The sequence below is a fragment of the Amphiprion ocellaris genome, chromosome 3, assembly GCF_022539595.1.
Source record: "Amphiprion ocellaris isolate individual 3 ecotype Okinawa chromosome 3, ASM2253959v1, whole genome shotgun sequence".
Lineage (NCBI taxonomy): Eukaryota > Metazoa > Chordata > Actinopteri > Pomacentridae > Amphiprion > Amphiprion ocellaris.
The window spans coordinates 22,526,180-22,598,268 of NC_072768.1; the positions used below are offsets into that span (position 1 = coordinate 22,526,180).

The 72,089-nt window shown below is 39.8% G+C and overlaps 3 protein-coding genes and 1 long non-coding RNA gene across 4 annotated transcripts in view; 1 reads left to right on the forward strand and 3 right to left on the reverse strand.

Annotated features, from left to right (window-relative positions):
• Positions 1 to 7,923: 7,923 nt before the first annotated feature.
• snx22 (sorting nexin 22) lies at positions 7,924 to 19,904 on the reverse strand. Its single transcript, XM_023274253.3, has 7 exons — positions 19,621 to 19,904; positions 16,039 to 16,122; positions 11,866 to 11,970; positions 11,215 to 11,309; positions 10,786 to 10,818; positions 8,891 to 8,958; positions 7,924 to 8,427 (listed from the first exon to the last, which is right to left on the reverse strand). Exons 1-7 carry the CDS (start codon positions 19,705 to 19,707, stop codon positions 8,309 to 8,311), a joined length of 591 nt encoding a protein of 196 aa, XP_023130021.1. The 5' UTR covers positions 19,708 to 19,904; the 3' UTR covers positions 7,924 to 8,308.
• On the forward strand, positions 11,112 to 13,780 carry LOC129348576 (uncharacterized). Its single transcript, XR_008601169.1, has 2 exons — positions 11,112 to 11,334; positions 11,572 to 13,780. It is a non-coding gene; the product is annotated as an uncharacterized LOC129348576 (long non-coding RNA).
• Positions 19,905 to 28,611: 8,707 nt separating the features above from the next.
• On the reverse strand, positions 28,612 to 37,767 carry LOC111571172 (carboxypeptidase A1-like). The gene is made up of 11 exons (XM_023274252.3): positions 37,613 to 37,767; positions 34,949 to 35,030; positions 34,122 to 34,256; positions 33,883 to 33,981; positions 32,735 to 32,836; positions 32,481 to 32,582; positions 31,512 to 31,622; positions 31,139 to 31,229; positions 30,013 to 30,212; positions 29,489 to 29,573; positions 28,612 to 28,907 (listed from the first exon to the last, which is right to left on the reverse strand). The coding sequence occupies exons 1-11, from the start codon at positions 37,675 to 37,677 to the stop codon at positions 28,720 to 28,722; spliced, it is 1,260 nt and encodes a 419-aa protein (XP_023130020.2). The 5' UTR covers positions 37,678 to 37,767; the 3' UTR covers positions 28,612 to 28,719.
• Positions 37,768 to 52,777: 15,010 nt separating this feature from the next.
• LOC111571170 (copine-8-like) overlaps positions 52,778 to 72,089 on the reverse strand; it is a 77,552-nt gene continuing 58,240 nt past the window's right edge. The window contains exons 13-20 of the mRNA XM_023274251.3: positions 71,135 to 71,196; positions 70,804 to 70,850; positions 68,776 to 68,957; positions 65,247 to 65,374; positions 62,747 to 62,849; positions 61,531 to 61,588; positions 60,722 to 60,795; positions 52,778 to 60,401 (exon numbers count right to left, since the gene is read on the reverse strand). Of these exons, the coding sequence (XP_023130019.1) occupies positions 60,189 to 60,401; positions 60,722 to 60,795; positions 61,531 to 61,588; positions 62,747 to 62,849; positions 65,247 to 65,374; positions 68,776 to 68,957; positions 70,804 to 70,850; positions 71,135 to 71,196 (867 nt within the window). The 3' untranslated portion in view covers positions 52,778 to 60,188. The remainder of the gene's footprint in view (positions 60,402 to 60,721; positions 60,796 to 61,530; positions 61,589 to 62,746; positions 62,850 to 65,246; positions 65,375 to 68,775; positions 68,958 to 70,803; positions 70,851 to 71,134; positions 71,197 to 72,089) is intronic.

Genomic DNA, 72,089 nt, shown 5'->3' on the forward strand with positions numbered 1-72,089 from the left:
CCATCCAAACAGGTCCGGCAGATCACTTTTAATCTCAAATATCCAATACACCGTCCACACTTCAGACTGACTAGTGCCAGTGTTTACATCCATCTCTTCTTCACGCTCCACTGAACCGCCTCCCAGCTACAGCGCCCCCCTCTGTCCCCACCTGGAACTCCCCCCATTTTCCCCTCCAGCACACCCACTGCCTCCCCCCTCTGGCTCCCCTTGCCCGTCACCCCCGCAGTACCAGAATTCAACAAGCTGCCAAATCCCCACCATCATCAGCTTCAGACAACCTCGGCAGCCCTCCCTCAGAAACTGCCATTTTGCTAACCTTCGCCCACTTCCACGGACCTCACAGCCTTGTCCCCAGAAGCCCTCCCCTAATCACACATCCACACTTCACCTGAACTTTGCCCTCTTCAACACCCGCTCCGTCACCAGCAAAGGCCCCATTCTACAATTATTCATCCTGGACAATAAACTGGACTTCCTCTGTCTAACCGAAACATGGCACAAACCACTGGACTTCTACCCACTCAACCAAGCCACCCCCTCCGGATACACGTACCTCAACTCACCCCGCCCAGAAGGTCGAGGAGGCGGCATCGCAGTCATCCACAAACAGGTCTTCACAACCATCCCACTTTCCATCCCTGCCTCCCCCTCCTTTGAACACCTTGTTTTTAAATCACCCGGTCCCACCCCAATGGTCACTGCTATCATTTACCGCCCACCTAAACCAAACCCCTCATTTCTCCCTGACTTTTCCCACTTTGCCACCCAGCTATTAGCTACATCTCCGTCAGTCCTCATCCTTGGTGACTTCAACTTTCACATGGACAACCTTCACAGTAAATCTGCCTCTGACTTCCTAGATCTCCTACAATCACTCAACCTCACCCAGCATGTCAATTTCCCCACCCACAACCATGGACACATCCTCGATCTGGTTTGCTCCTCTGGTCTTACAGTCCTAAATATCTCCAGCTGTCATCTCTCCATCTCTGACCACCTAGCAATAACTATGGACATCAGCCTCCCCACCCCCCTGCCCAAGGAAAAACGGACAATCTTTTTTAGAAACACCAGATCACTCTCCCCCTCTGTATTCTCCGCCTCACTGACCACTGCATTGTCCGTCTCCCCTCCCCCGTCAATCAATAACCCCACTGACCTCATCAACCACTACAATCATACTCTCTCTTCCTGTCTTGATCAGCTTGCTCCCCTCAAATCCAAATTAGTTACTTTCTCCCACTCTGCTCCATGGTACACCCCTGAACTCCACCTCATGAAAGCCCATAAACGACAGCTAGAACGTCTTGTCAAGAAAACAAACCTGACAGTTCACCGCCAAGCCTACTCCGACTTCCTCCAACAATACAAAGACGCCCTGAAATCTGCACGGTCCACTTTCTACTCTGACCTGATCAATACCAGCTCCAACAACCCCAAATCCCTCTTCTCAACTGTCAATAAACTCCTTGCCCCCCCGGACACAGTCTCAAACTCGTTCACCACTGACAAATGCAACCTATTCCTCTCTTTTTTTCATAACAAAATCATCTCCATCCACAGCAGCCTTGTCACCTCTCCCACTTCACTTGATCCCCCCTCTCCTCCACCAAACCCTCTGAACTTTCCCCCCCTGGCCCACTTCTCGCCCGTTTCCCCCCTGGACCTGCCCAAATTCATCACTGGAACTAAAAACTCCACATCCTGCCTGGACCCCATCCCCACTGCCCTCCTCAAAAACTGCCTCCCTGTTATCGCCCCCCTCATCTCTAACATCATCAACACTTCCCTCAGTACTGGCTGTGTCCCCTCACCCCTCAAGCTCGCCTCTGTCTCCCCCATCCTCAAAAAACCTGGTTTGGATCCAACCTCCCCTCACAACTTCCGGCCCATCTCCAATCTCCCCTTCATATCCAAAATATTAGAACGTGTCGTCGCTGCCCAGTTGAAAACTCACCTCACCTCCAACAACCTGTATGAAACCTTTCAATCCGGATTCCGCTCTCATCACAGCACTGAAACTGCTCTCCTCAAGGTCACCAATGATCTCCTCCTCTCCTCAGACTCTGGACAAGTCACCATCCTCATTCTTCTCGACCTCTCTGCAGCATTTGACACAATCAATCACTCCATCCTCCTGTCCCGCCTTCAATCCTCCATTAACATCACCGGCACCGCCCTCACCTGGTTCACATCATATCTCACTAATCGACAACAATTCATCAAGGTCAACAACTGCACATCACCCACCGCCCCCCTGTCCCATGGTGTCCCTCAAGGATCAGTACTTGGCCCCCTCCTCTTTATCCTGTACCTCCTCCCCCTCGGCAACATCATCCGCCGCCACAACCTACACTTCCATTGCTACGCCGACGATATCCAACTCTACATCTCCACCAACACCACCGCCACCACCACCCTCCCCTCTCTCTCCAGCTGCCTGGCCGACATTAAATCCTGGATGAGGAAAAATTTTCTCCTGCTAAACTGTGACAAGACTGATCTCATCCTTATCGGACCTAAATCACTCACACCATTTCCCCACCCCCCCATTACCATTGATAACACCACCCTATCTCCTTCTGCTCACATCCGCAACCTCGGTGTGATATTTGACAGCAACCTCACTTTTGAACCCCACATTAATCAGATCACCAAAACTGCCTATTTCCATCTCCGCAACGTCGCCCGTCTCCGCCCCTTCCTCTCCTTCTCAGCCGCTGAAACCCTCATTCATGCCTTCGTCACTTCCCGCCTTGACTACTGCAATAGCGTTCTCTTCGGCTCCACCTCCAAAGTTCTCAATAAACTTCAACTCATTCAAAACTCTGCTGCCCGACTCCTCACCCGAACCTGTTCTCACGACCATATCACACCCGTCCTGCGGAACCTCCATTGGCTCCCCATTTCACACCGCATCCAGTACAAACTGCTTCTCCTCACCTTCAAGTCCATCCATAATCTAGCCCCCTCTTACCTTACCGATTTGCTCCTCCCCTACACCCCCCCCAGGAATCTCCGTTCCTCCCACACAAACCTCCTTTCCATCCCGCACAGGACCAGCCGGCGACATTGGGGGGACAGAGCCTTCGCCATTGCCGCCCCCACACTCTGGAACTCACTCCCCCATGCCCTCCGTGACTGCACCAACCTCACCACATTTAAATCCCTTTTAAAGACTCACCTTTTTAGATCTGCTTTCCTTAAGTGATTCTGTATTTTATCTTGAACTTGTTTACTATCTACTGATTTTAATTATCTGTTTTGTTCTATCTTATTGTATTTTATGTACAGCGTCTTTGAGCTTTTGGAAAAGCGCTTTATAAATAAAATTTATTATTATTATTATTATTATTATTTTTAGAGCGACATGCTATGCTATGACGTTTTTAGAGCGACAATGCTATACTGTGACATTTCAAGAGCGACATGCTATACTATGACGTTTTTAAGAGCGACATGCTATAGTATGTTTTTAGAGCGACATGCTATGCTATGACGTTTTTAGAGCGACAATGCTATACTGTGACATTTCAAGAGCGACATGCTATACGATGACGTTTTTTGGACGACATGCTATACTATGACGTTTTTAGAGCGACATGCTATACTATGACACTTTTAGAGTGACATGCTATACTATGATGTTTTTTGGGCGACATGCTATACTATGATGTTTTTTGGACGACATGCTATACTATGATGTTTTTTGGACGACATGCTAAACTATGAAGTTTTTTGAGCCACATGCTATACAATGACGTTTTTAGAGCGACATGCTATACTCTGACGTTTTTAGAGCGACATGCTATACGATGATGTTCTTTGGACGACATGCTATACTATGACGTTTTTTGGAACAAAGGCTATACTATGATGTTTTTAGAGCCACATGCTATACGATGACGCTTTTAGAGCGACATGCTATACTATGACGTTTTTTGGAACAAAGGCTATACTATGATGTTTTTAGAGCGACATGCTATACTATGATGTTTTTAGAGCGACATGCTATACTGTGACGTTTCAAGAGCGACATGCTATACTGTGACGTTTCAAGAGCGACATGCTATACGATGACGTTTTGTGGACGACATGCTATACTATGACGTTTTTAGAGCGACATGCTATACTATGACGCTTTTAGAGTGACATGCTCTACTATGATGTTTTTTGGGTGACATGCTATACTATGACATTTCAAGAGTGACATGCTATATTATGACGATTTTTGGAGTGACATGCTTTACTCTGACGGTTTTAGAGCGACATGCTATACTATGACGTTTCAAGTGCGACATGCTATACGATGACGTTTTTGGGACGACACGCTATACTATGACATTTTTTGGATGACATGCTAAACTGACGCTTTTTGGACCAAAGGCTATACTATGATGTTTTTAGAACGACATGCTACACTATGACGTTTTTAGAGCGACATGCCAAACTATGAGGTTTTTTGGACGACATGCTATACTATGACGTTTTTAGAGCAACATGCTAAACTATGACGTTTTTTGGACCAAAGGCTATACTATGACATTTTTAGAGCGACATGCTATACTATGACATTTTTAGAGCGACATGCTATACTATGATGTTTTTAGAGCGACATGCTATACAAATACGTTTCTAGAGTGACATGTTGTACTATGACGTTTTTAGAGCGACATGCTATACTATGACGTTTTTAGAGCAACATGCTATACAAATACGTTTTTAGAGCAACATGCTATACTATGACTTCTTTAGAGCGACATGCTATACTATGACGTTTTTAGAGCAACATGCTATACAAATACGTTTTTAGAGCAACATGCTATACTGTGACATTTTTAGAGCGACATGCTATACTATGACGTTTTTTGGACCAAAAGCTATACTATGACATTTGTAGAGCGACATGCTATAGTATGACGTTTTTAGAGCGACATGCTATACTATGACGTTTTTAGAGTGACATGCTATACCATGACGTTTTTAGAGCGAAATGCTATACTATGACATTTTTAGAGCGACATGCTATACTATGACGTTTTTAGAGCGACATGCTATACTATGACGTTTTTTGGACCAAAGGCTATACTATGATGTTTTTAGAGGGACATGCTATACGATGACGTTTTTAGAGCGACATGCTATACTATGACGTTTTAAGAGCGACATGCTATACTATGACGTTTTTGGGTGACATGCTACACTATGACGTTTTTACAGCAACATGCTATACTATGATGTTTTTGGGGGACATGCTATACTATGACGTTTTTACGGCGACATGCTATGCTATCACATTTTTAGAGCGACATGCTATACTATGACGTTTTTTGGGTGACATGTTATACTATGACGTTCTCTGGACCAAAGGCTATACTATGACGTTTTTAGAGCGACATGCTATACTATGACGTTTTAAGAGCGACACGCTATACTATGATGTTCTTTGGACAACATGCTATACGATCACGTTTTTTGGGCCAAAGGCTATACTATGACGTTTTTAAGAGCGGCATGCTATAGTATGACGTTTTTAGAGCGACATGCTATGCTATGACGTTTTTACAGTGACATGCTATACCGTGACGTTTCAAGAGCGACATGCTATACGATGACATTTTGGACGACATGCTATACTATGACGTTTTTTTGGGTGACATGCTATACTATGACGTTTTTAGAGTGACATGCTATTCTATGACGCTTTTAGAGCGACATGCTTATACGATGACGTTTTTAGAGCGACATGCTATACTATGACGTTTTTTGGACCAAAGGCTATACTATGACGTTTTTAGAGCCACATGCTATACGATGACGCTTTTAGAGCGACATGCTATACTATGACGTTTTTTGGGCGACATGTTATACTATGATGTTTTTTGAGCCATATGCTATACTATGACATTTTTAGAGTGGCATGCTATACTATGACGTTTTTAAAGGGACATGCTATAGTATGACGTTTTAAGAGCGATATGGTATACTATGATGTTCTTTGGACGACATGCTATAATATGACGTTTTTAAGAGCAACATGCTATACTATGATGTTTTTAGAGCGACATGCTATAGGATGACGTTTTTTGGACGACATGCTATACTATGACGTTCTTTGTGTGACATGCTATACGATGACGTTTTCAGAGCGACATGCTATACTATGACGTTTTTAGACCAAAGGCTATACTATGACGTCTTTAGACCAAAGGCTATACTCAGCGACTATGACATTTTTTGAACCACATATCCATCCATCCATTATCCATTTTAAAAGTGGACTATAAATGTGAAGAATGTGAGCAGCAGCAGACTGTGAGCAGCGGAACAGATGTGATCAAAAAGAAGTCATTTTCTTTTTTCTTTTCTTTCTGGTTGACTTGATGCTGTCAGATGCAGATGTTGGAGCTGATTCTGATCTTTCAGGATAAAAAGGCTGCTTTTCCTTCACAGACTTTTCAGGAAATTATTCTCTCAGGTTTTCTCTGCTATTTATATTGTTATTATCTGTGATTATTTCATTATTTCTTTATTGTAAAAATAAAGTTTGAGGCATAAAGACTCATTTAATTATTTTAGTCCTGAAATCTTTGATGTAGCAGAACTAAACTTCCATTTTCCTTCTTATACTTCTGATACTGGAACTAAACGTATCTTCAACACGGATCATCTGCTTTTAATGAATCAGCAGCAATATCACAACAACAAATGAGACAATTTTCAACAAATTCATGAAACTGATGTCATTTAAAACTATCAGTCTGTTTTAGTGTCAAATTAAAGCTGATTACTGACAACTAGAACATTAACGTTACTGTTTTAATCACATTTAAGTTTCCTGAACGTTACATTAATGTCAACCAGCCACAGTTTTATGAACTTAATGAACCACATTACAGGAACACAACACACTTCAGCTGTTTACATGAAACTCAACACATTAGCTTGATGCTACGTTAGCTTTAATCAGGCTAAGACTGAGCAGCTAGCTCGGTTAGCATCATTACAGCTAATATTTACTATGCTAACTTTCTTCTCTGGTCAACACACACTGAAACAAACTCCACCAACATCTGGAGTGCATGGCACACATTACATCTGACACTAAAGCTGCATATAAAGTGCATTAAAAGCGGCACCGATACGAAAATAAACATTTACTTACCAAACTATTAGAGTCCTTTCAGTGTCTGCTGGTAGAATCAGCCGAAGGTAGAAAACTAGTTAAAACATGTCAACGGGCAGGAAAACTGTCTGTGGAAAATGTTCTGCACCGATAAATAAACCAACAGTTATTATATCAGAATTAATCCAAACGAGGAGAACAGAGTCTCTGCTGCCTCCTCCATAGGACCTGTCAATCATTCCAGACCGGACTGTCAATCAAGTAGTCCCGCCCCCTGGCTTCGCAAAACTTTAACGCTCTATAAAAAAAATCAATACTGATTTATTTTAAGATCGGCCACCTGATCTCTCATTCTGACCATGAAAACTCACGAAAAAAAATGTATGTACAGTCTATGCACCGTACTCTGTTTGGCTCCACACTTCCTGATGACCACTTCCGGTCTCAGAAAATGAAAAAACGGACTTTTTTTCGTTTCTGTCTCTTACTGATTTTACGTTCTTGTTATTCTAAATATAAAACGAAAATCAAAGCATTAAAAAAGAATCGTATATTCCTTTTTGATCATGAAAAGGAAAAACGCCTTGTATTTCAATTTGAATTTTTGTATTTTAAAACGAAAATCAAATAACCACTCGTTTTTTGTTTTTCAATACCCGTTTCAGAACGGAAAATCCAATTACCAGATCCGTACACGGACCGGTCAAACAGTTACTTTGACAAAAAGAACAAAACTGTAAACAAAAACGAAAACATCTTAAAAATTGTTGCTTCCTCTAATTTTCAAGTAGAAATATTGTCAGTAGTCCTTTATTTTAAAATAATATTCACATCTACTTACCTACAGTATCACTAAAACGAATGGCACACATTAAGTATGTATTTTACTGGGTTCACATTTGCTTTGGCAACATAATGTCAATAATCCTGATTAAAATCAATTTGACATCTTCATGGCTATAAAACACTGACACACACTATGAGAGTCTGATGAACTGTTGGTCTAAATATGAGAAACTAAAATTGCACACTAGGTAAAGTACTGCATCAATATAGACTGGATGATGGTTTCAATCCCATCGGGGTCAGCCATACAGAAACTGTTCTGTTATGTCAGCTTGTTGTGTACAGTTGGCTTTTTCACTCAAAGTTTTGTGTATTTGACTCTACTGTCTGTGTTCAGGCCTCTACAGAAGTGGTGGAGTCTGGCTCAGGGAGTGTGGAGGAGGTGAAGCTGACCCGGACGTCCCGGGGGTAAAAACCCTGAAGTACTCCGTCCACAACAACATCTGGGAGACCTGCGAGACAAAACTCAGGGTTTATTCTGTGTGACTAAGGATGTGGTCTTTTTCATAAGGCTGTAGTCTCCAGGTCAGCTCGTCAACTGGTTGGAAGATACTCATTTGTCATACAATCGGTTATATTTTAATGACAAGTAGAGGACTACATCAACAGCCTTTGAGGGTTAATATGTATTTTTGGCAGCAGGGCAACAACCTATGAACACCCCTCCTTTTTGCAACTTTGAAGTCTCCAAACATCGAGTGAAAGTTCTAACTTATTTAATGTTGACTGTTGACTGCACGTTTACCAAGATTTTCTTCGGTTGGTTACAATTCTAGCATTTTGACACTTTTTTCTCTAAAATACAATACCAAACGACTAAATGAAGGACTTTGCGTTTTTTCTGTCAACATTTTTCTGAATTTATTTGACTATAGCACAACAAATGCTGTTTAGAACAAGTCTATTCTTTCTTACCTGCTGTGCATTTGGAGATATAGGGATCCTGAAAGAATCCCACCACGCGCTGATATGGTAACTGAAAACTGAGGAGACCAAAGCAAAAAGTAATCAGTCAGTCTCATGCAATGACTGTAGTTCTTCAAACATCAAAATTAACTGTGTAGCATGATTTCCATTTCCACTAGTATAACTAATGCAACAATTAATCTATTAGTAGTTTATCAAATTGAATGTCAACAATTATATCAGTGTGAGTAATTTATTTATTTTTTGACCTTTTAGGCTTTATTATATAGGACAGTGGAGAAAGACACAGGAAAAATGGGGAGAAGAATGGGGGAAAGACCTGCAGCATAGGGCCATGGGCTGGATTTGAACCAATGACCGCTGCTTTGGGAACTATAGCCTCTGTTTATTGGTCACCTGTTCAATCAGTTGAGCTACCAGGGCACCCAATGTTGAGTGAGTAATTTTTTAAATTAAAAAAAACATGACAATTCTCTGATTCTGGCTTCTTAAATTTGAACATTTTCTGGTTTCTTTACTCCACCACATGAGTAAACTGAAAATCTTTGGGTTGTGGACAAATAAGACATCAAAGCCACCTTGGGCTTTGGGAAATTTTCTGATATTTTATAGCAAATGTAAGGACAGATTAATCAACATTGAAAATAACAGTCAGTTGCAGCCCTAGTGTGCATTCTGGTACAGTTTGGATCTACTAGAATGATGATGACGAGGTTTGGCGCCGACAAGCCCTTTCTAAAGGTGGGAGTAGAGTCGACTCATGGCCCTGAGCTGTGGAGTGTCACACTCCAACTACATTGCGTCATTTGATGAGCATCATTTAACCCTTGTGTTGTCCTGCGGGTCAAAATTGACTTGTTTTAAAGTTTGAAAATGTGGGAAAAAAGATATATTTTCACAGTGAAACTTCTGATATTCACATTTTCAACATTTCTGGGAAATCTCTGAACATTTTTGGTGGAAGGAAAGAAATGTTAAAGATGTTTCTTAAGAACATTCACAAAAAAATCAACCAAAATCCAGCAAATTTCTCGGGATTTTGGTTGATTTTTTTGTGAATGTTCTTAAAGAAAATATTAGAAGTTTTACTGATATATATGTAGTCACGTTAGATATTTTTAGGATTTTTTTTGAAGATTTTTACTAATTTTTTGAAAATATTTACATGAATTTTCTTGCCAAATTTGGGGGATTTTTTTTAAAATAAAATTTTTAAGGGAAATTTTTAAGGAATTATTGAAATTTTCTTCCTGAAGGTTTTGCAAATTTTCAGAAATTTGGGGAATTTTTTTCAGAATTTTTGGATTTTTGTTCAGACAAAGAAACAATATTTTTTTGGGTGCCCGTAAGTGAAGACAACAGGAGGAACAGCCATAAGCCAAAGTCACTGCAAACCTTTTAGGAGCTTTAAGTAGCACCTTTCTGTTCTTCAGTGGCCACATTTCTAATATAGTTCTATAATACAGTTTTGCCGACATTTTTGATGTTTTACTTCACACATTTTATTTTCATGCTTTGTGGCTGTGCTTACTTTCTAAGCAGTGGTCACTAAGTAGAAAAAAGAAAAAAGTAATTTTGCTGCATATGTAATGAGACAAAGTCAGAAGCAACCAAACAGAGCATTAAAATGATTATTGTTTGTGCAATGTCGGTGTGTTGCTGTTAACAGAGATTTTGTTCATACCACACATAGATTTTAAAAATCTGGACCTAGTGGAGTGGAGAAGCACAAAGGGACAAAACATTACCAAATGTAATGTGTAGTCATCTAACTGTAATGTCTGATGCGCAAATGGCTGTTTTTTGTTCCATCCCTCTTGATGCAGGACACACACTGAATCACACAAATACTGAGACATACGAAATACTAGTGAAGCCCTTACTTGTAATCCTGACTGTCCAATTCATCAAGTGACCTAGAAGCAGAACACGTAACTGTTAGATAATTCCTGCAAGGACACGGTCAAAATAAAAGTTAACATATGTGTTTCCAACAAAGATGGAATACATGTGCTACTCTATGTTACAAAAACTTCCTCTAGTTAAAAAAAAAGAATGTTTTTTATAATAGAGGAACATCAAAACACTTTCAGCATGAACTAAATTAAAGAATCTGTACAGTTTTCTGTCCTTGATCGTTAGCTAAATTGTGGGTTAGAGTCAGTGCTGCTGCTCCACACCACTGTGAGAAATGTTTCTGGGGTTTTATTATGTTGCTGCATTGCCCCCAATCCAAAATTAGATGCACTAAATATAGCTAGGTGTCCAACATTGCTGGGTGCAGTCAGAGGAGTCTGGCCTGAAGGACTTACTCCATGCTGCTGATCTTATGGCCTGTATGGAAATGTTTCACATGGAGGAAGTCCAGCAGCACCTGTGGCACGTCTTCATCTTGATAGATGATCTCCTGGTCATCAAAGAAGAGTCAAACTGTAAGATTGTTGTGTTTTTTTTTTTTTTTGATTTTTCAAATTAAGATTGTGAGGGTTCAAAAAGTAAATACATTTCAATACTGTACCTCAATGAAAACCTGATGTTTAAGCTTTCAGTAAATAGGTAGTTAAGCTCCTTTCAAACATTTCCAAAGCAGAGTAGCATGGCCTTTCCTCAGGCAGCAACATGATAAGTGTCATATACTGTATATATGTTATGATCTGTCATCTCTATAGGAATATGTGCACTGGCAGGAATGTCTTTGATGTGATACACGGTAAATATCCACACGGAAACAGCTCCACGGTGTTACCAGAGGTCAGAATCCCAACAGTAAACTTGTGATTTCACATTTTGAAAAGCACTTACAGCTCAATTTGTTAGTGAGGTTTTACAGTGGCTTTACAGTAGAAGTCAAAAACGAAGAGAATTCTATAAAATGTGTCTTTCACAAAGACACCTCAGCACAGCCGAGGCTTTCTGCTGAAGGATATCAGGTTGAGAGACGAGGACTGGGTTTGCTGTGTTACCTGGATGTAGTCCTCCAGCTCCTGCCTCCTCTGCTCCAGAGGTTTGGTCCTCAGATGGGGATTCCTTTTGCTCGGGAAATCCGGGGTCTGGATGATCTTCCTGAGCTGCAGACACCACGAGACAAAACAAGAGCTTTCAAATCAAATTTATAAATGGGGTGAAGCACCGATTTTAAAGAACAAAGATTTTTTGATCCTCAAAAGTATATGAAGAGTTTTCACAACTCTCTAAAACATTTGTTTCAGGCCACAGTAAATACACATGCAGTTGCAGGAGACCTTCATAGTTTTGGATTTTCAGTTTACTTGTGCATGTAAACTGTTATTTTAACCAGAAAACAACATTTAATCGCTGCAAGAAAATTGCTTGTTAACATTTGTGGGGGTTGTAAATGAATAAAACCTAAACAGAAAGAAGAAGAACTGTATAAGTGGATGACCACAGCTGCTCAGCACTCTGCTTCATCTAGTAAGGCAGTCTGCAAACTGAGTTTAAATGGGAAAAGTCTTGTCCAGTGTCACATGATTGAAGTCCCTGAAGGTCATGAAGATACCACTGAGATGTACAGTGTGTAGTCACAAATGGCTGGTGAGATATCAGAGGGGTGTGTGTCCAGAACAATCAAGACAGCATGTGAAAGTTTTTCTGGGGGACTAAATGTGGACAAAGCTCCAAGACTTGGAGTTCAGCACATTAACTCTAACAATAATTTAAAAATTCCCATTATTTTTCTCATACTGTACATTGCTACAGTCCTTATTATCACCCTCTGTCTGAAATGCTCTGTTTTACCTCCTGTCTCGTAATGGCTCCCTTCTAAAAAGCCCAGTCTGCTTTGATTGGCTATCTGACCTGACAAAAATGAAGAAAGGTTGGTTCCGTAGTGTAAACTCAGATCTCTGAGCACAGGCAGAGAGACGTAGCTCTGGCAAAAGCGGCTCTGGTGACACAATATTAGCGGGGAGCAGCTCATTCTTTGTTTAACCCTCCTGTTAAATCTAGAATAGAATTCAAAATCCTTCTTCTGACATATAAAGCCCTTAACAACCGATCTCCATCATATCTTAAAGACCTGATAGTACCATATTATCCTAGCAGAACTCTTCGCTCTCAGACTGCAGGCTTACTTGTTGTTCCTAGAATCTCTAAAAGTAGAATGGGAGGCAGAGCCTTCAGTTATCAGGCACCTCTCCTGTGGAACCAGCTCCCAGTTTGGGTTCGGGAGGCGGACACCCTCTCTATTTTTAAGACGGTTAGGGCTGACTGGGGGACCCTGAGGGGGTCAGCTGGAGTCTTCATCTGCACAACTGACTTCCCCTCCCGACGTCCCTTTGTTCTGCCCCTAGTTATGCTGCTATAGGCCTAGACTGCTGGGGGACCTCTCTTGATGCAATGAGCCCTTCTCTAACTACCTATGTATTTACTACATATACCATTATTGCATTACATTCACTCTGTTTCTTTCTGTGTCCTTTCTCCGAGTGTCCCTGGTCCCAGAGCTGGATGCTTCAGATCTGTGGTTGTTCTCCCACCAACTGGCCTAGTCTCCATCTGTGGATGCTGCTGCTGACCTTCCTCCAGCCCACTGCTTCCAGCTGCCCATTTCCACCAATCTACTCTGCATTGTCCTTACTATACTTGATATACTCATCTACATATTCTTGAATTTTACCACCAGCTATATATGTAGTATATTTAATGTCAGAGCTGTACACCATAGCAGTAAATTATAATTAGTTTCCATGTCAGTTGTACTTTGCATGTATCATCTGTCTTATCATGCATGTATCAAACTGTGTGTTTTATGTTCCTTTGGGCTTGCTCTGGGGGTTCAGGCATATGGGTTCTGTAAAGCGTCTTCAGACAATTTGACTGTAGATTGGCGCTATATAAATAAAATTGAATTGAATTGAATTGAACTGTTGTCCTCATTTACGGGCACCAAAAAATATTTTTTCCTTGTCTGAAAAAAATCCAAAAATTCTAAAAAAAAAAAAAAATTCCCCAAATTTCTGAAAATTTGCAAAACCTTCAGGAAGGAAATTCCAATAATTCCTTAAAAGTTTCCCTTAACAGTTTTATTTTTAAAAAATTCCCCAAATTTGGCAAGAAAATTCTTGTAAATATTTTCAAAAAATGAGAAAAATCTTCCAAAAAAATCCTAAAAATATCTAAAGTGATCACATATATATCAGTAAAACTTGTAATATTTTCTTTAAGAACATTCACATAAAAATCAATCAAAATCCAGCAAATTTCACAGGATTTTGGTTGATTTTTTTTGTGAATGTTCTTAAGAAACATTTTTAACATTTCTTTTTTTCCTCCAAAAAATGTTGAAAGATTTCCCAAAAATGTTGAAAATGTGGACATCAGAAGTTTCACTGTGAAAATATATATTTTTCCACATTTTCAAACTTTAAAACAGGTCAATTTTGACTCGCAGGACGACACGAGGGTTAAGGGCTAAACTAGCTGCAGGCAGGTGTTAAGTAAATGTGATAAATAGTGAATAGATACACTACTGTTCAAAAGTTTGGGGTCACTTATAAATGTCCTTATTTTTGAAAGAAAAACTGTTTTTTTTCTCAATGAAGATAACATTAAATTAAGCAGAAATACAGTCTAGACATTGTTAATGTGGTAAATGACTATTCTAGATGGAAACAGCTGATTTTTAATGGAATATCTACATAGAGGTACAGAGGAACATTTCCAGCAACCATCACTCCTGTGTTCTAATGCTACATTGTGTTAGCTAATGGTGTTGAAAGACTAACTGATGATTATCAAACCTTTGTGCTATTACATTAGTACATGAATAAAAGTGTGAGTTTTCATGGAAAACATGGAATTGCCTGGGTGGCATCAAATTTTTGAATGGTAGTGTAAGCAACGGAAAAAGAGTCTGGACTTCAAACGAGGTGTTTCAAGCAGGTAAGCAAAATGTTCTGTGAGAGAGAATAACTCGTTTTGTTGTGGGTTTAACACATCCAAAAGAGGAAAGGGGAAAACCCAAAAAACATAATATGGACTCCTCAATAAAATCGTCTTTCATTGCCAGTGTTGAATTCATTCTTGTTCACCTCAACCGTCCTAAAGCATAGATGGAAACAATGTCATGTGGAATATTTTCCTGTAGCCATGTCTCTGTGAAACAGAAAAACCCCTGACTTCCTCACTAGGGCTTTTAGCACGTCCATCTGACATCCCAGTGATTTCACACTGTACACCAAGATAGAAACAAAGCTACACTTCTGTGTCCATCAGTCTCTGTTGTCTGGAAACAGTTTTTAATTTCCTCATCAGCCCCATTAGGGTCCGAGCACCACGAAGTGGTGCGAGGAACCTATTGAAACCCATGGAATTATTCTTCCTGTTTTTCCTCAACATGTTCTTGGATTTCTTGTGGAAAATCTCTTGTTGCTGTTCTGTTCGCTGTACTGGCTGTTTTCAACACGATCAACTGGTCCCTGGTGTAAACAGTGTAAGCATGGAGTTGGTGGGCAACAGCTGTTCCTTTGAATTAAATTAAATATATGAAAAATAAATGAGCAAAAGTCATCCAGGCCGCCTGTTCAGAGACAGCACAGCTCAGAAAAGTCACCAGCAATAATCCAGACAAGTGTGACAGAAAGAAAGGGCAGGACTGTACTGTAGTAGGCTACACTGATAGTTGGAGCATGGACACACACAAAAGCTACAAAATCATTCATTCAGAGGCACAACACACAAAGTTAATCCAAATCCACATCACAGTCAGCATCATCAATATACACTAGCATTCAAAAGTTTGGGGTCACCCAGGCAATTTCATGTTATCCATGAAAACTGACTTTTATTCATGTGCTAGCATAATTGCACAAGGGTTTTCTAATCATCAGTTAGCCTTTCAACACAATTAGCTAACACAATTTACCATTAGAACACAGGAGTGATGGTTGCTGGAAATGTTCCTCTGTATCCCTATGGAGATATTCCAATAAAAATCAGCCGTTTCCAGATAGAATAGTCATTTACCACATTAACAATGTCTAGACTGTATTTCTGATTTAATGTTATCTTCATTGAGAAAAACTGCTTTTCTTTCAAAAATAAGGACATTTCTAAGGACCCCAAACTTCTGAACGGTAGTCTACGGTCACAGTAACTGTGGTTATAAAGCTACTTACTTTTCTGTGGAGAGTCTGGAACTCACTGCTTCTTCTGAGCACATAATGTTTCCTCTCATTAAACAAGACTTCAACTCTGAAAAGCTGCAAACAAGACAGAACAAGAGGCAGAAGATTCATTCAGAATTAGTGATTTACTGAGTCATTTAGCCTTTTAAACAGGTAGTGAGTGTAGCACTAATTGGTAATAGTTTATTGTGTGCAGCACTGTAACAGGAAGCTCAGTTTTCCTTCACATTGAGAGTCACATTTAAATGTTCTGACTCTGACTGATCCATGCTTTAGGTTATTCCACTGAGGTCTGTATAATGATACAACAACATTTCTCCAGCAGGAGGAGATACAGAGCTTAATATTTCACTCTCAAGAACAGAAATGAGCGCGACTTTCTTATCACAGCTGTACACTTGAATAAGAATATTACTTTAAGCTTTCTCAACAATATATAATGTGTGAACTTCGTCCTCTGAGCCAAGAACTTTTTAGTTATAAATTGGTTAATCTGAAGAAGAGACTTAAAAAACAAAGCTCTATTCATAAGCAAAGCATACTACACTGGAAAATCCTCACATTAGTCTTAGTCAAGATGAAAATAATTTATTCAGAATCGTGAGAATAACAGCACTTAAGCAAATAACAAAAGGCTGGAAAAAACAACAACTGTGGAGTAAAACATGGAATAAAATGGAAAAGTACAAGACAGGAAGCACAATATATGGAAATACAATGACAATATAAAACACACGGAAGATGCATTTGAAACAAGGCAGCTTTTAGATGATGATGATGGTTCTAACGTTACTGAATATCTGACCATTGACTGGAAATTATATGTGTGCTGAGACATGCATTCACACTCATTTATACAGTATACAACAGATATGAATACATCCCTGAGCAATGTCACTTATAAGAACAACATAATAATAATTTAGCTGTACAATCCAAAAATACTTTCACTGCAAAACAGTCCTGAAATACCGCCATGATTTATATTTTGTAGATCTTTCAAATCGTTACATCTCAGATGGAAATATCTGATGACTGGTCTACTTTCCTCAGTGGGCTTTTAACTAACATGAGCTCATTTAAGGTTGTTCACCGAATGAATCAGACCTCCAACAACACAAGAGTAGCTCCTTCATTTTAAGACCAGAGGTTGAATGTAACCAACTACATGTTCTCAATTACTGTGAATAAATACACTACTGAAGTATTTTCTTTCACGTAAAGAGGAAGAAGTCAACTTTATGCTACGTTATACTTCTCCACCACATTTCCACATGCAGCAGAAGTTGATAAAATATGCAACACGGTTACAAATTAACCCAACATATAATGTGGTTGAAATTAGCTTCCCCTGCCCTGACATTTGACGATGAGCCACATTAACCTAATGAGAAAATACATATATAACAACAGCAGTCACAGGGGGTTTGTTTTTGTCTGCATAGCAAATATTCTAACTTATTATGATGCTGTACTTCCACTGGTGATTGAGTGTTTTAAAACTGCTGCAGGGGGGTGGCTAATTAATGGAAGAACCTGAACCTTTGAGTACTGCAGTGAGTCCTACAGACCTGGTCCCTGTTATACTGTGGGGCCCATTTAGCTGCATGCTCTTCCAGGACGATAACGCCTCAATCTGTAGGAGACAACAGGTCATTGAATGCTTTGATTACAGTGATGTCAGTCATGTGTTGTGGCCTTCACAGTCAACATATCTCCACCTAAATGAAATCCTTCTGGAGATTTTGGACCAGCAGGTTGGACAGTGTCCTCCACCACCATCATCAAAACACCAAACTGTCTGTTGGAACAATGGTGTTCATTCCTCCAGTAAAGTCCAATGACAAGATGTTCTGATGCCATTTAGTGGCCCAACACCGGACTACGACGACTAATGTTGGCTTTGCTCTTTGTCAGCCATCTGACATTGTAACTTTCTCCTAATTAATTTTTCTTTTTTGACTCTGACACCTTCTCAACATGTGAGCATAGTTAAGCTCCCGCATGTAAAATGCAAACATAAACATGACCAAGTTCTTATTTATGCACCAGACTTCACTTTATCAGAGGAAAATCATAATTATTTCCTATTTAACAACTTATTTTTTCATATCAATTTTAAACACAAAATATAAGATGAGCTTATAAATTCTTCAGCATAGAAACATTTGCAGACTCATCTGTAAAAGTGTGGGCTATACAATAGTCCCATTGACTGACCAATTAAAATTCTGCATTAACCAATTTCGGGCTGTGAATTGATCAGTTGCCAGGGGATTGGCTGAAGGCCCGTTATAGTGTTCCACAGCTACATCTGCAAGAGTACACATGATGTAAAGTTTATCATCCACCCAACTCCTCACAGGTCAGGACCCTCTGCAGACGTCCACAAAGTTTGTGATCCTGTTGACTGTCTGCACTGCAAGTGAGCCAACTGCATACACACCGGGAAAACACATTATTGTTATGAGGACAGACTGTAGGAAGAGACTGTTGGCCATCAACACCTCTATAATTCATCTCTAAAAGAGTTTTAAATGAAGCAGTCACTGCTGGACTTTGCAGGTGCTTTGATTTCTAAGTTTTCCATCAAAAGAGCCTAGACACAGTGCAGACAATCCTGTGCCTTGTGCTCAGCACACCTTAGGACAAATCACACAGAGATGGTGCTACAGCTTAGTCTGTAACCAGCTGTTTGAATAAAATACAAAGCACGAAAACATTTATTAGCTCTAGCAGGGCTACCATTGGTCGGTCTGCACCAGCTACTGCAGCTTATGGGGCATTCTCCCAAATTTACAATCATTAAACCTCAACCAAAATGCTGCCAAAAGACTGCAGCTTTCACAAACGCCGTTATCACAGGAGGAGGCAGAGGACAAACTCAACATGTAGGACTGAGCAGGAGACAGAAGGAGAAGAGAAAAGCCAAAGCTGTCTGTGAGGTCATCAGACAGTAATAATGCTGAATAACACAGTTAAATACAATATCAGTTCAGTTCAGCAATTTTGTACCTCATTTGTTAAAAAAAAAAAAATCAATATTGGCCAATAAGAGGCTCGTATCTGTCGACGACAGATGTAAAACACTTTGACTGAACTCCAATCAACCGCAACAGCAAAGTGTTGCTCAAGTTCAAGTCATTTCATACAACTGGAGACAATCTGTATAATGAGTACTTCAGGTACATCTTGTTCTTCCACCTTAGTCCATTTTGAATGCAGGACTGTTGTTTGTAATAAATATATTTACAGGCCGATGCTGCTCCTTTTACTCAGTAAATGATCTGAACACCTACTCCACCTTTTACTCTCCATTTAGAGCCAATTCAAAGCAGGACTCGACAAACAGGTTTTGAGGAATCTCTGCAGCTCTGGATAGAAACAGAGAAAACCTGAGCTGAACTCACTGCCAGTCTCCATGCAGGTAACCGGGCTCACCTGGAGTCCCGCTCTTTATCCCGGACAGCAAAGTCTGGCTCATTCAAAGCAGCCAAAAGACAACACGTATGAGAGCAAACACTGCCTATGTGCTGCTGCGAACAAGAAACAGGTTCAACAGGACGTCCTCACCTTTCTGGACTTTCCCGACTCATCCACTTCCCTCTCCATCGATGGGATCGACACTTGAATCATGAGGAAATCTTCCTGCAGCACCATCGGACTGCACTAACTGTGTCACATCTACTTTCTACAGCTGATTACAAACTTTACAGTAACTTCACGGCTCTTCTCCGTCCGGGAACTGAAAAAAAAAAAAACCCGCGTCCGTCGCTCTCCGGTCTGTTTCCTGCTGCTCCACCTCCACACTAATTGGACAAACCCATCCACCATCCAGGATTTTAAAGGTGCAGTCAGACATTTGGGAATAAACACCAGAAACACCAAATCTAGTTTATCACCACAGGAGAGCAGGTCGGGAGTATGTTTAGTTGTGAGATGTGGCGTTTACTGGTCGTAGGACATGTTGGCACACAATCATTCCCTCACAAGTGACCATTTACATCTACAGGCAGGCTCTTGTCAGAAGTTTTGATTTTATTGTATTATACAGTCTCATGATTTGTCTTTAACACTGGTATTGCATAATTCAAAATGTATTTATTACTATTTTCTAATGTCATCAATGACTGTGTATAAGTTAAACTTCCCCTCTGGCTCATTAAAGCTGAACTCTCAATAATTAAGTTGTGTTTTCAGATTCAGATAGAGTTCTGTAAGACTGTTCTTTTGTGAAAGTCATATTTACACTACTGCTCTACTTAGAAATGTCCTTATTTTTGAAAGAAAAACTGTTTTTCCTCAGTGAAGTTAACATTAAATTAATCAGAAATACAGTCTAGACATTGTTAATGTGGTAAATGACTATTCTAGCTGGAAACGGCGGATTTTTAATGGAATATCTGCATTGGGGTACAGAGGAACATTTCCAGCAACCATCACTCCTGTGTTCTAATGATACATTGTGTTAGCTAATTGTGTTGAAAGTCTAATTGATGATTAGAAAACCCTTGTGCAACTATGCTAGCACATGAATAAAACTGAGTTTTCATGAAAAACGTGAAATCGCCTGGGTGACCCCAAACTTTTGAACAGTAATGTAACTGTTATAAATCTAACTGTATCTTTCTGATTTTGCTGAACTGTTAAAGTGTGTTTCTGTTATTTCACCTCCTCTCATTAGCATCCCTCTACAATGCAATGCTTAAAAATGTGCATAAAAATACTTTATGGAAGCACAGCTAGTGTTTAAGTGTGACATTTTCTGCCATGCCAGCTCTTCCAATCAAACAGCTGTAGATCCAGATTTGTGACTCTCTGCTGCAGGCTTATAGGCCAAACAGCTGTTCACATAAAACTTAAATCATCTGATAATCGCCACTCTGACAGCTTAACGTCACAGCCTTGAGGTTGGAGTTGAGTGTTGGTAACTGACAGCCTTCAAGAAGCAACATGCCACTTTCAAATCCAGGTTCACTTCCTGCTGTACTTGAAAGTAAAACAAAAACAAGTGGACGTAAAAAGGGATGTAAACCCAGACCACGTAACACACAACTGTCCTCACATCCTCTGAGAGTCTAACATTTACAACCAGTGGAAGAAGTAAAAGAAAAGGTTTCATGTTGCAAGTGCTTTACTGAACAGGAAATCTCAGCCGTTTTCCCGACATGTACAGATGATTTTCCTCAGGTTGATCTGAGCCAGAATCACATGCTCTGTCTGTGACCTGTCATCATGGAATTTATGACTTCCCATCCTTGTTGTTACTCACTGTGCTTTAAATTAAGCAGGCGGCAGAGCTGACTTCAGCAACACTGTGAGGATATGTGACCTCCTGGAGTCATAGATCACAACAATGATCACATTCTGCCTGTTGCGTCATCATGAATTTTGCTCATGTGAATCCTTACGCTGCTGGTGAACACTCATCATGCCTGAACTCATGGTGTCAGCAGATACAAGTCGTACACATTAACAAAAAGGAATTCAGTCTTTGTGTTGTAGCTGTAAAATAACATTCACTTGACAATGAAAACCTACATCATTTCTCTAAGAGAAAGCTAACCTGCTGCTGTAAGTGTGGTCATATTTAACAGAAATACAAGTAATACTGCCCCTTCTCATTTAACTCTCACCAAGAAAGAGAACTGGTGTATTTCCTAACTGCCCCTGTTCTTTTCATTAATGACCTGCTGGCACCCAACCTTTAGCCTTCCTGTTGCCTGTTTTTTCTTCCTCCTTGCCTTCTATGCTTGCTTTGTTTGCCGATTTGGATTTTTACATAACATCAAACTCAACTTTAAATAAGATGCAGTGAATTTTTACCTAATTCCATGTACCTGTTTCTGTGTTTTAATCTATTGGCTGTAAAACTTACATCATATTGGAAAACTTAAAACCTGAAAGGCAGTGGATTAGAATTTAGATGACCTTGAGTTTAAGTTAACAGTTTTTCTTTGTTTTATCTAAACATTTCTTTTTACTTTCTGATTTGATTTATCATCTTACAACTTCTAAAATATACCTTATATATAGATATCTATCTACAGATAGATAGATAGATAGATAGATAGATAGATAGATAGATAGATAGATAGATAGATAGATAGATAGATAGATAGATAGATAGATAGATAGATAGATAGATAGATAGATAGATAGATAGATAGATACTTTATTTATCCCCCTGTGCATTTAAATTCCCTCTTTTGAAACTCTTTGCTGAGGAATGTGAAGCCACTGATAGGCATACCAGCTAGTCTTGGGAGCGTGATGCAATTTGTCTGAGTCAGTGACTGAAAGAAAGCACTGTCATCCAGAATAATGGTGTTAGCTGATGCATTCTTGAGTTCAGTTGAACTGAAAGCTGTTTCCAGCTACAAACTAAAAGCTTGGCCATCCACAGACACAACTCTTCCCCCAGACCCTAAAATAGCAACGTAATTTTTGGACTCTGGACTCCAACTGATGCTTTTCAGACACTTGATCAAAATAAATTGAACCAAATCTTTGAAGGCCACAGTTAAATTCACATGTTATGACTGGCTTTTGTCCTTCCCCACCATCTTTGAATATTTATTATCTTTTATCCCTTGCATTTGTTTATCTCTTGTTTTGTTCATAAAGAAACTACACTGGATGGAACAGTGAATCAAATATTTATTTAGGTCTTTAACATTTTTTAATTTAATTTTTTAAGGAGACTTTAAATTAACTTCACGGCATTAACCATGGTTTAAAAAAACCCTTTGAAACAGCTTTGAACTGCCATTTTTGCAGGCACAAACTCATTGACATATTGAAGGTGCCACACAGATTTTTACTTTTTAACAGCAGTTTTTCCATCTCTACAAAGAAATTCAGACTGAATCACATCATCCAGACTGTCTACCTGAAAGAAAGAACTCTAGAGGTAGTTTGACCAGTGTACAATATCTGACATGTTTTACTCTGCACTCACGTTGTGATTTGTTTGCAATTCTCTTCTCAGTCAACCACCTAAAAATGTAATGTCTCACTCATAGCCTGCCCTTTGTGCCTGTTACTAGTCATTTTCCTTTGCTGCAGAGTTTGTATGTCAGCATACTTGGTATAAAGAAAAAAATACCTGAAAAATAAATAAGAAAAATATTTGAATTATAAGGTTATGCTTCTGTATTTCAAGTGTTTTGTGCTACATGTAAAATAGCTTTACTTAGATGTCTTCTTCCACATTGAGGTTCTTGAGCTTGTAGACAGTCACTTGTCCTTCACTGCCCCCAATGAAAACACAGTCTGTCCTTGTGGCAAACAGCGGAGACGTCAGCAACACACCAGCTGCAACCTGGTACACAATGGATGAAAAAACTGTGTGTATTTAGTGAACACAGGATTATTTCAAATCAGATAAAGACAGCTGGTGAAAGTCTGTATCAGAATGACTCACATGCAGGAACTCAGGGTGTAAACACTGTGGACCAGTTTGGGGTCAACTTGACACACCTGAGTACACTCTGCTCTGGATGGATGTGAATTTCAACACAGGGGTAGAGCTGTCCTGCCTCCACAGCTGGATGGTCCAGTCAGAAGAGCAGCTCAGGAAGACACCAGGAATAAGTAGTGGTCATTCAGTGTGGTTCACAGCGAACGGATAAAGAGCAACAAATGAAATGGTCAAAGAACCCAGCATTGCCTGTTTTTGTCTTTGTTGCAAATTATTGAGTGTTCTACATTTTTCCCATCCACCTCATTATCTATGTGTTGCCCTCAAAGTGTATTTCACTACAGCAAACAACCGCCTTACTGAATTTTACGTTTTGAATCATGCAGTAATGCAGCGCTGCTTGTTCTTCTTCAGTGAATAATCCATCTTATTGGCAATGATTCCCTCCCTGCATGCAAAGGTACCATCAAGCCATTTTCCATGTCGCTATTTCAGGTGAATACCATGGAGCATGCTGTTCGTAGCACTGTCCAAGATGATTGTGATTGGCTTAAAGAAACACAAACAAGTCAGATCTTATTTTTCCTTCTGTCCTACAGCAGCGAGATGATGAAGTATAACCAGATTTTCCTACAGAGAGCTGCATTAGTGCCAGATGGTGGTCTGGCTATGCGAGACGATACACACAAGCACTTCCACTGTGTTTTTGGTAAGTGCCTTAAAAACGCTCATGGTTAAAGCGGGAACACTGTTGGATGATGTCCTCCCATTAGCCAGCCAGACGGATAACAGAGTCCTGCAGGAGAAATTCAATGAGGTAAAGAAATGGGTTTCAAACTCATTTTTATATCAGAGACACTCAACAGTCGAACAACAATTTTTCATTGACACTATATTTTTACCCACAGGACTTGCCTGACTTAAAATAAGCAATATTTTTCAATTTCTGTGGCCACCATACTGTAGGATGGAGGCAACACAAAGACCAGGAGTTGATACACAGAACACTTTCTTTCTTGTTTTTCCTTGCAGGCTTCTCACTGTCTTGCACCTTAGTTTAGTGTCATCAGGTCTAAGAATTGCTTTTAAAAGATATAGATGCTATGATTATTGCATTATACAGGAACCTGTATATGTATAATAACTTACAGACAAATGTCTTTTCAACTGCCTTTAAAATTATAGTGAGGAGAACTATAGATCTAAGTTCCAGGTCCTCTACAAAGCCTGGAATCAACATGATCTGTAATGACAAGAGATATAACAAAGGATATCAGATATCCCATTTTTTTTAATCCCTCGACTTTGGTTGAATAAGCCAGATGAGATAGCACACTGGAAGAAGATGGCAGCAACAAAATCCCTCCATCCATTAGCTATACATCACAGGCCATCAGTCTATCACAGGGCTGCATATACAGACAAACTATCACACTCACATTCACACTTATGGACAATTTAGAATCACAAATTAACCTCAGCATGTTTTTGGACTGTGGCAGGAGGCCGGCATACCGGGACAAAACCCACACATGCACAGGGAGAACATGCAAACTCTATGCAGAAAGATCCCAGGCCCAGACGTGAACCGAGGCTCTTCTAGCTGCAAAGGGACAGTGCTAACCACCGAACCACTCTGCAGCCTCTGCAACAAAAAAAGGGTAAAAAAAAATGTATAAACATACAATCACATTTTTGAGGGACCAGCTGCAGATCAAATCTGGTTTTGCCATAGCCTAGTGCCAGGAGATCATTAGAGAAAGTGCAGAACAAAAACAGTGGTTAAAGTTAAGTGTGGGACATTTGACCTGCACAAGTAGCATTCATTAACTTTGGAAACAAAGACTACCAGCAGTGGAGTCATAAAAACCAGTCAGTGTCTGCCCACACAATTCTAAATGGTACCAAGGGCAGCATGTGCAGTTCTGCAGTTTAAGTAATCATTAATTTGTCTTTGTAATGCGTGATGGCTGGAAAAAGTAAAGGCAACATATTAAATGTAAACATCTAAACATAAAAAAACAAACAAAATGAAAATGACAATTACACCATTGTAAAGAAATTGCTATTCTCTCAGCAGCAGCAGATGGTTTGGGTGTCTTTGATTCTGTCTTGTGTTCTTCTTGTTGCAGGTTGTGCTGGTGGCATTGTATCCTCTGGTGAGAGATCAGAGACGTTCCAGAGATGGAGTTAAAGAACTGTCCCTACTGTCCTCACTCTGTTCCTCAAACCCAGGCTTCAGTGTGTTGTCAGGGTCTTACATGATCAATGTTATTACAATTTAAACATCGTTAACTGAAATACAGATAATATCTGTAGTGGTAATAAAAGAAAAAGGAACCAAAACATAAGCTTAAAATTATCTGGACTAAGAAAGTGGAACAACAGTGATGAGTGGAGTTTACCTCTCAGTACGGGCAGTTGTCTGTAAGTAGACAGATGCTTCTAACAATGTTTCTATTACTAACAAGCTGTTTCTGAACTACTCTGATAGCACAGTTTCCTCTAAGCTTAGCCCAGCATTTAAACTATTCCCACATGTTTCCATTTCTAACTGTGAGCTGAAAGTACTTCCTGGAGAAATGAAATATGAGAAAAAGCTACATGATTATAATTGACAAACCAGTCTTAAAAGCAAAAACATTAAAGCTGCTACAAACTGTTTGAGACCAAGCTTATTTGTTCATTCGTCGAGGTCTCCAGTCGACAGGAGCGAGCACTGAACATTAACAGTAGAGTTGGTGGTCTCCCATGTGCTGTTATCTGTGTCAACGAAGAAGTTTCCTGGTGCTCAGAACCATTTCTGGATCGTCAGCTTCATTACTTTGCCAGCAGAAAGAGTCATAGCTGTCCCAGGCTTATGTACCTGCGCCTGTAGACATCATAGAATTTCAAACAATAATCCACTTTGAAAAGCTGAACATTAATTCCCATGCACCACACTATCTAGATTTCTAGCTAGATTCTGAAGAAAAACAATAGCAGACGGTGATGAATTGTCTTAAACTAAGGAGCCAACTGCATTGCTTTGACTAATCTGAACAGATAACCATTGATAATCCTGTTTACAAGGTCTGAGGTATTTTTCTTTCACTGAAACTTTAAGCCTTACCTCTATCGACCTTGTCAGTCTGGGTCTGTTTGGCATCATGTGGTCCACTTAAAGTCTGCATACATCATTTCACATACTTGCCATTGCCCATCATATTCTTATAAACCTATAAGCTCAGCATAGTGGATGGTTCTCTCTCTGTAACATAGCTGAAAACAAGAAAGGCACTCAGAGAGCGCAGTACTCTGCCAAGGCCGATCAGTTGTTGTATCATTTCCGATGGCTGAAATCTTGAAAAAATTAGTGGCAGAAATCACAGCACCATAGAATATAGCCATTTAATATAGATGTACCCACAAACAAAACGACCTTGCACTGAGCACAGGCATGCATTATGCATGTGTACATTTTGTACGGATGCCGAATCGCATCACCTAAACATGTAGCGGGCGACGGGAATTGATGGGACTCGGAAACACATCCACAATTTAATCAATTGTTCCTTGTATCATTGCTGATGGATAAGTCACGATAAGTCAGCAGCAGTGGATTTGTAGTAGGATCACAATCATGTGAGGCAGCTGATATGGTGTTCACTTGTTGTCATGGTTACAATGATGCCGTGCCGCTATCTCGGAATGATACAGAAATATTTAACAAATCCGTGGATCCAGACTATAAGCCGCATCACTGCCAAAATCTAATCAGTTGATCCTTGTGTCATTTCTGACTTTCCCTGAAAATTTCATCCAAATCTGTTAGTCTGTTTTTGAGTAATGTTGCTGACAGACGGACAGACAAATGTATTCCCATCGTGACATAACTCCGCCATTCTTTTCCACCAAAATAAAGAGGCCAACATGCTTGCGTCTTTGAGCTTCCTGTATGTTATCCAAAATTAAAAATATAAAGTACCACCTCTAATGCCTGATATTATGCCTTTCAGATCTTGTTAAATATTTAAGTCAGCAGAACCAATCACTCACTTAATTGCCTCAGCATCGTCAGCATCCTCTGAGACTATGGTGGGACATATCCAGCAGTGAAATGGTATCAGTCTCAGTAAGCACATGCTCCACTACTTCATACTGCTCCACCCAAATTCAAGGCTCCAAGACCTACCCTCATTGCAGGGGTCAAGGGTGCACATTTTCCTTTAATTTGTCACCTATCTGTAGACTGTAGAAAGACATGAGTCACCTGTAAGTGAAACAATGTCGCCTCCTCCTGGTTGTCCTCACAGTTGCATATATTTTTGATATTTCCTCTGACTCTTAAAGCAAATATAAAAGTGGGTTTCTTTGACTCTTTGTAAACTGGTCATACATATTTAATTAGGAGGATAAAGCACAAAATGGTCTTAAAACACACACTGTTATTTCCCCCAAGGTAATTCATAGTCAAAGGTGCGGTATGTTAACCCATTTATCATTATTAATTACTCTGATGCCATTAGAGCGTTTAAAAGCCACATATTCATGAATCTAAACAGATCTATTCTAATGATGATCTGATGTGTTGTGGTATAAGTTTACATATTTTTGGATTGCTGTGCATGTTTTTAAGTACTGAACTGCCAAACAGCATGCAGCTGTTAACATTTAAATGCCAACATTTGTTGTTAACATTTAAATGCTGCTTGCTTATGCCTTGAAGTGTCACTATTAACCATCTTATAATGTCACATTTAATAATTAATGACACACAGGGGACATTATTTTGCAGAACAAATACTCATCTTTTTATGATTCAGTCTCTACCTTTTGGTGACAATATTTCTCATTTGATTTAAGCAGGATTTTGAATGCAGGGCTCTTTCACTTCATTTTTCTTTTAACTGTTGTTATGATTTTTTTTGTAAATAAAAAATTCTAAGTACTTCACCACTGGTACACAGTTTTTAATACTAAATTTTCTGTGTCTGGTTTCTGAAAAGCAGTACACAGAAAGACAGACCCCACGAAAGTCCATAAAAGTGATGGTGTCATCGGTTCTTTACATTCTAAGTGTATTCTTGAACAAATTTAACACATGTCAAAGATGTAAAAGTGTGGCACAGAGAGACAAAAGCAGTGGTACAACACAGGCAAACAGGGTAATGGTGACTTTACTGGTTACAGACTGATGACAGAGCTGTAAATTGAAAGCTGAGTAAACTGCTTTTAAAGTTGATCTTTGATCCGCGGGTATAGAATCATCAATAAGGATGGTCACGGACGTACTCCATGATGTGCTTCAGGGCAAGCCACGTCTCAGAGGCAGTGGGGATGATCTGATTGGATGGCAGGATGAAACCATAGCGACCAGTGTCCCTCAGCTCAAAAGCAAAGGAGTATTTGATGCCCAGATTGTAGGACCAGTCGATGCTACCACCGCTGGCTTGGTCTGAGAGCAGAAAAAGACACACAACAGTTGTACTATGAACAACAGTTGTATCGATACTGTAAGAAGTCAATAATAAGAGCTATATTTCTAATATTTTAGATCAACTGCAAAGCATATGTTTCCTTAGGTTAACTAAGGAATCAATCAACAACCATACATCTGGACTGCTCTAAACTTGGGTGTATCACTGGGGAACCGAGAGAGTGCAGCTTTAAATGTGAAGCAGATTAAATGAATGATAGTTGTTTTTTGGGTCTTTATTGGCTCCACAACTAAATCCTTGGCTGCTTGGGGGTGCAGCTGAAGTCACTCCTGTTGCCAGACGTCAATGACATGATATATTTTATGCTGATGATGTTGCCTAGCAACAGAGAAGGCAGGCAAAACCCCCCTGAGGGCCCAAAAAAGACCCCAAAAAGGGTCAACATTCATCTGATCTACTTAAAAATCAATACCGCATTTGCTCAAGGCTCCAGCAATACCTGGCAATGTTTGAAGCAGACAGCCTGTACAGACACATTCACTTTAGAATTTGAGCTACTATGTAGTGTGTTAGATAAATGGGAGAAAAGGTTACTTACAGATGATCTTACAGATGCTCCCAACCTTGTAACTGGTGCCATAGAGGGAGGTGAGTTTCTGCACTGCTGCTCTGCCAATAGAGTCCTACAGGAAAGCAACGAGTGCACAACAGTGTAGTGAGGTAAAGTGCACACATACTACTTGAGCAGGAGGGAACATGATGACCTCCATAGAGGTGTGCTTTTTAGGTTTTCTACTAAAAAATACCCAGATCAAAGGGAAATACTCTGGAAAGAAGACTTGAATGAGTCAACCTCTAGAAACACTCGTCAAACCAGTTTTAATATAACAGCCCAAAGCCACACTATACACTCTCTCAGAGTTCATTTGTCCTACAGGGCAGATTATAGCAGAAAAAGACTATGAAAAAAGAGCGACTGAGTTAAGGGAGATCACTGGTCATATAAGAATCAACTCCGGAGCAAATTATTAGATTTTTTTAGCTGTAAAACTTCTATTAGCTAAGAAATTGCAACAGCCAAACACAGAAAATTTACATTATAACATTTTCCCTTTCTCTCACCAGCTCAGCCTGATGGGGCACGTTGGTGCAGGTGTAGCCGTAAGGGTACATGAGCAGCTGTGAGTAGGCGTGGACAGAGATGAAAGCCTTGAAGTTGCCATGGCTCTTGATCAGGTCCACGACGTTCTTCACCTCGATCTCAGAGTGAGCTGAGGGGCCGCGGTAGGAATCAGAACAGGGGCTGCTGCTGGCACCGGGACCTGGATGGAAGAGTCGATATTAAAACATGCCTTAGAGAGACAACACACAAAGCAACGTAAAAAATAATGGCAAATAGCAGACACTGGAAAGATTTTAAAAACAGTACAATACAATAAGGCTGTACATGACATACATTAGGTTTATATATATATATATATATATATATATATATATATATATATATATATATATATATATATATATATATATATGCTAGTCAATAGGTACATCTGAACTGTCAAATGTAATCCAATATAACTGTTCTGCACTAAAGTTAACTTTTATGATGTTTAGAATTTTCTGTTTTTTGACGCTATAATAATAGTGGTAATTCAATATACCATATCAATATTCTGTCCCTTTTTAAAGATATTTCATATGTATTTTCAATGCATTTTCTTGCATTGAAACATTAATTTGAAACTCATACAAAGTGAGAGATTAATTTGTGTACACTGGTGAAACAATAATGCTATTCAGCTTTTCAAGAACAAGCAAAGGTCAAAGACTTTGAGTGTTACCACCCAAAAATCAATCCATCCATCCATCCATCCATCCATTATCTACACCACTTACATCACAGAGCCTACGGACAATTTCAAATCACCAATTAACCTCAGCATGTTTTTGGACTGTAGAGGCAACCAAAGTATCCGGAGAAAACTCACACATGCACAGTGAGAACATGCAAACTCCATGCAGAAAGATCCAGGGAAGGCGGGGACGCAAACCGGAGATCTTCTAGCTACAAGACAAAAGTGCTAACCACCAAGCCACTGTGTAGCCACTGTGAATTAAATTATTTTTATATACAGTATGTATCTGCAAAAGGCATATTTTGGCAGAAAAAGTTTACTGAAGCACAAGAATTAAGTTATACAATACAAAGTTCATGAGGTGCATTCACTGTCCTAACAATACTGACCACCAAAGCCTGCATCCCAGTTCCTGTTGGGATCGACTCCACGGCATATGGAGCCTGAGTTCCTGGAGCGAGTCTTACGCCACATACGATCCTGTACATCACACAGCATCAGTCAGTACTGTGTGTTAAATCATTCTCTTTCTGCTCTGGCAATTTAACCTGTACAGACCCTTCTAATAGTGCATGCTTTCAGTATAATACAGTGAAAATGGATTGTTTCAACAGCTCTGACTCAAATCATATTCTCGTCTTAAATATCCACCGTATGAGATACACAAAAATAACATTATCTTTGCAAAACAGAAAATGGGGAAAACAGAAACTGGACATTTTTCTAAATTCTGCAGGATGTCAGTGAGTGATGGTGACGTACATTGGAGTGGGTGTAAACGTAGCCGTCAGGGTTGGTCAGGATCAGCAGGTAAATGTCCATGGTGTTCAGAAGGGAGGTCAGAGAGGCGTCGGTGCCATAATCAGTGGCAATCTAACACAGAGCACAAGGCATGCCTTTTACACAAAATGCTATAAAGCAACCTTTCATAACTTAGGTGACAGTTTAAATGCAGTGTAGACATTACCTGCTAGAATAAAGAGAAATGCTAAGAATCTCCCCGAGAAAAGGCGAGAGGAGGGAGTGTGAGGCAAAGGGAATTCAGGCAACCAGTTATTGCTGAGTCCGTACAGATGAATAAAATATGCACTTTTGTTGCACCTTTTCTGGGACAAAGCAGGTACTGCGTGCATCATGTTTCTTTTCCTCTGACAGTTTTTCCACAATTTTACACAAACATTGTAATAGTAGAGCGCTTCATTTCTTATTTATATGGGTGGGACAGTGCATATTAATGAACGTACAATCTCATAAGTTTACACAAGGTTGCAGTAAATAAGCTGGATTTAGCACAAGGCTAATTTCCATCCGTTGTCCCAAACATACAAAAAAACATACAGGGTTACAGACGTATAAAAACAATATAGTAAAACAAAGACAATGATGATAATTTCTAGGCAGAGCCTGTCATAAAGTGCTTATAGTTAAAGTGCCTGTTTTTAAAGTGCCAGATTTTCTCAATGTTCACAAGTTTGACTGTTAATCAGCCATGCCTTATACTGTCTCTTAAAACTGACAAATGTGGAGCTTTCTCTGATAGCTACAGGTAAAGTATTCCAGTTTATGCCGCCTTTAATAGATAAGGCACTCTGTGCAAAGGAGGGCTTTCTAAATTTAACTTCATTTAACATTTACTTCTGTTGTATAACACAGAGCATTCTCCTGAAACTGAAATAAACTGAGCTATAAACACTTCAGATCAAACCACTCAGTGTGGCTGACATGTTGTACCTTGTTGGCGGTCCACACTCCAGTAGCCGGAGACACCCATTCCCTGGAGTGGATACCCGTGTCGATCCAGATAGCAGGACGATTGGAGCCGCCGGTACTGAACTGAACACACAGTTCAGAAATGAGTCAAACACTTTCAACACTCCACTGCACAAACTAAATTCTGTTGTTAACACTGCTAGCCCATTTCTTACAGCGGTAAAATACTCTTGTTGTTGCTGTTGTTGTGGTCTTCTATACCAGGATCAACCTACCTTCAGCACATACATGGGCCTGTTCTCATAGGATCTCCCAATTTCCTGCTTGGTGATCAGGTTGGGGTGCTCAGCCACCAGAGTGTCCATCCAGCTGTAGATCTGTAGGAAGACAAATCAAGTACTACAGCAAAAAAAAAAAAAAAAAAAAAAGACTATAATGCAGACAGCACAAAATCTTATCAAATCTTTCTGGTTACTTTTAAAAGTTCTACAATGATAAAAATATTAAAAAGCAATTTAACGCGACTTGATGCATGTTGGTTAATTCATTTGCTACGCTGTAAATTGTTAACATAATTTTCAGCATAAAAAATAGGGTACCATTTTAAAGAGCCCATATTATGCACATTTACACGTGTATAGTTTTTTTGGGAGGTCTACTAGTAGATGTTTATTGGTTTTATTGTCCAAAGACACTATTTCTCTCATAGTATACTTTGCTGCAGAATTCTTCACACCCGAGCTGCACAGTGGCTTCATAGTTAGCACTTTTGCCTTGCAGCTAGAAGATCCCCGGCCTTCCCAGGATCTTTCTGCATGGAGTTTGCATGTTCTTCTTGTGGATGTGTGGGTTTTCTCCGGGTACTCTGGCTTCCTCCCAGAGTCCAAAAACATGCTGAGGTTAATTAGTAACTCTAAATTGTCCGTAGGTGTGAATGTGAGTGTGATTGTTTGTCTCTGTGTGTAGCCCTGTGATAGACCTGTGGCATGTCCAGGGTGTCCCCTGCCTTCACCCTAAGTCAGCTGGAATAGACTCCAACCACCTTGCCCCCCGCAACCCTAATGAGGACTGAGTGGCGTTTAGACAATGGATGGATTCTTCGCACCCTCTGTCTGAAATGCTCAGTTTCAGCTCCTGTCTCTGCAATCGTCAACCCACAACTACAGTACTGGTCTCTATGCACCAAGCATGTGGAGGGACACTTGCTTTCAATGGGATCGACAGACTGACCAGACTTTGACACTAGAACAGCTCCAGGAGTTGGATCCTGAAGTACTTGTGCCACTCTTTTTTTTTTTCCTCTGCAGTATTTTGCTAACCAGTTTGGGGGTGGATGAAGCTTGGCTGAGTTTCAATGAAGGTTTTGTAGTACCCAGTCTAATCTGGAGTGAATAAATTGCATGCTTGTGTGTAAATAGCTTACAGTGTCCAGAGTATGATAGGCTCCGAAGTTGAAGCTCCTGGTGCTGTGCTCCCTCATCCGGTTCACCTCCATCTCAGCTTTCTCCTCATCAAGAAGCTCCTGCATGTGACACGCAAGAGAGCTAAAGTTTACTACTGGTATTATTTAATCCTCAAAATCAAACCCTGGACTTTGTTATCAGGAACAACAAAATACATTAGTGTGTTTTAATGAATATGCCCATCTGGAGGATTATGAACCTGAAGGTTGTCGATCATGACGCTGAAGGGGATGCTGTGGGCCTGGAGGTAGTCCTTCACAGAGCTCAGGCTGGAGCGGGGAACTCGGATGTCAACAGGAAGCTCAGTGGAGACTGGGTGGAGCCAGAAGTCCAGCTGGAAGCAGAAAACCAAAGAGAAATCATAGATTTGACCATAAAAAACTCTTGGAATAAGTAAGAATAAGTAGATAGAGTGCTGGATATGGGGAAGTGTGTACGGATCAGAACAATCAAGGCTGCATCACCTACCAGGAAACAGACACAACCAAATAATGCAAATAATTACTTTAAATTCAGCTTCAACTTTTTCTTCAATTTTCTGAGTATGTTGCTGTAAAACTTATTGTACTTGCTTCTTTTAAAAAGCCACATTAACCCGTGTCTTAGTGACATAGCAAAAGATCTAATAAATAAATAAATAAGATGAAGGGTTCATTTGTAATAAAGCATTAAAGGGTGAGTACTACTGGGTCACGGAGAGTTTCTGACTTTCTGACATGTGGAGAGGACTCTGAACCTTCAGGCCACACAAACTCTCAACTGAATTATTGAAAATGTTGAACTTGATTTACCTTTTGTATCACTTAGAAGTTCATGAGGACCTGTTTGCCACGAGCAGCTGCAAAAAGTGAAATGTTGCTGTTTCTGTCTGTGCTGTGTACCCACTGTGTGTGTGTGTGTGTGTGTGTGTGTGTGTGTGTGTGTGTGTGTGTGTGTGTGTGTGTGTGTGTGTGTGTGTGTGTGTGTGTGTGTGTGTGTGTGTGTGTGTGTGTGTGTGTGTGTGTGTGTGTGTGTGTGTATATATACCTCCCACTCCTGTGAAGTCTCCAGAGCCTGCAGGAGCTGGATCTGTTCCTCTGACTGCACATCCACCCTGATGACCTGATCTCTAGAAGACATTCATTTTGGTCGCTGAGCATTATTATGTCACTTTTAGGTGAATGCTTTTATTTACAGAAACCTACAGTGAGTTCAGCAGAAGAGGAAGATTAAACATCTAAACATAAGCAGAGTCACGTTCTACCCAGTGAACTCCAATCTACTTTTGCAACTTGAGTAGTTATTTGACATGCAGGACAAATGGCAACAAGGAGGGAAAAAAAACTGTAGTCCAGTCCATAACTATATATCAGGAATTTAATTATGCTGTTGTAAGAGGCTGGTTGGTAACTTTGCCAATAATTAGAAGTAAAAATATAACATACTGATATACTTTGGTTGTATATTTTCACTTAATATTGTGTGATGTGCGTAGACTAATGCAGGTACAGCCTGAATTTTGGCATTCTGAGTGATCACTTTTCAAAATTGCTCAGGACAGGAGATGTTCTAGTGTATTTTAGGGGAAATAGTTCCATGTGCAAGACATCTACAGTTTACTTTCCTATCGTAACCTATGATACAATTAAATAAATAAACAAATATCACTGTTACAAATATCCTGGTGCAAAATGGATAAATCTCCCTCAATAATGATCTTGATATGACAGAAATAACACTTTGACATCAATAAATGGATCAGACTTTTCCAATAAAATAACATCCAGCTGCGATGGAGCTCAGGATTCAGATGGAGTACTAATTATTTACCTGCAGCTGATAAACTCTGACTCTGTGTGTTACAGATCACCTGTCTGAGGTGAAGAAAAGTTCACAGTGTCATTTACTGTTAGATCCTGATGTCTCCCAGTTTGGGATCATTTCAAATTTTAGGTAATTAATGAAGTATTGTTGTGCCACGTCTCTCTCGCTTTAGTGACACTCATATGGATGCTGCTGTTTGATGCTACAGACGTTTAATAAACTCAGGGGAAAGACTCATACAAACAGCAGGAAGCAACAAACTAAACGTTTGTCTGTTTGCCTGTCTGTTAGCAACATTACTCAAAAACAGACCAACAGATTTGGAGGAAATTTTCAGGGAAGGTCAGAGATGACACAAGGACCACCTCCTTAGATTTTGGCAGTGATGCAGCTTATAGTCTGGATCCATGGATTTGTTAAAGATTTCTGTATCATTGCGAGATAGCGTCACGGCATCACTGTAACGTCAGCTGTCTGTTGATGATCATGTGATTGCAATCCTACTACAAATCGACTGCTGCTGACTTATCTGGACTTATCCGTCGGAAATCATACAACGACTGAGCAGCCTTGGTGGAGTACTGCACTCTCTGCGTATTTTTCTTGTTACATTTACTTCAGTTTTTAACAAATGTAACATTGTTGACAAGTTTGAAAGAGACGGAACAAACATGGAAGATATTTTGTGATTTTGGAGAGGTCTATGAATGCACCTTTATCAGCTAACTGGGTCTTTTGCACTCTCTCTGATGCCTATGGCTGCTGCTATTACACATATAGTAGTTAGAGTCTGGTAGCTGATTTCATTGAAACTGGACATCAAAATTGCAGTGAATAAACTTGACGTATCCTTTCTAGGGTGGTCACAGGTATGGCCAATAAGATTTCAGGGTGGAAAATATCCCTTCTCCCGGACCCTCCTTGGAGACGCCACTGATTGCAAAGTTATTGAATTCTAAAAATGCTTTCTTGAAATGCAAACATCGTAATGAGGTTTATTCTTGTTATTTAATTGGGGAGAAAGTGTAGTTTCTAACTACAGGAACACAATTACTGTAAGTTTTGTTCACATGAACCACATGTACACCACCGTTCAAAAGTTTGGGGTCACTTAGAAATGTCCTTATTTTTGAAAGAAAGGCAGTTTTTTTTCAATGAAGATAACATTAAATCGTCAGAAATACAGTCTAGACATTGTTAATGTGGTAAATGACTATTCTAGCTGGAAATGGCTGATTTTTAATGGAATATCTCCATAGGGGTACAGAGGAACATTTCCAGCAACCATCACTCCTGTGTATTAATGCTACATTGTGTTAGCTAATGGTGTTGAAAGGCTAACTGATGATTAGAAAATCCTTGTACAATTATGTTAGCTCATGAATAAAAGTGAGTTTTCATGGAGAACATGAAATTGTCTGGGTGACCCCAAACTTTTGAACAGTAGTGTATATATTTCTATGCAGCAGCAGCAGCAGCAGCAGCAGCAGCAAAAGACATATTTTAGTGTTTTTTGGGTTTGGGACATCTTTGTTAGGTCTCATAAATATCGGTTGCAGTATTCTTTATCATATCAGTCACATTCTTGATATGTGTATTCTTCCTCTTAAGCGAAAGGTTAATAACTGAAATTCTAACAGCTTCAGCAAAAGCAATGGCACTTTTCTTTCAGGTTCTTAAAGCAGTTTAATCCTGTCATCCAAGACATATCTTCAGTTCTAAAGAAAGTGTCCTCAGTTGGCCTTTAAATGTTACTGCCTATATAAAGTCAACACTTGACCTCTGTGTCAGTCACACCAAACTCAAAGCTGAGCACTAAAGAAGTGCAAAATGAATGCTAGAAAAATGGACAGTAAAATCCCGTTCAGTGTGCACCTGTGGACTCACCCAATAAAGATCCTCTCAGCTTTGGCCGCAGCCACAAGCACCAACAGCAACCAGAGACCTTTCATCTTGCCTTTATGTCTGGACTGTCCAGGGACCACAAGTGTGTCGGCGTCAGTCCAGCTAGTCTTTTAAAACCATCAGGTAGCAGGTGGGCTGTTCTCATACAGGAGACTTGGCTCACTCTCCCGCCTGGAAAAAAGTTATTTTGAGTGACGAACATGCTGATTAGGCCTCATTTAATCTGTCAGCGGTCAGCTGCAGATAGTGGTGGTTTCCCCAAGGTAGTAGCAGGTATTCTGCTAAGACAAACTCGCTGTAATCACACACACTATAATCACAGAATATGAAGGAATACAATCAAAGCACATTTTGTCTTTACTTCTGGGAGACAGTCCACAGATTTATTTATGTTATAAGATCTATTTAACTTTCATATATTTAGACTTTGCAAAGTGTGTATGTTGTTTTAGTGCAAAAAAGTATCTTTTTACAAAACATTATGAACAACCTGAAATATCTTAAGAAAAATAAGTGTAATTTCAACAATATTATGCTTCAGTTTATCATTTGTGCATTACAGCTGACAGATCACAGAGTATCTACAAAGACACGAAACGTTTAGTCTCAGGTATCTGGAACTGAACAATGTAGTATTTTACTTTATGTTCAAAACAACTTGTCAAGATTTAGAAATAATTTAAAATTTTACATTTTCACAAATTTACAACTTGCAGTTAATGTTTTCTCTGTAATTTTTACACTTTGCAAAGTCATCCCATGGGCTGGATTGGACGCTCTGGCGGGCAGCTTTTGGCCGCATGCTTGCCACCCATGATTTACACTCTACTACATGCTGACCAGTTAAATGTGATTACATGCAGTTTCCAAGATTGTTTCTGAATCATGAATGGCAAAGACACTGGCTGTGGCTCCCACTTCTTCTGGCCTGTGTACCTCTACAACCAAGCAGTGTCAAGCCCTGGTTACAGCTTCCATGTTTCTATTAGCTGTGAGCGGTTCACTCTAAAAGTAACGTTTCAGTCACAGACTCTATAAGATTCCTGGTGCTAAACTCCTCAGTATGACAGAAAAAAGAACAATTTGAGTGTTATATAATAAAAAATGTCATAAAAAGGGCGCCCAGACAGCTCAACAGGTTGATAGAGTGATCCATGTACTGTGGGTCACCATGGACTGTAGTCCCTGACGTAGTGATCTGGGTTTGATTCCAGCTCATGGCCCTCTGCAGGTCTTTTCCCTACTTTCCTGTCTGCCTCTTGACTAAGGCCAGAAAAATAACTTTATCTATTGTATTTATTTACCTTTATTTCACCAGAAAGTCCCATTGAGATTAGAAATCTCTTTTACAACTTAAAGAAAAGGTAATAAAAAATAAAACTTTCAAAGCGGATATATAATTTTTTGTTTTCTGTCTGATTTGTCAACAATTTTTTCAATGTCACATCTTGTGAGTCCTTGATATGCACCTTTTTAATTCAATTTTATTTATATAGCGAAAATTAATACTGCAAGCCATCCCAGAGCAGTCTGGACCCCCAGACTGGGACCCACTTTTGACAGTTAAGCCACTGTGATACTAAAAGAACATTTACTTAAATTAAACAAGCCCATTAGTTTAGTTTAGTAGTTAAACATGCTGTTTAACTACTGACTAAACTAATTTGGCTCATGGTTACGTATCAGACAGTCATGAATAGAAATTGTAGGGATCAAGACATTTAGCAAGATTCAAAAGAGCTTACTTGATGAGCAGGTCTGTATGTTTCAGATCTGATTTCCTGGTTCCCTTGTTAGACCAGTACTACATAAACCCCCAGTCCATGTGTACTTGTTCATGTGCTGGAATCTTGATATCATTTTAATCAGTACATGACTTGCTCAAAGCAGATTCAGACTGTTTATTCATTCCTTCATTTTCCTCCATTGAAGCTCACTGTAAATCTATCTACAAGATTCAATACGGTTAGTTTTAAAAGCAGATGTCACACTAATAACTTGGACTAACTATTGTCCAATGTTGCCCGTTTTAATGTTGATTCCTTGCTTTACTCTAAAATGTGAAAGTAATTTTTAAAAAATAAATCCCAAGATCTTGTTGATTACCTCCATCCTTCACTCCAACAGCAAAACAAAGGTGACTGTGCCTCTGCAGTTTTAGTCCCAACCCTCTGGAATCATTTCCCCCAGTCTATCAGAATCTTTGGACTGTTTTAAAACTGCAATTGTAGAAAATCAAGTTGTTATTTTAAATTTTTTTTAACCTTGTTAACGTGTCTATCTGGTCCTTTTTATATGCTAGAAGTGAAAAGTAGAGGAGAGGCGTGCATTTGGTTTTTAAAAACAAATGATCACACACTATGGGTGCAGTGTTAGATGTGCGCACAACTTTTTGTGTCTGAAGAAAGAGATGAACAGCCCCTGCATGTGTGCACAGTAACCAGTAGATGGCAGTGTGCTACTATGCTTACATATTAAGGTACCATACAGTAATAATACACCCCATTTCTGGCTACAATGACTGACATCAGATTAAGGAGGCTGGAATTACCCTGGATCCTAAATTATTGATCAGCTACTAATGGATTTCTTGTCTTGATCAGTATCATAATTTGAGTCGGTGAGTGTGGTTGTGCTTATTGCGGTATATGTCCTGCAGTGTGTGATTAGGGCTGAAAAGATAGAGAACACCAAATATTAGCCAGTGCAGGCTTATTGAATGTGAGAAATTTCTGCTCTTCTGAATTTTAAATAATTGTAAATTGAATATCTTTGTGTGTCAGACTGTTGGTCAGCAAAATATGGCTTTATGGAAAAATTGTGATGGAGACTTACTCTCATTTTATAAATAAAATAATCTGTAGATAGTTGGCAGATACAACAATAATAAAAGAAATCACTAGTTGTTACATCATCTACTGTAACGGCAACTGTACCAGTCACTAGCTTTAAGTGTTATGTAGCATTAGGGGAGTCACGATATATCAATAGTAACGATAACAATGATATTCCATCCATCTATTCATTATCTATACATCGCTTAATCCTCATTAGAGCCACAGGGGGCTGGAGTCTATCCCAGCTGACTTAGGGTGAAGGCAGGAGACACTCTGGACAGGTCACCAGTCTATCACAGGGCTACATATAGAGACAAACAGTCCCACTCGCATTCACACCTATGGACAATTTCGAGTTACCACATAACCTGAGCATGTTTTTGTTAGGGCTGCACAGTGGCTAGATGGCAGCTAGAAGATCCCTGGTTCGCGTCCCGGCCTTCCCAGGATCTTTCCGCATGGAGTTTGCATGTTCTCCCTGTGCATGCGTGGGTTTTCTCCAGGTACTCCGGCTTCCTCCAACAGTCCAAAATATGCTGAGGTTAATTGGTAACTCTAAATTGTGCAAGTGTAATTATTTGTATCTATGTGTATCCCTGTGATTAATGTGATCCCAGTGACTGTTGACCTGTCCAGTCCCCTGCCTTCACCTTAAGTCAGCTGGGATGGACTCCAACCCCCTTGTGGTCCTAATGACTATTAAGCCGAGTATAGATAATGGATGGATGGATGTTTTTGAACTGTGGGAGGAAGACGGGCACAGGGAGAACATGCAAACTAGATGCAGAAAGATCCCAGGAAGGCCAGGACGTAAACCAGGGATCTGTTAGCGGCAAGGCAAAAGTGCTAACCACCAAGCCACTGTGCAGCCCACAATGAAAATCAAAAAATGAAATTTTGACGCCATGTTCGTAACACACATATGATAATCTCATAAATAATCCTGCGCTAGTAATTATCTGGTATTGCAACAACATACAGTACAGTTACATGCTCTCTCTATCTCCCTCCACATATATTCTGAGGGTAATTAATTTGCCAAAAGAGACAAAACACACAATAAACTAAATTAACGATGAAATTGACTGACAGTGTTGTTATATTTTCTCCAAATTTTCCACAGATGTCGCAATAATACTGATATTGTGAATTCATCTGGCCTTAATAATCATGTGGTGATTAACCCACGTGCTAAATGGAGATCCTCAACCACAGTAAGCCTTCCTCTGGAACGTTTAGAGAGTCATGTTGTTCTCATAACGCTGCAAACATTGCACCAACTCCAAGTACTTGTAACAAAACAGTGTGATAAGGTTCCTGAGCAGCCCCCTCGTGCTCCTTCCAGTGGTGCAAACACAATCATATTTTATTACTGATAGCAGAGGATTTGGGGTTTTGAGTTATTCATGCTGATATCCGCTGGTTGATATCAAACTGAGCATCACACAGTCTCTCTGCTCCCCTCAGCTGCTGTGACTCCCCGCCTAACTCTCCCTCCTCTACGAAATTAATAAAAAGAGGTTTTAACATGTCACTTCCCTTCCCTTTCACTCCCTAACAATCCCCTGAGACAAAGTGAGAGGACGGGGGTTTAATAGGCGTGGGAGACATGGGACTTGAGCCGGGGCTTTCCATCTTCCTCAATGTGGAAATTATTTATTGCTATTCCTGCTGTGTGTGTCTAAAAGTTTAATGTCCCCATGAAAAGTGGCTTTACATGCAAATGTGGGTGTAGAGTGAGTTTTCCTCCTCTTTTGTCCCCTGTCATTTGCCTCTAAAAGCTATATGAACAAGGCACCCCCGACCAGCTTGTTCCACATGACTTCCTCTGCTTCACTATAAATAGATCCATTTACATTGCATTTCATGGCTGAGCTGTCTCTCAATATTTCAGAGGCCCACCAGTAAATTGACCATTAATCATTTATTGCTCACTTGTTCATCTCATTTTGCCCATAGTATATGTGTAGATATTACACAGAACATAATCAGGCTTTCTGATCTGCGTTTTCAAGCGTTTCTGACCACAAAAACTGCAGTTTGTGAGAGGAAATTCAGATCTGTGTGCATTTCATTCCAGCATTGTGGTGGGAGGGTCGGAGCTGCTTCTCTTGTGTGGTGGTCACCTGAGTGCATCTGTCATGTGATTCCTCCTTCTGTTCGGACTGGTGGTCAGATGGTAGAAGCAAAGAGGAGTCGGTCAGCCGTGACTGTCCTCCGCTTCTGATGCACGGTTACATATCAGGCTGCAATTTACTGCTGTGGTGTTCCAACTTCCTCTCATCCTGCTTTGTCTCAGCAGCGGGTTTGAACAGACAGAATGAGAGCAGGGCAAGAGCGAGAAAGTGACAGTTTCTCTGCGGGAGATAAAGTAAGCTCCAGACCTCGGACTGAAAATGCATCGAGACATGTGGCTGAACTTTCTGATCTGTTTAGCTCACAAATGCTGCTCCTGCATCGGAATACTAAATACTGGTTGACAGCTTAGTCTGGAACGATGCTCTGATTGATTCTCTGACAGAATATTGTCGATTGATTGAAGATTATTAACATAAATACATAAATTCCACCACTAACCAGAACATAGGAGAGATAGTAGTGTTTCTGCTAATCTTGTCCATTGGAGGACAAAGATTCCACAGCAGACCTCACATACCGTCACTTTATCAAGCTGTTAATGTGTGAGCAAACAGGTATTCACCTTCTCATCTGGCAGACACAGAGCAACACAAGCATCTAACCATTGGAGTAAAGTTTCTGGTTGTATTATGAATGCGTGTCTACCTTTTACTCCACCAAGGAATACGGCAGAGTCATGTGACAATCAGCATTGGTTTGTCTGTTTGTTTGTCTGTCTGTTAGCAACAACACTCAAAAATGGACAAACGGATTTGGATGAAATTCTCAGGGAATGTCAGAAATGACACAAGGACCACCTGATTAGATTTTGGCAGTGATGCGGCTTATAGTCTGGATCCACAGATTTGTTAAGGATTTCAGTATCATTGCGAGGTAGGCACGGCGTCACTGTAACTATGACTACAAGTGAACACTACGTCGGCTGCCTGCTGATAATCACATGATTGCGATCCTACTACAAATCGACCACTGTTTACTTATCGGGACTTATCCGTTGGAAATCATACAAGGAGCAGCTGATTAAATTGTGGGGGTGTTTCTGAGTCCCATCAATTCCCGCTGCTCGCTACATATTTATGTCAGACAATTCGGTATCCATTCATCACATACACATGCATAAGACGCACCTGTGCTCAGTGCAATGTCATTTTGTTTGTGGGCACATCTATATTGAATGGCCACATTCTAAGTTGCCATGATTTCTGATCATCAATAATCAACAAATGCTGCATTTCTTAAAAAAAAAAAAAAAAAAAAAAAAAAAAAAAAAAAAAAAAAAAAAAGAGCTGCATCTCTAACAATGCCATATGGGGGAATGAACAGCCTTGGTGGAGTACTTTGCTCTCCGAGTGCTTTTCTTGTTGCTTTTGTTTTGGTCCTCTTCGGAGAGAAATATCCGACTCATTAGCTGTTAGAAGCTTGACTTTCCTCACTAACCTGTAATTTCATTCACAGATTCCCTCTCTGCCCTTTGGTGCTAGAAATTCTGCCGAAGCTTCTTTGCCAAAAATCATTGTCTAAGGTGTCTAAAGAGCGCCAACAGCAATGAGAGCATTTAAGTTCAGGCTAAACAGATCAAAAACAGGATGAAAATAGCATAGAGCTGCACACGGTAGTTAGTTGCTGATTCTAACTCTATTTATCAGTCCTCCCAAGTTTGCTATGCACCCTAATCATGCAAACAGCTAATATTTAAAACAATATTTACTGGTGTGTTTAAGCTTCATCCACTGATTTTTCTAGTCCTCTAGGCAGCAGAAAAAATCCAAAACACACAAACATTAAACAAATTTCCATCAAAAGTTGTTTGGTCTATGGTTTTATCAAAAGATCGAATAATTTATATCCAACAGGCTTGTAAATTTAACATTAGCATTGACCTGGAGTCACATGTTTGACTGCATAATATGTAAAGCCCATATTCTATTTTCTACTAAACCTTGAGCTTTAGTTTTTTTATTCACACATTTTCTTTTTCAAAAAGCTTGTTGCTGACTTTGTCCATCTCATGTTTGGTACCAGGCCGGCAGCTTACTGTACTCTCCTGTATTTTTTAAAAATTATTATTTGGATTTTTCAGATACACTGCAACCAAAGTAAAGAGATACCAGAGCTGTAAATGTTGCATGGACCTGCACAGTATGTTATCAAACTGATCAAGCAAAACTTCAAACCACCTGCCTAATATTGTATAGGTTCCCATCCTGCTGTCAAATCAGTCTTGACCCATTGGAGGACCTCTTTTGGGGGCTTAGGCAACACCTTGGGCTGCTTGTTGTGTTCTTCAATTTGTTTCTGAGCAGTTCTTGCAGCATGACAGGACACGCTGCTGTAAGGGGGGTGGGTGGACTTGTTCTGCACCAATGTTTAGATGGTGTCAAAGCATCACCCACCAGAATGCAGGACCCAAAGCTTCCCAGCAGAAAATTGTTTTCATGTTGTTCACTTCACCTGTCAGTGGATTTCAAGTTGAGGCTAATTGGTGCATATTTTATTTTTTATCCGCACATGACATATAATCATGTATTTTTCATATTTTAAAAAAAAACTGATAACCCTTTTCCTCCTAAGCATTAAAATGTACTAAATCATAGAGGTACCTAAGGTTTAAAAGCATCGAATAAAGGAGAACAGTGTTCGAAAAAAAGATATTGAGAGGAAAGTAAACATCAGCAAACCTCTGTCAGATGTACAAAACAAAGAACTCAAAATTCCATTTTTCATTAGTCGTCTTTGTTGACAGTGTTTTCCATTCACGTTGACTTTGTTAAAAATATGCATTCAGGCGTTCACACGGATCTGTACGCGGATTATATAAGCTCTGAAACAAAGCCACATCTCTAGAAAATCCTCCATGGCACTGTCACATTTATATTCTCCATTTTTGCCAATTGAGTGTTGATGGAGCTGTACATCTGCGTGACATCATGGATGCAGAGACTGGACAGACTCTGCTGCTTGTTTCTCACTACATGAGGACAAGCAGTGAATGTTAACTGTCCCAAGGCACACATTTTAATGCTGAAAATCAACGTTTTTCCTCTTTAATGTTGCTACTTCTGCACACTCAAGACGACATGTCTCCCTGAAGACTAACTCATTACCTTTCCCTCCCTGTCAACCGTTCGAGCTTACAGCGAGCTGACAAACTGTCCTTTGGGCTGTTTAACCCTGTCAACATTCCAGCACACATTACGCTTGCTTTTGCAAAAACAGCCACGCTGTTTCGCAGAAATCCCAACAACATTTCCTGCGACAAATCCTCTCACATCGCATCCTTTTTATTATCAGGTGGGAATTCTCACTCTTGATTGGATGATGGAATACTTCATTCTGTGTGTGACTACACATCATTGCATCATGCCTTAAGATTTGTTTATTACGTAATAGTCTAAGAAAAGACCACAACAGACCGGGAAGCCTCGTCATGTGTAAAAATAGAACGGCAGGCACAAAACGATCTTGTTATATTTAGCAACACCCCCTCATGCACTTCTAAGAATAGCAGGTGAGATGTTTCATATTCATCCAAAGACTGAGCCTTGTACTTGCCAGGACGTTTTTATCCTTGTACTTTCTGAGTCGAGTGGACAGACGCTGCCTTCTGCGGGGTTGGTGTGTGTTTGGATGCTGGCTGCAGGCCTTTTGAGGTGTGTGTCATCCAAATTTTACACACAATTCCTTATTCCATTACTCATCACTGCCTATTTCAGCATGCAGGCATCTCACAGTTGATGAGTTTATAAGGGGGAATGAGGGAAATAAAACTGGCAGAAATGGCAGCTCAGAGATCCAAGAAGCTCCCCATATCGGCTCAAGTGATATTAGACTCATGCTGAGCTTGTTCAAGTCTGCTTTATTGCTTTAGATTCTCAATGAAGGCAGTCCCTGTAGTGAGAAAAGCTAGGACATGTGATTCTCTGTGAGGTGCAAATTATGAACTTAATTCTTTTGTGTCAGATGAGATGAAGAAGGAGTCAGGTGCAACTACTCAAGAAAAATATTTGTGTTATGGGAAAGTACATTCAAAAAAATTCTCTGCCTTCATTTAGTCCCGCAAATTGTGATTCATTGCAAGATTAAATTAGATTAGTCCAATCACAAACCTTTTGCGTACTTTTTGCAGCTTGTGTTACTATTGCTTGTACTTAGGGCAGCATTGATACCATCAATCACACCATTCTTATTAAAGGAATAGTCTGACGTTTGGGAAATATACTTTGTTGCTGAGAAGTAGATGAGAAGATCAACACCCCACTCATAGTGATAATGCTAGAGGTGGGAGATGATTTGCTTTGCTTAGTAGAGCATAAACACCGGTAGCAATGGGAAACAGCTTCACTCAGGTGAAGTGTACACTACCGTTCAAAAGTTTGGGGTCACCCAGACAATTCCATGTTTTCCATGAAAGCTCACTTTTATTCATGTGCTTACATAAATGCATGAGTTTTTTCTAATCGTCAATTAGCCTTTCAACACCATTAGCTAACACAATGTAGCATTAGAACACAGGAGTGATGGTTGCTGGAAATGTTCCTCTGTATCCCTATGTAGATATTCCATTAAAAATCAACTGTTTCCAGCTAGAATAGTCATTTACCACATTAACAATGTCTAGACTGTATTTCTGATTCATTTAATGTTATCTTCATTGAAAAAAAATGCTTTTCTTTCAAAAATAAGGACATTTCTAAGTGACCCCAAACTTTGAACGGTAGTGTAGGTGAGTTTGCTTCATAAACTCCATTCCTCCATCTATATCCTTTGACTTTACTTTGATCCAGAGTCAGCTCATGGTGGCAGCAGGCTAAGCAGGGAATTCCAGGGATCTCCTCCTCCAATCACGCACTCCAGTTCCCCTTGGGGGTCCTAAAGTGCCAGATGAGATATGTGAGTCCTGGGTGTACGCCAAAGGAGGGTGCCCACCAGGCATCCTAATCAGATTCCCGAACCACCTCAGCTGGCTTCTCTCAACACAAAGGAGCGGCGACAATACTCCGAGCTCCTCACACTATCTCTAAGCTCAGCCCAGCCACCCTATGGAGGAAACTCATTTTGGCCACTTGTATCTACGATCTCAGCCATACCAGCTGCCTCTTCACAACACTTCAGCACACTTCACAAACTGCAGGGATCAAACAAGGAACGCCACAAGGAACAATTCTGTGACTTGCTGTATGGCATCCAGTAACACAACATCTCTTCCCATAGTTACGCAGATTTCATCACCCAAATTTACTGACCTTAGCAATTGGACTTCAGCGCAAAGCTGCTGAAGTGATGGAAAAGACTGGAGGTGCCAGAGCTAATCTAATTCTGACAAGACAGAGGTCCTGATCATTGACCCTGAAAACATTAGTTCAGCCATATTTCATCAAATGAAAGACACGGACAGAATTATGTGCTTTTGTACCCACAGGCCTCAGTTATTGCAGTGTCTTGTTAACACCTCCAAACTGTGCAATATTCAAAAGTCAGACTAGAAAATAGGCATTTTTCATACACTGCCTAATTTTGCCATCATTGTGTACTATAAATCAGACTTACACGCATGGATAAAATTGTTGGTACCCCTCGGATAATGAAAGAAAGACCCTTCAACCCTGAGACAACTGAGGAGTGGAACAAAATACCTGCTGAGAGGTGCAGAAGTCTCATTGACAGTTACAGAAATCGTTTGATTGCCTCAAAAGGTTGTGCAACAAAATATTAAGTTAAGGGTACCATCATTTTTGTCCAGGCCTGTTTCATGAGTTTATTTTTTTAAATAATTCTGTTAAACTAAGGTTCAAAAGGAATGTCTGATTTTCAATGGTTAATTTTCACAGAATTTTTATTCATTATTTTTGTCAGATTCAAATTATTTCTGTGACCATTGTGGGTTTTTCTTTCATTAACCGAGGGGTACCAACAATTTTGTCCACGTGTGTAGAAATCAGATCTGCGGTCTATTATGTGTAAAACCTTACTGTTTAGGCGGCCTAACAGACTTCCTTTTTTGCCAGTTTCGACTGTTATTAAGTCCAGGTAGAAGTGTTTTGCTGTACTGGCTCAGTTCTTAAATAGTGGTCAAGTCAGTGTCCAGTCGAGTAAAAAGGTCTGTTTTTAAATGTCATTACAACACAATGGTCCACCGGGTCACTTGAGTCCTGGCATAATGTCTCTTCCACACTACAGAACCACAACTAAGAGCCCAAGTTGTTGCCAGAAGAAGTCTGAGGCCCCACCCAGCAACCCATAGGACCAAAAGAATCTGCTGCCAACATCACAGTGCAAGAAAACAACAAGCAGGTGGATTTAATGCTGTGGATGACCAGATTTTAAGTCTGTTCTTACACCTTATTCCCGCCTTCTGTAGTTTTCAAGCTGCTTGTGTGCTTCATTAGTTATGTGTAATTTTATACAATTCTTGTAATTATTATTAAATCATATTATGTACTTTTATGAAGCATGATATGTGCAAAGACTGTAGTCATATCACAATTTATATTTCAGTTTTCTTACCAGCAAATACAACTGATGTTCAGCCACTGCAGCTCATATTTTTCCTTTGACTCTTTTATATTAAATTAATCGACCACATTTCTGTGCATGTGGGCCCGAGAATGCCAATTAAAGTTTCTGATTATAGCTTCAAGTGGGAGGCGACCACAATAATATATTATATTATTGTGGTCACGATGAAGTTAGAAGTAACTTGAAGACAAACATACAGAACAGATAATAACGAAGGCTCATTAAAATCTTGGTCTGGACTGAAACAAAGCAGAGAGAAAAGTCTACCGGCTGTAATTAGCACACTGTCACTTGCTACAAAGCAGCCCACACACTTAGCATGTCAGATCGCTTCCCAACATCAACCGATTGTTTTGCTGCTATTCTGAAGAGCAGCAGGCAAACAATTCATATCTATCAAGGCTCACGGTGTCTAACCATTGGTGCTTTTCAGTGAACCTGTCATGGGAGGTTTGAGTGTAAGCGTGAAACAACTGTGCCAGATAAAGCAGAAGAGCTCTGATTTAATAGAGAAACACTGGACTGTGTCTTTATGAGGACACGAGACCGCTACACACTCACACACAAAGCACTGCCTCTGCATCTCTTTGCTGGATGGCCAGTTCAGCAAATCACTGAATAAATGAAAACATAGCACACACAGCAAAAACGTTCACGTGCTGCTTTTGTGCACATGCGTTGTTTCTGATCTGGATTACAAACTTGGAGGTCTGATTTGCTGCACCATGAAGCAGATGGTACCACGATGTTTCGTCATTTCTGTTCTGAAAAAGCCATGTCATTTTTCTTCTCTCTCGACGCTCCACGTGTTACTAAATAATAAAGCAGAGATTCCATAAAATGTGATCGCACAAACAATGTCAGTGTCATATAATGTAAAAAAGTAAATGGGCTGTGAGGAATCCTTCATCCGTGAGCTCCAGATGGTTCAATGTGACAGAGGAACCTCTCAGTATTTACGGGCTCTTAAACCGGTGGATGCTGCAGTTTCCAAGTGAAAACTTCATGGAAAGAAACCAGAATGTTTCTGGGGGTCTAAAATATGGTTTTAATGATGATTTTATTAGTTCCTAAAACACAGACACTGGACACAGTTTTTAAAAGGAGTCAAGTATTAAACTGAAACCTATTTACTTCTCTTCTGTTGTTGCCTTCCATAGCAACCAGAGGTCATCTTATTATTTTTGACCTAGGAGAATTTCTTTTATGTGTCTGCCTGTTATTCAAATAGGCCTTAAAACACTAACTAGTGCAGACCGTCTTCCCATGAAAACACCCCACTGGCTATTTCTGCAAGCAGATATTACAACCCATAGTCAGGTTTTATTGCTATGTGACCTCTAGCAGTCATGTGAGATAACATCAGTCGTTGGGTGCAAAGGAGGAGGTAAAGTGACATCATTGTAGTGATATAAAGTCTGCAGAGGGAGGAGATTGGGGTGGATGGATGGGTCGACAATTCCAATAGTCAGCGTTGTTTCTTTAAGCCCTACCCCTTCCATGGTTGGAAAGTCCATCCATCCATCGTCATAAGGGTCGCGGGAGGGCTGGAGTCCATCCCAGCTGACCGTAACTCTAGATCTATACATGTGGAGATGTAGTAGATCTAGCAGAAGCAGCTCTAGCAAAGAAATACTGTCAAACTGAGCAAAAGCTGCTCATTTTTTGTTTGACAATGTGCCGAACTGCTGGCTGCGTTTCGGGCAGGTAAGGAGCAGAGTTTTCTATGGGAGAGAACAGCTCTGTTTGATATGGATTTTGGGCTTTGCAAATTTGTAGATCTTTTACATGTAACCACCTATATACCACACTGAAAGAAAGAAAAAGCACAATATGCACTCTTAAACCCAAACCATGATAGCAATGCACTGTCACATCATAAAAGAATGAGTCATTTAGGTTTAGACTGAAGACTCTGCTGAAATAAAGTGTACTACTTGGCTGATGCTACTGATGTATGTTTCAACGATTCAGTTGGGGATCCCGTGAACAATGGTGGACCTGAGAGCCCACGTCAAATGACTGTGAGGAAACCTCTGCTGTGGTTCCTCTATCATGGATGTGGTGAGCTTTGTTGGTTCTATGTTGCTGTCTGCAATACAGAGAGCTGAGCAAAGGGGCGTCAGAACTATAAACTTGTGGAACTTTGACACAATCTGATTTGCGATTTGGGACCCCTGCTGGTGGCTGAAGGCTGCTGCTTACTCTGCAATTAAAGATGGATTACAAGTTAAGAAACAATCGTTTTTGAATTAAGCTGTACGATAAATTAATCTGTCAGCCTTCAGATTCTGCTACAAAAACTTTTGTGTGGAGCAATCAAAGTACAATTAAGAACATTCATACTGTAGCATTAGGATTTGGAAAAAAAAATACTACAATTTATCAGAACACATAGTGACAGCATCTAAGAATTGTAAGCAGCCAGGATCTAACATTTTGCCAATGCATTAGCTCTTGCAGGCGCCACAGAATAATTTATGTCTCTTTTCTCACAATGACGCAAATATGTCACGTTGGGGCGATTCTTGTTGGTCCAGTTCAAATCTGTCCAGATGATTATTCATACATCATGACTGAGGATTGTCATCATATTTGTTCACAGGCTGACAAAAGTTTACTACAATTCTTTACTACTTTTACAGGATGAGCCCAATGGTAATCTGCCAAGGAACGCAGTGGAGTTGTGTGACGATCGGCACTGATTTGTCTCTGTCTATATGTCTGTCTGTCTGTCTGTTAAGCAACATTACTCAAAAATGGACTAACGGATTTGGATGAAATTTTCAGGGGAGGTCAGAAATGACACAAAGGCCAAGTGATTAGATTTTGGCAGTGATGCAGCATATAGTCTGGATCCATAGATTTGTTCAGGATTTATGTATCACTGCGAGATAGGGTTAGGGTTAGTTCACTGTAACTATGACTACAAGTGAACACTTCGTCAGCTGCCTGCTGACAATCACATGATTGCAATACTACTACAAATCAACCGCTGCGGAGCATGAATTGTTTAAAGATTTCATCCACTGGAAATCATACAATGACTGAGCAGCCTTGTACTGCGCTCTCTGAGTGCTTTTCTTGCTCTTACTGTTAACAAACCCCATCAAGACCAAACCAACTAATGATCTTATTCCTCTAAAAAAAAAAAAAAAAAAAAAAACTTCTTTTTAACTGATTGACCCACTGAACATTTTACTGTAAGACCTTAAGGCAGCGAACGGCACACTGATGTTGTCCTCAAATTTCAGACAAATGTAGGCTACATTTCTGAGCTACACTCTCTAGAGTCTTTGTCAGCAGGACAGTGTGTCACCCAGTTGTAACACGTCAGATCTTGAGATAAACACTTTAAAGGTGTAATGGTGTGAATCTATGCCAGTGTGCTGGCTCCGTATGAGGAGGTTTTACTGGCAGCATCAACCAGCTTAGGTGTCTGTCAACACTGACAGCATCTCTGCTGAAATGCTGTTTTAGTGTTTAGCAGCTCACCATACAGACAAACACCTCAATGCTGTGGTATTTAACACGATGGATATATTATGGAAACATTTAATTAACTTCGTACTGGCATGCTGTGAACCTTGGAGGAAACTCAGATGGGTTTTAAATAGGTTTCTTTTTTGAGCACAGAAGCAAGCACAAAGAAAGATTTGATAGGAATATTTATTTAAAGACTTCAATTCTTACAGAAATAGTCATTTTAAATCAGTCGACCTATTGTGGCTTCTATATTTCCTGTTAGAACAGTAAAACTTGTGCTGTCTTGGAGGATCTCTAACCTCAAGAACTGATTTTAAGTAACAGTATGTAGCAATGGACAAATCATTTTTGACTGATATTTAGTGTAATTACAAGCATCATGCAGCAGCAAATCACCCTTATGACAAAATAACAGGTTAATGAATTCGGGCAGATGAATGATTTCAGTTTGTTATCAACTACAGATCTGTTTAAACATGGCTGTATGATTCTGGACAGCATTATTCCTGGCTGAACGATTCTGTCCTCTGAGAGCGAGACAGCCCAGTTTTTTTCTGTTTGATTTACTCTCCCTCTTATTCACATCACTTCAGCCACTGAGTCTGAGAGAGCAATGCTGAAATGAGTCTGACAGAGAAGTGGCTGTGCATAAATGTAGCAAAAAAAACAACAAAAAAAGCAAAAACCAAAATAACACATCAACAATGAAAAGTCAGTCTTCATAACAAACATCTGAAGGCATTGCACAATTCCAAGATTGACCAGTGAGATTTTTAAGGCAAAACAGTTCTCTAAAATACTCTGTAAGTAACACGCAAAGATGTCATTGCACAATAATTATTTGTTTCAAACCACTAGTGCATTTCTGTTAGGAAAAAAAAAACTACACATGCAAACTTAATGCATGCTATAAATAAAACATCAGGATAAAACAGGATATTCATCACAAGCATTCAGTTAAACCACTTTATCGATATATTTTACAGTAAACAGCGTTCATTTTATGTGTGAAGATTACATGGGTGTTCATATGGCCTAGCATGCTGACATACTGCGCGTTGGCAGAGTGACATGGAGGCAGCGATGAGCAGCGGGAGGCAGCGAGGTGTAACCTGCTTCATTAAAGCTGGTTTGTCCACCAGTGCCGCAGGGTTTCTTCTCTCTTTGTTGTCTCCTACACAATAAATGCTTTTGATTGTAACTCCCACACTGGTATAGCCTCAGAGAAACAGTGGTCGGTTTGTCAAGATTTCAAATTCCGCTGGATTCCTTTACAAGCATTTTTTGTTTCCTCATCCTGAGGGCAAAGCTATGCATCCCAAACAGAAGCTCTGCATAATTTCATATCTGTACCGCACAGTATAGAATAATATGGGAGTCAATTCAACATGTGATGTAGCATCGGTCGACAGGGTTTCTTGATGCTGACCTGTTTTTTGATGTTTAAAACATTTTGGCAAATTAAAAATTAATTAACCACTTGCTGAACCCCTCCCTCAAGCAGTGATAGTCTAACAATAGTTTAGTAACCATAACTACGAACATCAAGCTTTGGATTTTTCCACATGTAGAGAAGTGAGAGAGTAGTACTGAAGATTTTAGGGGTCGGGAGGAATTCTGTTTTTTCCAAACTTTCAAAATACAAGAGCAAAAGTGAGGAACTTAGACCTTCATCTAACCAACCAATCAACCTTTGGGGGAGTTAACGCTATCAGCAGACGAATTACTGGGTCCAATGTTCAGCATTTTTACAATTAAGTGCATTTTTAAAAAACTGGCTCCTGATAAAACAATTAAAAAATGTGCTGCTTTTGGCTGTGATGCAGCTTCCTCCCTCTATCTGTAATCACTCTGGGGTCTTGATCAATGTCCCACACAGCTCTATCTGATCGCTAAAAAGCCACAAGTAATAGCCTATATCACTGAAGGACAAATGCTGAAAAGGTCTTTTTCAATAATGACATAAATATAAAAAGATGCTTCAAGATTATTTTGTGTTGGGGTTTGTGTTATTCTAAATTTTGACAGAAAGATCTTTATATTTTACTACTAATGTATATCTTTACCCAGTGTCGGTTGTTGGACTAATCTGCATCAGAATCTGCCCTGAAAAAGCATATCTGTCGACCCCTAACTTACACACATGGAAGTAGAGCGTAAAACTTTACTTGAGATACTAATACACCTGTCAAACACATAATAGGCCTGAGCATTACTTTTGGAGTGTTAACTGAAAATATACTTTTTGAAAATATGAATAAGCATCTTAACCTCCAAACAGGAGATTTGTATATGTACTCTGCCAAGGAACGTGCCAAAGTTATGTGACACTCAGCGTTGCTTTGTCTGTTTGTCTGTCCGCAACATTACTCAAAAATGGACGGAACGGAATCGGACAAAATTTTCAGGGAAGGTCAGAAATGACACAAGGACCAATTGATTATATTTTGGCAGTGATGCAGCTTATAGTCTGGATCCACGGATTTGTTAAAGATGTCTGTATCATTGTGAGATAGCGGCATGGCATCACTGTAACTATGACAACAAGTGAACACTACGTCAGCTGCCTGCTGACGATCACATGATTGTGATCTTACTACAAATCCACTACAAATTTTTTAAAGATTTCATCCATCAGGAATCATACAATGACTGAGCAGAGTGGCTGAGTACTGCGCTTTCTAAGTGCTTTTCTTGTTAGGTTTCTCTTCATCCCACATAGCAAATAATGCTGACTTTGTTGGGGATGTGTTGAGATATCTAGAATTATGTCACTGATTGCCATCGTAAAAATACTGAACACCCCTTTTAGAAGACTGTAGCCGCTACAGGCAGTTATCTTTTCAGTTGGTAAAATCAGTGGCTTTCAGGTAGAAATGAGAAGACTACTTGTGTTTAGTTTTCACTGAAATCAACTGTTTGGAAAATGGCTATCAATGTTAACTATACAGTATAGTGCTTGTGCTGTAAAAGAACAGAAGACTTAGTGGGTATAGCAACAGTATGAGGGGTTTAACAAATGGTAAGCTAGTTTCAATACTGTGCCAAGAATCTTCCATTTTTGGTTTTATTGCTTAATTGGAGAGAATACTGAAGTACGAGAGCCAAGTGTTTTTGGTGGATTCATTTCAAAAGATCCCATACATTTTTGACTATTTCCACACTGAAACTGAAATAATTTATATATTATGAGTGTCTATCACTGTGGTGTATTATGACGAATCTTCAGATAGAAAAAAAAAACAAAATCACAAATTTTCATGTTTCAAATTCATTTTTCTGCAAAGTTTTTGAAAATGTAATATGCAAATTAAATCTAAATTCCCACAACTGTTTGACATCTGGGACATAAAAACACTGTTTCTCTGAAGAAACAAGCAAGAAACCCTTAGTCTTCACACAACCATCGCTGTTATGTAAGTGCCATGCATGTTTCATATACAAATACATGTACGCAATGTACAGTATATACTAGAGTGTGGGTGTGAGATGAAGCTGACATCTTGTCGTGATAAATAAATGAAAGGCCCTGCCTTGTGTTTCAGGAGCAAAGTCACAAAGTCCCGGCAGTTTGCCGTAAGTCAGATCTCCAGAAAACATAAGTATGGTATATGCAGAACAAATATTTACAAGTACATATAAAAAGACTGTTCCTGGTCTTCTGGTCCAGTCTGGTGTTGCTCTGTCTCATACCAGCCTGGAGACCATTGCTACATTGTGCAATTGGACATCCCTACTGTTGTATGGGGTCCCGCCATTAAACGACTATATAGAAGAGTACAAAATCTATCTGACCAATTCTCCTCACATGGAGGGACCCTATTCAGCCAAACTGAATAACAAGTTTTCTGGGATGAGAAGCTACACTATCGGTTTGTCAAATTTGGAAGAAAAATGTTGCTACAGAGTGTATTTGATGAAAAAGTCTACTTTTAAATGTCTTGCACTCACGTCACATACATCATTATCTAACCATGAGCTTATAAAAAAATACAGGCCTGTCGTTCATGATTTAAATATGAATAACTGATGTATAAACATTAATAAGGCCTGTTAGTCATGATTTAAATATGATTACAGGCCTTAGTATAAAATGACATATTTATATGAGCAGTAAAGAAGCAGCATCACATGTACAGTATACTGACCAATACACAAAAAAGGCAAAAAATTTGTACAGTGTATAAACGTCTATGAAAACGTTTTACAAGCAGTTTATAAGTAGACGTTTTAATTAAGCATCATCAGCCAAGAAGGGTATCATGATTTTAAGTTGTGAGTTTAGAAAAATGTTGTAAACCTTTCTTTGTTTTGAATTCTTGACTGAATAGGGCCCTAAAAATTCAGATAAAATCTACAGTATGCAGTACACAGACACAGAGTTTGATCTTCACACACTGACATGAATTACCAGGGACCTCTGGATACGATGACTGATGCTTGTCTGATAGGAAATGGTTTGTGCTTTGCTAAAAGTTCCGCTGTAAAGTTTTAATTTGCCCATCAGTGGGCGTCACAGCAGGCCAAAATTTGTCTAAAAGTGACAAAAGTGCAATTACCTGAAAAACTGGGCTCTGATTATCAAATACTCACCACTGCACTGACTGCAGCTTACTTCTTTGAAGACGGCAGCAGCTGCACTTAGCTTGGACTCAAAGCAGTCACAATGGATTATAATGGTAATCTACTTTTAGAGTTTAAATTTTTCCACAGAAACTTTTCTTTTCTTTTCTTCTAACCCTAACCCAAACACCAACAACTGTAGCTGGCAGTGACAGATGGTTGCTGATGGGACAGAAGGCATTTTGCTCGAAGCAATGACTAATGATTTATTTTATTTATGCATCAGTAATTTTTAAAAGTCAGGGGTAACATTATGGGAAAAAATTGATGTTTTTTCATCAGCATTGTGGATGGGTTTTGATTCTATCTCAATAATTGCCAAGGATTGTAAAATCAGAAAAAAACTTTTTTAAACTTGAAAATTGAAATGATTACATGTAATGTACAGGTCTATCACAAAAATTTACCAAATCTAAGCTGTGATATTTCATCAAAACCACTGTGTTGTCCATGTTTCATATAAAAATTGCCATAAATGAGCAGTGGTTACTGACTAGCTTCTGTAAAAACAAAAAAAACATGCTCCTTGGTGCAAGTAAGAAGCCAGTAGCCACTCAGCTGCAACCAATAGTCATGTTACAAAAAGACTTTTTGGCTAAACTGGGTTGAACTACAGGCTGTGCTTACACAGAGTAGACAGGAGACAACTATGGAAACAAATTACAAATGTAAGTAGTAAAATATCCATAGCTTTTAGAGACACTTAAAAAACAGATGTAACTATAACACGGTTGGCAAGTGAAAACATTTTTGGACATTTTTTCTTTCATTTTTTGTAAAATAACCAATCAAAGGACTTTGACTTTTTTTTGTTTTTTCTCGTGATTTATGGCAATATCTTTTTTAAATCTAGCCATGGCTGTGCTGTTTCCATAGAGGTGCAGGAATTTATTCATTATTTATTTACTATTATTATTACTGCAGTGAAAAATAAACCTACAGTGAGTAAAACAGAGCTAAAAGAGCTAAAAATGCCTAAAAAGTACTTGGGTTCAGAGGGTTATTCTTAACTGTTCAAATTCTAAACAAAGTGTGCTCGTAGGACTCAATATTTACTCAAATGAAAAAGGTAAAACTGGGGAAGAAAACAGGTTTGTCAGAAAAAATATGCAGAGAGCGGTATAGCTGTGTTGATTCCAGCCATGCATGTCGCCATTTTAAAGATCATTCTTCTATAGATGACGCCCTTATTGTTAATCCATTTGACCGCCTTTGTGTGGAAAAGCCATCAGTGAGCACAACACCTAATGGAAACCTGTTTAAATTGCTCTGAAATGGGGGAGAACTGGTGATGAAACAGAGAAGACTGGCTGTGGAATCCACTAGAAGTGCTGTGCTAAGCAGAGAGCAGCTGCTGCCACTGATCAAGTAGCAGGCTACAAAGTACAGAGAGCCACATAGTAAGCATTAAAGGAGACGGATGTTTGAAACTGAAACACAGGTTTTCTGTAGCATATTCTATCTAGGAGATGTTAGCTACATGCTACTCAACCTTAGGGCTTACTGATTTTTACTGGCTTGTACTTTTAGTTACAATACTGTTGGACAACACGGAAGTAAAATCTGCCTTCACAGTCATCACTTTGATCCATGCGGATGGTTATTAAAAGAAGAACAAGTTTGCATTTTTGTCTGATGTTCACTGTTTTCTGTGCACATATTCACAGTGTGTTGCTACCACAAAGGTGTGAGTCACCTGATCTGATAGCAACCAAAGTGCTATAATTCTCAACCTACAGTTTGGCAAACATTTTGTATTCTTAGTGAGAAAGGTAAAACTGTGAACTCTACAGACTTATCAAATATCACTCAACACTTGTTATTTAAACAACTTATTTTTTTGGCAATACTAACAAAGTGAGAGGTAGAGAGACGCAAAACAAAACCAAAATGGAAATGCTTCTGAAGTACAGCATCATTTCATGGAAAAAAAAAGACTCTAAAACGTAACACACAGTCAGGTTCGGTAGTGAGATGTGTGTTTTTGACTTCTGGGCTTGGAGATCCACATTTCCAGAACCCACGGTGGACACGGTGCCAGTGAACGTTGTCTGACAAAAGAGTAAGGCTGGTTTAAGTCCCTGCTGCATTTAATTCGACCAGACTCCCAGGGAGCACAGCTTCCTTTTGAGTCAAGGCAGACTGATGGAGCAGAAGATTGGAGCGTGGGAATATTTCAGGTGGGTTTGTTCATAATGGAACATGGCAGTGGTGATGGTGAGGTGCTGGGAAATCTGTGTGGGAGGGACCAAGCCCTGAGTACAGGACAACAGTGCATGCTTCTCTTAAACTAGCACATGCACCATTTATTTAAAAAAACAAAAAAAAAAACCAAAAGACAAAAAACATATACACTCCATAATGAAGAATGTGGCACCAGGGCCTAACCGTTTTTATACAAAGTCACAACCCCCTGTTTCTGAAGCCGAAAAAATAGGAATCTGAAAGGTTTTCACATTTATTGGTATAAATTTCTTCCTGAAAAACTTCTCCACTCCAGTCCTTAATTTTGTAAACATTTATATATCAAGAAACATGACTTTGTGAAAGATAGAGGAAGCGGAAATAGAAATAGCAAACAGATGAAGAGTGTGTCCAAAAAGAGCCGCCCCAGTTTGGACCCTTTCAGCCTGACAGCTGTGAATGGTCAGTTCATGTTGTGTTCACTCCTCTCGGTGCAGTCAGGTGATCTCACACCACCGCGACCCTTCCAAAGCCCCACCTTTGTCCACTAAAGCTATCGTCTTTTAAAAAGTGGGAGCATCTCACTCGGGGGTTATCCGAATCCGCATCACCGTTCACTGCCAAACATTCCCGAAAGTGCAACATTAGAGAGCAGGCGAAGTTCGCCATGTGCTCAGAAGCTTCCAGTGAAGAGTAGCGAGAAGAAGAAGCTGAGAGAAGAGAGCAGAGGCCAGTAGTGGTGGCTGGCCGGCGTTTGGGTGAGGCCTTGGCATTTAGATTCGGCTTACCCGTCTGGTGAGGAGGGGGTGGATAGCTGGTGGAGGGCAGGGGGTGTAAGGAGGTGGCAAGGGGCCGGGTTTGATCCCTCGGGTCCTCATGTAGGACAGGAACTGGTCGGGGATTTCAGCTAGTACCTCTTTAGCCAGACGAGCCATGCTGAGGATGTGGTTTCCTCGCCTGTCGATGTAGTCTCTGAAAGGAACAAACTGAGAGAGGAAGGAAGGAAAAATTAGACAAATGGAAGCAAGGGAATGGAGAGGAGACAAAGAAAGAGCAGAGGTAGTTACGTAAAATATTTAGCAGGAGAAAGCAAAAGAGAACAGAATGACAAGGACTCAGAGGAAAAGTTGAGGAGTCAGACAGCAGGAAGGAGAGAGAAAACGGTAGACTCAGAACAAGAGCACAGCAGAGGGTCAAGCACCATGACCTTTTCCCATTAATCTTAAATCCCACATTTCTCTGAAGACATTCTGCTGAGCGCACACTCTCACCGCCAGTCAGCCATGTCTTGGGGAATTTTCTGTACCTGCACAATGTCCCTCTCTGCGTATCGTCCTTGGGATGAAATCCTCTCTTCGTCCCCGTCCAGCTCGATCATTTCTGAGGGGGTAAACATATCAGTCACACCCTGTCAGGAGACTTGAACAGCCATGTCAACGCCATGGTGAGTAAACATGACACACAGTTAGTGTGTTTCAATCCGCTGAAGTCATTAGCATGCCACTGGCTTACATTTCCTTGGAGTGTTGACAATGCCAAGCGAGGAATAAGTACACAGAATTTGCATCAGTGAGCGTGAAGCCATGGGGCTGCAAGTTACACATAACAGTGCATGTAGAGGAAGCATGCTAGAATATGTGCAAGCAAAGTCAGTGATGAGCACCACAGGGACATAATGCAACTACGACTTCATAAGCGTGATAATGGTTGAATCCCTTTGACTTTGCAGGCACATTGCTCATCGTGAGTGAGCTTGTTTCACAGCGGGCTGCTCTGTGAATTGTAAACATGAATGTTTTTGCAAAAACACAGGAGGGAGGTGAGGAATGTGGCCATCATCCGTTAAAAAAGGAACAAAAGCACCACCTCTGATCTGACACGTGAAATTTTACATCCACTTCTACTCAGTCTCCATGGAGGAGGGGAGGAAAAATTATGGGGAATGAAAGTGAAGGGTTGAAGGAAAAAAAGGCTGCATATGGAAGGGTTGAATCATGTATGACACGAGATAGGAAACAGAATGAAGGATGATTACTGCACGCTAATAAACACACGAACACACACCCACAGACGAGAGCTGCACACACACACACACACACATGCACGTGACCTTACCATCAAATTCTGCTGGTCCGACCCCGACTATTATAATTGACATGGGCAGAGACGCTGCCTGTAAAGGGTGGGAAGGGACAGAAAATGTGCATCACAAGAAGGGAGCAGCAGCGTTCATTCTTTCACATTTGCTATCTTAAACCCTGCAGACGGTCAGTGACATAATAAATTACTAACTGTATGTTAATTGGAACAAGCCACGGAATGGAAGCTCCATAGAAAAATTCAATACCATTGTTAAGACAGACGGCAATTGTCCAGTTCCATCTGCCCTCTGCTGCCGGTTTCATAAAGCCTCTTGTCGGGCCATTTCTAGAGTTTCTAATTTCATGCATCTACAACTTTGTCTAAATCTCCCAAAGCTTGACAGCTTAAAAATGACTTCCATTTACATCTCCCCCTGCCCCGCGCTTCAGCTGAACTTCTGCACTGCATCGCAATATTGTTTATTAAATCTTAGTCGAGTGGGACAGCAAAGTACAGTTGGAGGCAGGAATGATGAATGAAGGTTTTTTCGGCGTTTCATAACTTCCCATGGTTATTAGATGGATGCCCAAATTGCTCGAGATATGAGGGGCACGGATCCTCCGTGGGCTAGTAAATAATTCCTCTCAAATCGTACTTTACAATAACATTACATCACATGGGGGCATGTGGGAGGAGGAGGGGGAGGCTGGTGGGGCTGTGTGGTGCGCAGCCGAGGATCCAAATATATGAGCCCACCTGTAATCGTTACACACATTAATTCTTATCACTCCTATTAGAGAGCAGCGTTATTAGAGCTGAACGTAGCGGGATTGGAGAATTGCAAAGGGAGATGGGGGTAGGAGGGTAGGGAGGGGTGGCGAGGCTGACCCCGCTCTTCCCTCATTAGTGAATATGAGAGACAGAGAGAAACACTAACAGGCAAAGATAGCAGCCAGATTGCTTTTCGTATCCCCTCTTTTCGTGTTACATATTTGCTGGTTTATTAGGATCTCCAGTGGTTTCCTAATCATAGCTGGACCTCCAGGGCTAGTCCCATGTTTTACAGTAAATTAACTGAGTGAATATGGTCACACACTACATGGGCTGATGCTAATTTCCATTTGGCAACCCACGATGTTTACTACTCAAAGTGTTTTTGAGAAGGCCTTGGCGCCACAAAGGTTTATTTTCAAAATATAGATTGAACAATATAGCATAAATAGAGTTTAAATATGAAGTGCTACTGTACATTGACTATGGACTCCTTGGTCTGTGCCATGTCTGTGATCACGCCGTCAGAGATGATGAGCAGGATGAAGTACTGCGAGCCGTCCATCACTGCTGATGCGTACCTGGCATGATGAAAGACAAGAGGTAAGAGGTCACAAGAATAAAAAAAAAAACAGAAGAAGAAATTCCTCAGATTTAAATTCGAAGCCCCTCCTACAACACTAGCAAAGGTAGTCAAACTAAACGTTTGTTGTATATAATGGTTTGACTGAAGCTCATTATTCTACTATGGGTGAAAAAAAAACACTCGGACTAGTTTGTATTTCTTCAAACCAAAAACAATCATCTGGTGCGTAGCTAAGCCAAGGCTGCAGTATCAGTGTTCACTCAAAATAGTGACAGCTGGAACATTTGCATGCAGGGAGATGAGCCCTGTGATTAAAATGGACAATCCACCAAAACAAAACTACCAGGCCTGCCTGTCTGCACAATGCAAATCCTCAAGAAAACTTTACATTGTCAGTGTGTTACGTTTCTGCTTGGAGGTTGCTGTTTCCTATCGTGAAGGGGATTTTGGAAACAGTATCATGTAGGTTGCAGAAGGAGAAAAGAAAGCTGACATGAGCGGGAAATGGCTGGTCAGACTAGAGGGCATTCAAACCCCCTCACTGCCCCAACCGAGAGTCCTCTTTCTAAGCCATCACTACATCCTCCACTCACCGTGGAATTTGTTGCATTTTGTCCCTTTTTACTTGCTCTGGGTGAAAAACCCTGTGATTGGTTAGAATCTCTTGTCTAGATTTTGCAAATGCCTGACAACGGAGTCAAGAAGTACAGTTTCCTCTCAGACCGCTTAAATGTAAAACTGGTACTTTACAGACCAGTTTATTTGTCCTGAGGAGAAAGTTTATGGAGGCACCAGCTTTATGGAGGTACAAGATGAACTTGATGGAGTAGCTTCTTAACACACGTCTCCATTCAGCAACTACCCTACTAGAAAAACTCTCATATTGGCTTATTACCCCTCAGGGATCAATACAATTAGAGTGTGTTGTATCATCACAAAGTCCTAAAAAATATGTAATCTGTAAAAAAAAATAGCTACAGAAATTACTTTGAATGATTTTTCTTATTTTAATAACATAGTGACAAAATTTCAGTTAATATTTATTTTAATAATCAGAGTGAGGTTTTCTTCAAGGTAGTACATCAAAACTGTCTACTCTCACCCAAAAGCCATTTTATAACCTTTATGTAACCAGGACATCTCTTGATATTTGTTATATTTCTTGCAAGAGTTAGGAAATATGGGAACACTAACAATTTAATACCCTATAGAATATACAGTGATGCAGTAAGTCTCATGAAACACAACCCAATGCAGCACACATCTATTACATTCATTGAATAGGAATATAAAAATTTTATTGGACAACAGTATGATTTATGTTTGAGGTAGACATATATTGTTATACCTGTCTGTTTACTTGCCCTTAGCTGCTGTTTATAGTTGTTTCCTGTTACATAAACCAGGAGTTAAATGTTAGCAATGATGTCACAGGATGTTATTTTCAAAGTATATGTTAAACAACTGTTACGCAAAGCTGTTGGGTGATTGGGAATTTCATGTGACTTGGTGTCACTTTTTAAAGTAATGTCTTCCTGGGTTTTAGTCAGATGCTCCACAGAAGTGAGCAGTGAACAATGCAGCTATTCTCGGGCTGAGTGGGTGGACGGCGCTCGCAGAGGGGAGATGGGGTTTGAAAGCCGATGATGAAAGGTAGGAAAAGTGCTTGTTACAGTCAGTCTTGAAGATCATGAGACAAGATCTGGCGATAATGGATGTCAGGTGGGAGTTGGAAAATACTGTACTACAAAACAGCTGTAACTTTTTTATCTGTTATCTGTGTAAAGTGGAAAAAAGAAACTCAAGCACGTGTTCTTTTGGTACTGCTAGAATTGCATATTGTTTCTTTTAAATATTTAAAACAGTGAAAGTGCATCTGTTGCTTCAATAAAAATTTAACTGCGCTAGGCTTATGTCTCATGAATCAGGTTTAGGTCTTTTTAATACTGAAGCGCTGGCGCATATTTTCTACTTGTGTTCATAGGGGTTCATTTTCTTCTTGTCTGTGAAATGATGGCAAGTGTGACATTTACTGTTATTTACAGAGTTCTCCTGCACTGCAAGGCCGCCCATCAGTCATCGAGCAGACTGGTCACCTTATAATCCTCATGATCACTGCACATAACCAAACCACCACAGTGAGCATGGATTCATCTTAGGTGACGGAGCTATTATCACAATCATTTTCATCTCCTCCGTTTGCTTCACAGGTCACTGTACAGGAGTCCACACACGCAAACACACACAGAGCTGGAAATTCCCCAAAGCTTATTGATCTAATAGGAATTTTTCCTGCAGAACTGCAAATTTCGTGGTGACATTGTACTCAGTGACATTTTTGTGAGTCAGCCCACGTGCTCCACATCCCTGGCTGTGATTATAGTGGACCTACCTGGCCACATGGTTAATAACAGGGGAGAAGTGGGTGGGTCCGTAGAGACGCACAGATTTGAGGCTCTGGTAATAGGCCTCCATCACCCCCTCGATACCGTTGCAGTATGGGTTCTGTGGATTACCGTTCTGCACAAAAACAGAAAGACAAATGTATGGATGAGTCAAAAATAACGTTTGATGCCTGTTTCTCTGTTATTGATTCAGCTTTTATATGATGAATGAAATCAGTTATGTTTTATGGATGAATATTCTTAACAGATTTTATTGTGGCAAAATGTAGTCTAAATACAAAATGTCTTTTATTTTTGTAACAAATGAAAGTACATATTATTAAGTGGGAATATATAATCACGAGAAAAAAATAACACCAAGTATTACTTGGTCTGCTGTCAGTAGAAATGCTGTTAAATCAGTGGAAATATCAGCTGCAACACAGTAGAAGCGTTTTGCTGCTAAATGAGCAGGAGACAGATGGTAGGCTCTTCTTCTTGTGTACTACGGCAAATAAGGTGATATTAGTTTGATTTTATTCCTGTGATAGACTAGTGATCTGTCCAGGTGTCCCCTGCCTTCACCTTAAGTCAGCTGGGATAGACTCCAGCCCCCCTGTGACCCTAATGAGGGTTAAGCAGCATATAGATAATGGATGGATGAATAGTCTGATTCTCTTGTGCCTGAATTTGATTATGCTTCAAGGCCACTTCTGGAAAAAGTAGACTTTATTCAGAAACATTTTATTTCCAGTTTTGCTGTTGGTCTGCAGTGATGTATCTTCAGTACCGATGGCTAACAGTTAGTTTACATACAGTGTCACCTTCACTGATTAAATGCCAGCCAGCTAATACTGTGAAAAATGTGTTAAATATATTCAAGGGCAGTTTCAGCATCTTGTTCACATTACGTTTTTCAGCATACATGGGACCTATACACAGTTAAAACCATGCATCAACGTTAAAATGAACTGAACATGCTATAATTTGTTTTGATATATAGAGATAGTGTAGCTGATGGAAATATTTAAAATATCATCACCCTGAAGGATGAAAAAATTATAAAGCATTTGTTTTTATGAGAAAAACCACAATTTATTTTCAGAACGAGCATGTTGTGGAAGGAAATTGCAGGATAACAGGGTAACACACAAGCACACTAAAAGCCCATAACTAAATGGCCATAACATCAGTAATACTCCAATATTATCAAAAAATATTAGGCAGTGAAAGAGGCACTAAAGGGCTGCAAACCCCTGAGGAAGTGAAATCCAAGCTTACACTAAAAATATTACACATATTTTAGGGAAATGTTGACAGTTTATTTCTTCTGCAGCACATTTTCAACAACGAACATCCTGAGGCAAGCCATTTCCCATTTTTATTGCTGCACAAGAAGTTATAAAAATATATAACAAAATGATAATTTGTCTTGGGATAGATTTGTCTAATAGAAACTCATCCACTGGCTTCCAAAGTAAACTTTTGTTTTAGGATGCTAAACCAAAGTTGTGACTATGTTTTTGTGTCTCCCACATTCTTTGAGTAATACTCAAACTGATGTCTGGTTGGCCGCATTCAAGACACCTAAAAGAAAGTCACAAAAAAGAAAGAATACATTATTTAAGCTGCCCATATGTTTGAGCTTTCTAATTATCTCAGTATGAAAGCATCTTGACTAACTCTGCTTGGTTACCCAAGAGTACAAGCGGTGCACACGAGACTGCTTTGCTTTCTAAATGGAGCTTGCATAATTACGTCGGATTCAGTGGTGGTCTTCTCCCACTGCGACTGCACAGCTGTAGCCTTCCTCTTTAAGAGCTGACTAAGTTGAATCCTTAATGGTTAGATTAATGCATATGTGCCTTGTCTGAAGGTTCAGTGCCTCTGGGGAGGCAGTTACCCATCGCTGAGCAGCTGTAATGGCTGTAAACGCCTCTGGAGCAACATCTGGAGGTGAGAGTAGACCAGGAAGAGGATTATGGATGGCTGAGGAGTGGTCAGAGTGTCTGCAGCCCCAGAGCACTTGACCTTGGCAGAGTTTTAAGGACCCATGGGTGGCTGGAAGGGCGGGTGGAGGATGAGAGATGGAAAGTTGAAACAATGCATGGCTGAACGCTAATAGTGCTGCATGAAGGACAAGAATAATCCCGATAATACAGGTGTAACTATGAGCACTAAACTATAGTAGAAATAGCTGGCTTTATGTTTTTAACCAGCTCGTTTGGCTTCCAACACCACAGTGTGTGTGTGTGTGTGTGTGTGTGTGTGTGTGTGTGTGTGTGTGTGTGTGTGTGCAGGCTGGATGCATTTGTTCATGTTTTTGAACAGCAGCCTTGACCACCCACCAGTGCACCGTTGCCTGTAATCGTTCATGGGTGTATGACATTGCCTGCTGTGTGTTTTCAGTTTACTTCTACAAGTTTTTTTTAAACATAATTCCAGTATAACTTCATGTTTACATCTCGCTTCATGAAACATGCAAGATGCTTTTGCTCCTACAGTGACTGACAAGCTCTTCCAGCTGGCACACTGGATGCTAAAGGTTTCACAGCCATATTTAACAGTAGTTTCAAACTAAGCCAAACCTGAACCTTTTGCACTGCAACTCCTAAACACAATGGTGTTGAAAATCAACACTGCATTTCACGAAGCAGTCACAAAGCAAACCTATTTATTTCCTTTAGTCAAAAATGTCGATACAGGTTTTACATAAGACAATGGTTATCTCAAGCAAATGTTGCATTAATTGGAAGAAAATTTGTTGCAGATGTTCCGTGTTTCCCAGAAGAATCCAAAACACTTTGGTGACCTGCTAACTCTTACTTCAGTTTTTCATTATCAAATAATTCCTCATCTGCAAACAGATTGGAACAATTAGTAGACATTTATGGCTCCCAAATAATGAGACTTGGGTCACTGGTGGTCCTCATAAATGTTTAACTTTTATCACAATTAGGTCTAAATTTTATTTTGCCCGATACTTTGGTTTATGACATAATGCCTGAAAATGTAATGTAATCTATATCAGTTTCACCATATATATGTATAGTTTTCATACAAACAAAACTCTTTGTGGTAAACATGAAACCTGCTAACTATTAGGATCTTAGCACTGTTGTTTCCAACATGTTGACATCTTTGATAATTTACAATCTCAGAGAGCTGCTAGTGTGAGGGTAGAATCTTGTTCCATTTGTGTTTTTTTACTTGCAACACCACTTTGTGAAAGCTTTTAGCACCGTTAGCACTGGATAAACAGTGCCACCTTCCTGTTTTGTGCCACCCAACTATATATTGATATGCTGTAAATCAGTGCTGCAATTGTCTGCCATCTCTGACCTGTTGGAGGCATAGAAAGTGACAGTTGTCTTCCTGTGTTTGTTTCATTACAGCGCTCATATGGAATTAATGAATAATGTGAAGAATGTTTTATTTAGGTTTGTGCAAAATTTAAGTATTTATATATTCTGTGCCTCTGAATGAATAAATGGAGACATATATATTCATATGGATGGGTGAAAATTGTCTTCTTACCAGGGCAAACTCGTGAGAGACCCGTCCGTCTGGGGGAAGCTTGGCTCCGAAGCCCAGTGCAGGAAACATCTTGTCGCTGTCATAGTCCTGGATGATCTCTCCGACAGCCCGCAGCGCCATAGCATAGTCATTCAGCTGGTATGGGCTCATGTAATGGAGCGAGGTGGGCTGGGACGGGTTGCCTGAGAGCCGAATGGTGCAACACAATAAAACACACATCAGAGTCACGCTGTAATTACGCCTGCTACCCCTGGGCTGTGACTCATATTAAAATGGAAATAAGGGGAGTGGGTGGAAGGGGTTAAAAGGTAGACTGTAGTTTTAGTCACACAAACCAGAAGGCTGTTCAAAGGAACAGCTGCTCTGGAGGCAGAAATAATCTAACTGGTTGCCTTAGTGTGAGTTACTGTAACCTTAAGGTATAGATTAGTAACAAGAAAGTCTCTACAGCTAGTAGTGACCTGCTGACACCTACAAATCTTCCATCCAACGGCTGCAAATGAATGAAACAAGCAAACATCACTAAGAATTGATGCAGGGTCAAAGGCTTTTTTATGCAAATAATAAAAAAAAAAATCTCTGGCTTTAGTCTTGACAATTAAAAATAATAACAAAGAATGATAAAAATGGTAAAAACAAAAGTCTAGCTTCATTTGCTGAGTCTTTATTATCAACATAAAAAAAGGAACAAGAAAAATAAATGCACGAAAGCAGATCAAAAAATTATAACCACAGTGATGACATTAAAGGATGCGGTCAACACTAGAGCAAAACCAAAACCAGCATTGTTTCAGTTTTCCTCTACAGACTCTGAAACATCTATGTCCTATCTGTAGCATTCAGCCCCAAACCCAATTAGCTCTTTCTGATTATGTAAATCTTTAAAAATGGGTCTGACACATATAGTTTTATTTTGTAAATGGCTCAGTAATTTCCTAAAATAGTTGTTCATTGTAGTTTTAGCAACTGTTACTCAAGCAGAAACAAAACCGTGTATTTGTTAGATATTATTTTCAGCTCCACATTAATATACATCTAATGGGCTTGTGAGTATTGTCAACAGCAGTACGACATATGGAGCTATGAATCCCAACACCTACAGTGTGTGTTGATGCAAATGAAGGAATATGTCATATAGATCAACTGTGTGACTCAATGCAATGTTTTAAATATCGTTTCGACAAAATGGTGCTCTAGACCACAAACGTGATATATTACCCTGAACTTACAAAGACAATGCTTTGTTTAGGATCAGTTGATTCAAGTTCAAAAAGGAAACACATAAGGGCTGCTTAATGCAATATCACAAAAGCTATGAGATAATTGTTACATTTCCTGTACAACTTCTGCAAGTAGTTTGCGAATATGAGAAAAACTAATGCAAATATAATGCAGATAATGTAATTACATTACTAATATTGCTAATATTTCAGCCACTCTCCAAAATGGGAATGTGAGAAACTGATCTGATGACAGTACAGAAAGTCAACCATTTCTCCTGTGACATAAAAATGTCTCCAAAATTGTATAACATATATTAACTCTCTAAATCATCTCTTGCTAAGATAAGAAGATCAATCATCTGTGACAAAGTCTCCTGTGCCGAACAGCTAATTTTGTTTGTTTGTCGTTTACCAGATGTCACTGATGAATGTACTGTTATTTACCTGTGGTGCTTCACAACAATAACAATATGAAGTGGAAATGTAATTTGAAAAGTGTGGGTGTAATGACTTTCTGTCAGCACAGAAGCACAAACTTTACAAATTGAAGCTGATAAAGAACATCAAGCTGAGCTCAGAAGTTTAAAACCAGAGATAATGCTTAAATAACGGTCCGAATTTTAGCTGCTTTTTTCACTGTATTTGAAATAAAGGAGGGTGAAGCGTCATTAGAATAAGTTCAACTGACTGATCACGTAGGAGTTCACATCATATAAAGATGTGATCTGATCGTTAACCACCAAGTTTTATCTGTTCGATACGCTTGAGGGATTTCATTATTAAGAGCAAAGCTTTAAACACTTACCATTTGATGCTGTGAAATCAATTGCCACTGTGAAATTAATCTGAGTCCTGCAAAAAGAAAATAAACCACATAAGAAGAAACATGGAACCATCAATCAGGCCAGATTATACCACAGCAAGTTTCAAAGCATGCAGCAGCGAGCAATTAAGTGGCAGGTTATCGGCAGCTGTCTGTCTAACCTTGGAGCTGAGCGATAACATGCCGCTGTAATCCTCTCAGCTGAGCCTCTGTAGTGTCTAAACTACTAGCGGCAAGTGACTAAGGATTTACCGATGACAGTAATGTCGGGGTCTAATCTAGAATCGTGTACTACCAATTACTGCGAACCTACCCGCCTCTGATGTAGTCCAGGAAGGACAGCTCAGTGTCCACCAGGCAGGACAGGAGGGTGACCTGAAGCCAGACAAGTATGGAAGGTAGATAAAAATTGAATTGTGAGTCTGTTAATGTAGCTCTTGATTCTCAGATTACTTGTTTCAAGTGGCTGTTTTTATTGTAGGTTGCTGAAAACACTGATCAAGTTGGTGGCGCAGACAACATGCTGTCCTGTCGCATGAGTTTGGCTTCACTGCAATTAATGCTGTTAGATCACTCTAACTCTGATTTAGGACGGCCCCAAAAATGTCTGTCAGGACATAAAATAAGTAGTTTTCTCCAAAAAAGTCATTTGCAACATGGTTTACTTGAACTGAAATTATGAATTAAAAAAACAAAACAATTTAATTACACTTACAACCTCAGACAACTTAAACACATAGAGGGTTGACTGAAATAGCTGAAATATTGAAAATGAACTGGCTAATATTTTGATAATTAATTAATTAATTATTTAGGCCACAATTCAAGCAGAAATGCTGAATGTTTCCTAATTCCAATCTCCCAGTTCTCTGCTGCTTTGACTGGTTTTTCCATCATTCAAAAAAATCTGAATTTCAGATTGATAGTCTGGAAAAACAAGACTTTTGGAAATGTCTTATTACACTTTGGTACATTATTTTTAACAAATATTTTCATTTTTATTTTGACAAAAAAAAATCTTATTCTAAGAGGATCAGATAGTGCTTTAGTTGGATGCAGGCTCATGTTTTGGGACAGTAAATAAAGAACTTAAAGAGACAGAAAAGAAGGAAAGCTTTTTGAAATTGCATAAAAGGATTGCCAGGTTTCATAACATATAGACATGAGCATCTTAAAGTAAATCCCATACTAGCATGTTCAAGGGCAGCATAGTGAAGAGTGTCCTTAATGACTGAATTTATTTTGTTTAAACATTTTCTTATATTTTA

Excerpts from the sequence above, each read along its gene's own strand:
- snx22 (XM_023274253.3), bottom strand. The coding sequence starts at position 19,707 with ATGGTGCTGCAGGAAGATTTCCTCATGATTCAAGTGTCGATCCCATCG. Across the intron at positions 11,971-16,038 it reads TCCAGACTCTCCACAGAAAA|CTCAGGAAGATCATCCAGAC; the intron begins GTAAGTAGCTTT and ends TGGTGTCTGCAG. Across the intron at positions 8,959-10,785 it reads TTGGACAGTCAGGATTACAA|TTTTCAGTTACCATATCAGC; the intron begins GTAAGGGCTTCA and ends TGGTCTCCTCAG.
- LOC111571172 (XM_023274252.3), bottom strand. The coding sequence starts at position 37,677 with ATGAAAGGTCTCTGGTTGCTGTTGGTGCTTGTGGCTGCGGCCAAAGCT. Across the intron at positions 33,982-34,121 it reads TCATGATCGACAACCTTCAG|GAGCTTCTTGATGAGGAGAA; the intron begins GTTCATAATCCT and ends TGTCACATGCAG. Across the intron at positions 31,623-32,480 it reads GAGTGTGGACCGCCAACAAG|ATTGCCACTGATTATGGCAC; the intron begins GTACAACATGTC and ends GCTCTGTGTTAG.